At 39.1% G+C, this 72,089-nt stretch overlaps 3 protein-coding genes across 5 annotated transcripts; all 3 read right to left on the minus strand.

Moving 5' to 3' along the window:
• Positions 1 to 720: 720 nt before the first annotated feature.
• On the minus strand, positions 721 to 11,425 carry LOC129098912 (nuclear GTPase SLIP-GC-like). The gene is made up of 22 exons (XM_054608048.1): positions 11,340 to 11,425; positions 10,835 to 10,916; positions 8,289 to 8,401; positions 8,044 to 8,088; positions 7,868 to 7,901; positions 7,614 to 7,700; positions 7,083 to 7,173; positions 6,326 to 6,542; positions 5,963 to 6,190; positions 4,780 to 4,977; positions 4,486 to 4,661; positions 3,886 to 3,979; positions 3,710 to 3,797; positions 3,501 to 3,622; positions 3,010 to 3,183; positions 2,762 to 2,919; positions 2,443 to 2,560; positions 1,894 to 2,002; positions 1,654 to 1,787; positions 1,345 to 1,426; positions 1,122 to 1,202; positions 721 to 1,037 (listed from the first exon to the last, which is right to left on the minus strand). Exons 2-21 carry the CDS (start codon positions 10,899 to 10,901, stop codon positions 1,126 to 1,128), a joined length of 2,412 nt encoding a protein of 803 aa, XP_054464023.1. The 5' UTR covers positions 10,902 to 10,916; positions 11,340 to 11,425; the 3' UTR covers positions 721 to 1,037; positions 1,122 to 1,125.
• A 4,446-nt stretch (positions 11,426 to 15,871) lies between these two features.
• Positions 15,872 to 25,202, minus strand: LOC129098913 (nuclear GTPase SLIP-GC-like). The gene is made up of 17 exons (XM_054608049.1): positions 25,116 to 25,202; positions 24,570 to 24,651; positions 22,709 to 22,821; positions 22,464 to 22,508; positions 22,289 to 22,322; positions 22,031 to 22,117; positions 21,519 to 21,609; positions 20,697 to 20,913; positions 20,333 to 20,560; positions 19,144 to 19,350; positions 18,850 to 19,025; positions 18,294 to 18,387; positions 18,118 to 18,205; positions 17,909 to 18,030; positions 17,547 to 17,604; positions 17,313 to 17,390; positions 15,872 to 17,230 (listed from the first exon to the last, which is right to left on the minus strand). Exons 2-17 carry the CDS (start codon positions 24,634 to 24,636, stop codon positions 17,217 to 17,219), a joined length of 1,719 nt encoding a protein of 572 aa, XP_054464024.1. The 5' UTR covers positions 24,637 to 24,651; positions 25,116 to 25,202; the 3' UTR covers positions 15,872 to 17,216.
• Positions 25,203 to 31,081: 5,879 nt separating this feature from the next.
• On the minus strand, positions 31,082 to 42,346 carry LOC129098910 (nuclear GTPase SLIP-GC-like). 3 transcript variants are annotated; one of them, XM_054608045.1, is made up of 22 exons: positions 42,259 to 42,346; positions 41,711 to 41,792; positions 39,975 to 40,087; positions 39,727 to 39,771; positions 39,552 to 39,585; positions 39,294 to 39,380; positions 38,784 to 38,874; positions 37,960 to 38,176; positions 37,597 to 37,824; positions 36,414 to 36,620; positions 36,120 to 36,295; positions 35,571 to 35,664; positions 35,396 to 35,483; positions 35,187 to 35,308; positions 34,697 to 34,870; positions 34,444 to 34,601; positions 34,130 to 34,253; positions 33,501 to 33,609; positions 33,245 to 33,378; positions 32,929 to 33,010; positions 32,717 to 32,797; positions 31,082 to 32,631 (listed from the first exon to the last, which is right to left on the minus strand). In XM_054608045.1, exons 2-21 carry the CDS (start codon positions 41,775 to 41,777, stop codon positions 32,721 to 32,723), a joined length of 2,427 nt encoding a protein of 808 aa, XP_054464020.1. In that variant the 5' UTR covers positions 41,778 to 41,792; positions 42,259 to 42,346; the 3' UTR covers positions 31,082 to 32,631; positions 32,717 to 32,720. The 3 variants fall into 3 exon arrangements, with proteins under 3 accessions (XP_054464020.1, XP_054464021.1, XP_054464022.1); XM_054608046.1 differs by lacking the exon at positions 42,259 to 42,346 and adding an exon at positions 42,096 to 42,221; XM_054608047.1 differs by lacking the exon at positions 42,259 to 42,346 and adding an exon at positions 42,068 to 42,086.
• Positions 42,347 to 72,089: the final 29,743 nt, after the last annotated feature.

Genomic DNA, 72,089 nt, shown 5'->3' on the forward strand with positions numbered 1-72,089 from the left:
TGCTCTGCTTACTACTCTTATTATATGATATCATTTATGTCATATACATTGAATGTGTTGTATCTCTGTTATGCTGTTCATTCTGTACACATGACATCTATTGTATTCTGTCCATCCTGGGAGAAGGATCCCTCCTCTGTCGCTCTCCCATAGGTTTCTTCCTTTATTGCCGGAACAATCATAACACATTCCATTACCATGAATCCTAAATTAATAACAACACACCTTTACTGAACCTGTTGGTTCAAGATGAGCAGTCATTATCAGGACAAACTGACAAATGTTTGGGAAATTAACAAAATTTAGATCATGTGGATCTTTTTTTTCTACATCTAAAATGATGTCTTTAATTGTGTCCAAAAACAACATTGCTTTATATGACAATATTAATGTCATATCAGTTCATAGACATAAACCTCATAGATGCTGAGTAAATGAGCAACAAACATGCATATTTACAAATCTTTACACATTGACACCTACTAACAGTCTTACCTACTATGTTAGAATTGATCACACGTTTATAATATGAATAGTATTTGTGGTGTGGGTTACTAAAAGTGTTTGGGAACTGTAATGTAGATTGGTGTCAGGTAACTTAATTTAAGGTAAGGTTTAGGAGAGGTTTTAATAAGAAATTGACAAGAACAAAGTTGGAAAATAATTTGCCTATCTATCAATAGAAACTGATGTTTAGACAAAGAAGCCAAAGTACATGTGGAACTTTGAAAGTGATCTTTATTGGACAGTATACCATGACAAAACCTGTGAAGATTAAAACAAAACAATTGTTCAGTAAATAATGAGAAACCAGATAGGCTGGTTTATTAATATCATCTAGTTCTATCAAATTTTTCATGAATGAATGAATCTCTATGCATTGAATTCACAACAAGCTAATTCAAAGAACATATCAAAACAACACAGAGAACATGGATTAAATGGCCTGACAAAAATGGTGGAGATCAATCCAGAGGCCTCCCGGCTCTAATCAGTGAGCCCGCGGGGCTCTTCAGTTGGTAATCAGCTGTGCAGCACTAGTGTAATTAAAAACATTGTTAGCATTATTCAGAACAGCTCCATCCTGAGGAATTATGTAGATATTTTCACAACAGTTTTACCAGATTAGTGGTTTTCTTCATCTGGGTTTCCCATCAGTTCTTTATGGTGGTTCCTCACCATGTCAAGCTCCACTGTAACGTCTAATAAAACCAAAAACATAATGTTTACATCAAGTTCGCTTTTAATTACACTATCAGAAATAAGTTGACTTATTCAGTTGAATCAGTTATTTCGGGTATTTTTAGTGATTATCATGTTTTTATTCTGCTACGTTGCCTTCACCTGGGATTGAGACACCATCATTCTTGAGCGACAACTCAATTGACTCGTGCATTGTTTTTTCCAGATCCTTCAGGATGTAGCTCTAAATTAATGTAAAAATCATCATCACTCACAGCCAAAATATGCCTAAAACTAATAACAAAAGCTGAATGTTTGTGAAAGTGCTTGCAGTGTTTTAGTAGCAAAAGCAGCATTCAAAAAGATGAAAATTCCACTTGATTACAATGATCCAAATTGGAGATAAAGATTAGCAGCACCACATGTTTTACTATATCCTCATTGTACAACGTATCATAAAATGTTACAAACCATCAAGTCCCTCAGCTGGTTCAACATAACATCTTTAGCTTCCTGAAACATGACGTCCTTTGACCCATGTACGTGCTTCACAATAGTGGCCCTCATGTTTTGCAGCATCCCTGTTCCTCTAATATGTTTTGCATCTACAGCAAAAGAGAAAACTTTAGTCAATTACATTTTATCATAATTACATTCTGCACGATCACAATGAATAATGTGCATTTTTTATGTCATGATCTTTTATCATACTGTTGTAGCATTCCTGCATGGCTGTCTGAATTGTTGTCATCAGACTGCTGTAAATCTCTTTCTTACGATCGCGAATGATTTTGTTCAGTTTTGTCTTCATCTTTTCTTCCTATGAGAGAGAATATGAAGCATATATCAACATATTTTAAATAAAATCAAGGTAATATAGAAATAAGGGTGATCTTTTCCTTTTCTTCCCCCAGATTTCACCTGATTATCACCTGAATAAATACAATATTTAAACAGATTTTCGCACCCAAGACCTGCTTTCCACCAGGTGAGGGTGCACATATATATTTTTTTCCCACTGATGTCAGACTACCTCAAAAACTTCAGTATGTTGTCATGAGTATGGGCAGGGTCATCAGAGTATATTTGTTAACAGCTCAAAACATCTTTATTCAATTAATTGTCTCATGTTTAGTCTTCATTTCAGTCCTCAATCACAAACTTGATGTTTGGGTTGATTTGCTCACCCTTCTGCTTAAGCCCCTCTGACCTGGCATTATTGCTTGATAATGAACTAATGGCACTATTCTCATCTCTTACCTCTGTATTGAGAAATATCAGTTGCAGCTCGACATCTTTGTACTTTGTCTTCTCCTTCATCTTCTTCGTGTCAAGTGAAAACGAATTCAGGACACCATTGAATGCTTTTCCTTCATTTCTGAAAAATGTTATCAAGTTGAAATGTTTAATGAAAACAGAATTGTCAAGTTTGTATTTTAATAATAACATTTCTATTTATGTATTACATTGCATCATTTGTATTACTGTATAATGTAGAATTAGTTAATTCTACACATCGTCCATAGTTTGTAAAATTATCCAGCACAGGGTTTTATGTCTTTATTAAGTCATTTCTTACGGGAAAGTCTTCTTGAATTTTTCATCAATGCTCTCAGTCAGGCATGCAGATAACTTCATATTGAGGTTTATTTCTTTATGTTTTTTTGTTTTTTTGTAGATACCATCGTGCTGTACTATACACTTCAGGGTCCCATGGAAACCACTACCTGTCTTTCTCTGAAAAAAGAAACAAAAAAAGAAACATTAAGACATTCATATGAAGTTCAAAATCTGTTGTGATGAAATAGTTATAATTCAAATACGTACAGGATGTATGACCGACTTCAAGACTTTTTCCCATGAACTTTTTGATTTTTCAACCCCCTCACTGAGGCTTTTTTCGAAAGCCTGATAGGTCTCTTCCATGGGTTCCCTGATTTTACCAAGTTCATGCCTCATCTTTTGTTTCAGGACTGTGCATACAGCTGTCTTTATGTCAGCCTGAAATCAACAACAACACATTCAGTGTTTAAAGCAATGAAACTATACTGCTATTTGAATGGGCTTTCTTAATTTATTCACATTTATACAAAATTCAGTTGATTTTGGGTTAGACCACCCTTTAATTAAGGTCGTCATGCAGCCTCTCTGAAGCAAAAGAAATTCAGGAAAACAACTAAATTGATTGCTCAAATGTATGTATGGGTGACATTACATGTAAGAAGTGTGTCTTTGACTTTCGCATGTTTTCACATTATTTTCTGTCAATATAAATGATGATTTAAGACAAAGAAAGAGATTTTATTACTTGATCTTACCCCTTCTCTACGGCTGGCCCCTTGAATCAGAGAGAGAATCCCAAGAGCTCCAGACACATAGTTTAACGTCTCTGAGTGACTGTCATTGAGATTCTGCAGAAATTTCTGAAGTTTGGGTATTTCTGTAAAAAAATGCATCTCTTACATAGCATCTTACATAGTTACACAACATATTTAATAATGTGCTCTCATATTGAGACTTCACCTACCAGTGTCATCTTTATGTAGAAGTTTCTTTTTTAGAAACTCTTTGGAGCTCACTGTGAACACTTCGAAACTTTCATCACTGAAATGTTTCTGAAAAGAAAAAAGTTCTGATATTAAGGCATGCTTGCATTTGTAGACAATCTTTGTGTTAAACTTTCTGTCAGTCTCTAAGACTCACCTTAACCGTGTGTAGTTTGCTGAATTCTTTTCTCACTTCTTTCTTTGCTTGATCGTTTGCTTTCAATATGAAATCACGAACACCAGCTGCTGAACTAAATGTAAACATTTGCATTAATTGGCACCTCATACAGTATTTGGCGAACTGAAACCTCAGATTCCAAATTTTTTTTTGCATCCAGAATAAAATAAAAAATGATCTTTGTTAGACTTGTACCTTTAACTATTGAGTCACCCATTTGCATTGAAACATGCAACACTTTATTTTATAGGTCCGTGATCTGCTACAAAGTATTCTGGGAATAACTATGTCATTTTGAAACCTTAGAGACAAAGTTACAGACTACTATTTTAATTGAGTTAGTTGTGTTGAGTGTATAAGCAGTTATTGAGTTCTAAAGTAAATTCCTTGATTAGAACTGACTAAAGCCAATGACAGCATTTTAAATGACTATATAAAAATAGATAATCTACTCGCTGGTGGTCTTATTTTCTTATGTACGTCATGTAGAGGAATCAGTATTGTTATTGAGACTTAAAGGTTCCTCACTGTAACTTTAATATATAAGTATATTTACTTTTAGCATCTTAAATCACTTACTGATCTTCTGAATCTTCACTAAGATCAGACTTGGTGCAGATAAAGTGAATATGCCGACACTCGCCAGCATTTCCCATGAAGCTACTGGCACTTTCCAGGATCTCCCAGGCTTCTGGCTCTGCCGCAGCTCGATTCATGTCAGTCACGATCCACACAGTGGAACAACTTCCAACGACCTGAAGGGACAAGACGGCAAGTTATTATGATGATTATCCGTACTTTGTAATAACATGATGTCACAGTTTGCAGATATCACAGAATAAACAATAAACAGCATTGCATGTGATAAATTACCTGTTGCCACATCTTGTCTCTGCCCTTGTTACGGTCCCCATTTCCAGGAAGATCAACAATTGTGACATGCTTAAGAAGATCATTATTTGGCACCCTGATAGTGACACACTTCACTAGTGGCCAATACCACCTCTTCACTTCTCCATGTTTTGGGTCGCTTTTTGTGTATTTGACTAATTTCGCGGATAGCTCTTCAGCCTGCAGTAAATAATGAAATGAGATTAAGACAACATGAGGGGATTTCATTTATATGCACTGACTGCAAATTCGAAATGCTTTACAAATTGCACAAACAATTTCAAACAGGAAAATATAAAAAAGAAGAGCGATTAAGAAACCCTATCACTGAAACAACAAAAGAAAAAAGCTTAATTTGGATAAACAAATATTAAATACTAAACCGGAAGTGGATACAAGACTGTTTAAGTTGATCATGATCAGATTTTGACAGATCCTAACATTTTCGAGGTCATAGCAAGTATGTTTATCATCGAAGGCCTGATGCAGCTTCCCTGTTTTTTATGTTGACCCTTGACAGTCAGCAGACCCCAGTACCACAGCCTACCAGTGAAAGAGAAATGTAGATTTGAGATCCGTCAGCGTTGAGTGTCCCTTTTTAAAAAGTTATCATGAATAAACTGAATAGAACGGGGGTCAAGTACTAATCCTTGTGGTACTCCATGGGTAAGGCTTACCTGCTGGGAAGTAAGGTTGCCCATTGAGATAAAATAATGACTATTATTTAACCAGGGAGCCGAACACAGCTTTCTAGTGTAAACAAAAGCAGTATTGAGATTTAATAAACCATGATGTCATTTAATCTAAAAGCAAACTGTTTAAGCACAAAGATTGACGAGAAAATCCTGGTTGGATTTTTGTTAAAACAGTTACATACATTTATTTAGTTACTGGTATACAAACTTCTTTATGATTATTCTACAAAGGGTACATTTGATATGGGTTTGTAGTTATCAAGGACAGGTGGATCAAGGTCACTCTTTTTTTCAAGTAGAAAATTTCACATACTGATTTTAATTTTACATTTGTTGAACTACCGTTGAACTAAACCAACCTGGAATGGCTAGACAGTATGCACATTACAAAAACTTCAATAACATTTCACTCTGTCAGTCAGACAAGAGGGCTTCTTATTAAGTGATATAAGATTTTTACTCTCACTTACTGTTTCGCCTGTCAAAGTCTTTTTCTTGCGAAGTCGAAATTCTGGGATCTCTTTGAAATATTTGCCATCCATGAGGTCTTCAGGAGATTTTTTTTCCCAGTCTTCTCCATACAGTGCTGACAGCTTTTCAACAATATCCCGACGATCATCGTCATCTTTCTGATCACTTTCCTGATCTGCATCATCCCCGAGGAAGTTTAACAAGAACCACAGCTCATCGGTCCACTCCTGAATAAAATTAAATAAATACCTTTAACTCCGTTAAATTAAATGGCATGCTATGTAATCAACAATGTATTTTTTCAGCCACATCAAACATTTTAAAACAGCTTAAAATAAACAAACATAGACAGCTCATTTTACCTCTTCTGTAATGAACTCAATGTCTGCCTCATACTTTGAGTTCTGCATGTTAGCCTCCACTTTAATCATGACTGAGGTACATGCACTGACTCTTCCAGAGGGCAAGAGATTCTTCACTCCAATGACGGCATTTATCAAAGAGCTCTTTCCAGCCCCGGTTTTGCCAAAGACACCGACCATCTCCCTCTTGTCTGTCTCCAAACCACTTATTTTTTTCCTGTTGTACAAGAGTTTAAGTATGGGTTAATTCATTAATTACAAAAACATAAAATACTTAAAGAATGTGTCAAAATCAGGAATACATCTGTCTATGAATAGCCCTCTTCAGCATATTGTACTCTCCTCAGTAGAAGTAATTTGCTGTAACTTTTGGTCAAATTACTACCCTATTTTTAATCAAAACAATAACATTTCCACCTAATGACTGTATGCCTCAGACAAAGAGTCAAGTCATGGTTTACATCCATGTCTGTCCAAAATGACATCACGTCTTTATGTTATCCTATTAGACATTTGTGTGAAATTGTCATAATTAGCATAATTCTTGAGTTATGATCAAAAAGTTATTTTGTCATATCACAGGTCATCTGTGACCACCAAATCCTAATCAGTTCATCTTTGAGTCCAAGCGAATGTTTGTGCCGAATTTGAAGAAATTCCTTCAAGTTGCGGTTGAGAAATGGATATACATACGGACGGCGGGACGAACCCATGTATAACATATTAATATGGAAAATGTAATAAACTTAATACTTACCTCAGGAAATTGTTTAGCTTGTTGTCTTGGCTAGGTATTTTCTGATGGACACATCTCATGATGGTTTTCACATCAGACAGTATGATTTCTTCTGCCATAGTGAAAGTAAAGAGCTATTCAGCAAGAACATGAACCAGTGTATCAAGTAATGCAGAATAAGGGGACAAATAATCAGAGGAGAAGAAGGTAAAGCCTGAGAGGAACTTTCTCTGCCAGGTCCATTTAGGATGCTTCAGAGTGTATCATCAGGCTTATACTAGCAAAGGATAAACTATGGTCTTGGTTTAAAACATCATGCAGTTAAAGGCCGCAGTTAAGTTATTTACTTTGAAGCATACCCATTGTTGCTATGGATACTTGAATGTATGCCGTTGACTGTTTGGGGTTGTCTGATAAGACTACAAATGGCAGAAAACGAGAAAGTATTTTCTGTGGCCAAAATATAGAAACAGACATTTGCTATGTAAGTAAGTTAAGTAAAAATGTTATTATATAAAAATGTTGCCATTGTTTGGAAAGTATTATAAGTACCTGAGTATGATCCTGGTTTTGTGTGAAGTCGTTGTTTTTTAGTTGGTGATTGGCTAGACTCGCCCTGAAGATCCAACCTTCTCTTTCCTTATTGGACATGTTTTGTTAAAAAAAAAAGGAGCAAAAAGAAATGTTTGTTGCATCTGCCTTTCACAAAATTAAAACATTGTCTCGAAATACAGTCAGTTGGTAAAAGCAAGATATTATGGCCTTAAAAACTTTAACTTTAATGAATAAGATAAAGTGTATCTCACCTTCATCACTTGTGCCGCTGGTGGACGGACAAACCTGAGGGTGAACATGAACATCTGTGTCTTAATTAAATACTAAGTGGCCATGTAGAAGTTTGAGCAGACATTGAAAATATGATCTGTATGAATATAATAAATGCCTTATGATACCTAAGTGCTTGAAACTTCATTCAACTTACTTGAGTAGACGAATCAACTGTTTCTGGATTTGCTGTGTTTTGTTCCTTGTAGTGACGAAAGAAATTAGTTGAAAATCCATAATAGGAAATACATGTTAATATTCTAGCACATGCCATTAATAGATAGATATAGATATAATAGATATATTTAAATCAATTAATGTGTCATTAAAATAGAAGTATGTGCTCCTGTAAATCATAAATACAGTATTTGTGTAAATTGTGTTCACAGTGCACAACATTACCTTTAACAACTTGAGTCTCTTCTTGAACTTTGACCTTGGTCCCACTATTGGGATCAAGGCGTCGATTTCGTGTTCATCGAGACAATAAAGACTCTCCGTGTCAATACGTTGATCTGCAAAAAAATACGGAGTTGCATCTCAGTCATGCAAGAAATAATTTCAAACTGCTGCAGAAATCTTTCATAAAATGACCGAAATAGGTGTTGGTTCAGCTGTTAAATTCATTTTTTAAGAGTATTACAGCCTGAACACAGCGTTAATGTATATTGATTGTATTTTAATTATGTGTCGATCTTTAGTCTTGATCTCTCTCATTTTCTTAAAACTATGTCTGTCAAGCATATGTCAGCATTGTACTGCAGAACAACATTTCAGCATTTTTCATAGTTCTGTTAGTTCTGTCGATGCTTAGACGTTTCAGTGTTGGTAGAACATATAAACAATGCACAACATCTGTGCCCAAAAAAGAGGCACAGTAATACTACTGCGGTCAGCCGACACTGAAACTTTAGTGCGCCTTTTATATTAACACTCATGGTAAACGCATTCAAACGGCCCAGATCGGAGCGAGCGATGGACTTTGTGAAGTTAGTGGAAGGATCGACGTGACATAACCTCCGGTTTTCAAAATAACATATAAACAAAACGTCTGTACAAATATATGGAAATAAGATTCATTTAATTATATTCACATTAAGAATGAAACCAGTTACCTGCATCTCGTGAACATTTTCCCTGTACAAATTGAATATTATATTTTTTATTTAAGAAAGTAATAACTCCTATATTTCTACCTTCAAATAGGTAATTTCTCAAATTTTTAAGGTGCTATGAAAATATTTTCCTAAATAATTCCAGACAATAACTGATGTATATGTGTTCAGGAAATCTCTGACTCCTCTCAAACTAAAAGTCAAAATATTTTACTGTACCAATTAAAAGATACTTCAAAGTAGAAGTCCTACATTTGTACCAAGAAATATCAGATAACTTAATATTTGAGGTGCTATAATAAGTATTTTCTCAATAATTCCACATAATGGAACACATTTCTGGACATCTTTAACTCCACCCAAATGGAAACATTTTTTTTACTGTACAAATGAAGATATTTTCCAAATTAAAAGTCCTAAATTTTTGCATTTAAAAAGCGAATTTATGAATGTTTAAGGTGCTATAAAAAATTGTTTTCTCAATAATTCCAAGCATTGACTGATCCATATGTATTCAGGACATCTTCGAAAATACTTGTAAAGAAAATCAAACATTTTAACTGGGTGTAGTCAGATAACTCTTGTATAGATGTGGATCAGTCTTATTCTGGAATTATTGAGGTAAGTCTTTATATATCAACTCAAATATTCTGTTATTAGATATTTCCCGGTATAAATGTAGGACTTTTACTTTGAAAGATCTCTCAATTTGTACAATAAAATTTTTAGTTTTTTGTATAAGTGTAGTCAGAGATGTTCTGAACACATATACATCAGTCAATGTCTGGAATTATTGAGAAAATAGCCTTTATAGCACTTAAAATATTCAGAAATGACCTGTTTCTCTGTAAAATTTAGGACATTTACATATAAAAATGTCTTAATTGGTACACAAAAAAAGATTGATTTTATGTACCAGTGGAGTCAGAGAGGTTCTGAACACATATTAATTAGTCATTTTTTGGAATTATTGAGAATATTATTTTAATATCACTTAAAATACCGATTTCTTACAAGTTTAGTCAGAGATGTCTTGAACACGTTTACATTACTCATTGTCTGGAATTATTGAGAACACTATTTTGTAGTACCTTAAATATTCATAAATTAGCTTTTTAAATGTGCAAATATAGGACTTTTAATTTGGAAACTATCTTAATTGGTTCAGTAAAAATGTTTGATTTTCAATATGGGTGGAGTTAGAGATGTCCTGAAAAGAAATATATCAGCCGTTTTCTGGAATTATTGAGAATAAATACTTTTTATAGCACCTTATAAATGAAAGAAATTACCTATTTGAATATTCAGTTATCTGATATTACTTGGTACAAATGTAGGACTTTTATTTTGAAGTATATCTTAATTGGTACAGTAAAAATGTTTGACTTTTAGCTTTGAGAGGAGTCAGAGATTTCCTGAACACATATACATTAGTTATTGTCTGGAATTCTTTAGGAAAATATTTACCTTAGAAAAATTTGAGAAATTACCTATTTGAAGGTACAAATTTTACATACAAAGTTAATACTTTGTTAAATATAATATACAATTGGTACCGTGAAAATTTTAGTCAGTCACGAGATGCAGGTAACTGGGTTCATTTTTAATGTGAATAAAATAAAATATATCTTATTTCCATATATTTGTACATCCACTTGTTTACATCTTATTCTGAAAACCAGAAGTTATGTCACGTAGATCCTTCCACTAACTTTACAAAGTCCATCGCGCGTTCCCGATCTGGGGAGTTTGAATGCTTTTACCATGAGTTTTAGTATATAGGAGCACTAAAATTTCAGTGTCGGCTAACTTGACCGCAGTGTAATACTTTACCTTCAAATCTTTCTATCCACTCGCTGAAGCCCCATTCATTTAATGTGTTACGGACAAAATCATCCATGACCACGAACGGCAACTGGAAAGTAAACAAATTAACATGTTTTAAATTAACCACCAAGATTTTGTAATACTTATTTAAAAAAAAGAAAGAATACAAAGTGGCCATTGGTTACAGAAACTTTGGGCTTACAGGCTATGCGAAACAGAGGAGGGACTCATTACCGTAAAAAAAGAAAAGAAACGCAGTGAAACAAGGCGTTTGTGACTGCTTTATAAGAGGGGTAAAAATATGCAACACATTAAAAAACACCGTGAAAACGCAGATAATGACACTTTATGCTTTCCATACCTATAACACTGTTATAAATAGAACTAACTTTTCATCAAGTCTGTGATCTTGCAGCCTATCGTTTGCTCCTTATTCTTCGTGACGGTCTTCATGCTTTCAAACGGGGAATAAGAGTCCCTCACAATATCAATACATCATTCCAACGGTTACCTGCAGCGTGTAGGTTATAGATCAATGCCGGTCCTCAGCTTTAAAGCGGGCGTAGGAGTCCCTTGTTCTCAATAGTTGTCCGATCCCACACAATAAACGAAACCTAAAGAGTGTTTGCTTCCTGGTTCTGATATATGTCAAAGGTGCGCGAAACTCCTCCCTTCCTAAACCTCCCTTTTTCATTTTTTATTTATCTTATTCATACTTTTATAAATTGTCTACAAGTGTTGGAAGAGATTATTCTACACAAATTGCACACATGTATTTGTATGTACTGTTCTCTTATCATGCTGGTGTGTATATTTCAACTTGTTGGTTCTCAAATTGTGTTAAACAAAATATGTTTAGAATTGAAATGTCTCTGTGGTTGTAGAAATAACTCATAGAAATCTGAAACCTTTCAAGGGAGGAACTGTTTTGTGAGGGGGCACAAGCCCAACATGCTGGAAACCACTGGTTTAATATCGAACATCACATTTTATGAGTTTATTATATTTACATACTCTGACATAAAGTCACCTGCCATTTCAAAAACTCTGCCAATCAAAATGCCAAAGCCATGGACCAACTGGCCAACACATGTGCCACCTGGCCAAGCACCTAATTGCTTTATTGTCAAGTAATCAATCAACATAAGCGCTATACAGTTTTCAAACTCGGTTTTGAAAACTGGGCCCATTTTGTCAAAACACTACACACAATTCACACAAGCACACATACAGGAAGCGGAACACCTCAGATCTTTTGTTAAATTAAACACTTTATTCAATATTATACAGTAATTTATAAACACGATTTTGTCACCCTATGGCAGACACAGAGTTCATGCGTTTGGATTCTCTTTAAACCAGTTATACACGTCTGCTGTTATCTAAGACACTTTCAACTTTTCCAATGATATAGTCTGAATTTTCAGAGACGCTGTTAGAGTCAAGGACATGAACATTGACAAAATGTAACACACAAGAGCAGAGGCCTGTTTCAGGAAGTAACATTTGGGGTTATCAAGGTACTTCAGGGTTTTCTGTTCCACGACGGAGGTTCACTTCTGACTGGGATAAATCACCATGGTTACTTATGCTGAACACTGGACCTGCTGAGCAGATTATGTTGGAGATAAGAGGTCAACTCGTACAAAAGCACCGCCTGCTGACCAATCAAAGCTCAAAATTAATATTACACAGTTACGAAGATTTCAAGGTCATAATTCTGACTAAAAGCAACACAGTTTAAACAGACACTTTCAAAAAAGACAGCTGGCATTAAATAAATGACTGTGTGATTGTGTAAATTAACATATTTAATTTTTCTAGCTTCATAACTATAATTCATTTAGAGATACATCACTCCACCTCATAACACTGCTGAAAAAGCAGCTTCCAAAATAAATCCAATTTATTATTTACAAACCCAGTTTTTCATAAACAAACAGAGCACAGCCAGTTTCTCTGTCATACGTTTCATTACTAAATAACAGTCAAAAGAAATCATACCATTCATCTTCGTTCACTATTGCACAGCGGTCAAAAACTATTTGCCTCCCATTTCAGCAGCACCTGCATCAGGTAACACTCACTGATTATATTGACCTCTTGCCTAATTGAGAGTGGCACTATCCCCCCAAGTGGTGGGAGGTTTTACAAAACAAAACAATGGCCAAATGGCTCTTACACTTAGCATAGTATGACAGTGGCTTTTTCTTCTCAGGAGCTGGTACAGAAAGACACCAGAGGAGAGAGTGAGGCGCTCAGACAGCCTGAAGAAGCAGCACTCTCTGGGTTAACAGCTGACTCAACTTCCCCGACCTGTGAACTTGAATTTGTAGTCTTTGAATACAAACCTTTGCTCCACTGAAAGTTTGGTCTGTGCTGCTAATATGATTTGAAAGTAGTTTGCTGAAAAAGTTTTAATTGACAACAATTGAACTGAACACAAAACTCACATGGAGCTTGCTAATGTCTAGTAGTAGGCACATTTTACACTTTAAAGAAGAAAAAAATAAGTATTTAAATGCAATCTAAAAGAAGTTAAGAGTTATTAGGAAATCATTTGTATCTTGCCGAAGAGCATTGCGATTATATTTGTTAACACACTGGAGCACTGTTACATTAATGTAGCTTCACATAATAGGAGATGTACAGCAGACACTGAGAAAAACTGAATTATTGAGACCATGTCAAATGCATGCCAAATTCTCTGTACCACTGCCCAAGTCAACACTAAGGGTCAGACTCTAAATAGAATAATATTGATGTGAATATATTATTGTTGTCACAGTTCTTCCTCCATACTGTCAGTAGTTCCATACTCCCTGTCACTCTGTCTCACTCACCTAATTAGCTCACTCTGTTCACCTGCCTGTCACTCTCTCTCAGTTCACTCCGGCCACTCCCAGTTCCACTTCCAGCTCTCAGCCCAGCCCCCTCTCTGTCACCACACTCTCCCTCACTCACCAAATTAGCCTCATGCAGTGCACCTGTCTGCCACACCCACCTCATCAGCACAATCCCTCTCACCTGCTCACTCTGCTGCACCTACACCCTGCAGTATAAATGCCCCACTCATTCACACACTTGTTGCCAGATCGTTCGTTGCATTTATGTCAGACCTTCCAGCAAATTCCCGTGGACTGATTTCCCGTTGCCGACCCTGCCTGCCTGTGCCCCGGTCAACGACTCAGCCTTCTGTCCCCGACCACCGGATTCCCCTACCTTGCCTTTGCCTCGGTTAGCCGCCTTAGCCTTCTGTCCCCGACCACGAGGGTAGCCTCTGCTTCCTCTGGTTTCCGTCTGCCTCATCCCCTGCCTGTTTCCCAATGTGAGTCTGACCCTGCCTGTATATCTGCTGTGTGTTCAGCTTTGAATAAAGCTCTAGAACTTTATCTGTCTCCTGGTCGTTCTGCTTTTGGGTCCACACCCCACCCGTGACAGTACGATCTGGCCACGACATGGACCCAGCGTTCGACACCTCGTCACAGGCCCGGTTCGGATTCATTGAAGAGGTGCTCCAGAGACGTGAGACCCAGGTTGTCACCAACACCGCTGACGTTCGCCACGCCCTGGCGAGCAGCAACCAGGCCTGGACTGCCCTGTTTATCCAGGTTCAGCAGCTCACGACAGCCATTTCGCAGAACTTCGCTCAGCCTGTCCCTAAGCTTGTCTTGCCGGCTTTCCTGACTGTGCCTGTCTCCCCGGCTATCCAGAATGCGCCTGTCTCGCCGGTTTTCCAGACTGCACCTTTCTCGCTGGCTTTCCAGACTGCGCCTGTCTCGCCGGCTATCCAGACTGCACCTGTCTCGCCGGCTTTCCAGACTGCGCCTGTCTCGCCGGTGTCCCGGCCAACTCCTGTCCCGGCCGACTACTGTCCCGGCCGACTCCTGTCCCGTTGGCGTCCCGGCCGACTCCTGACCAGTCGGCGTTCCTGCCGACTCCTGACCAGTCGGCGTTCCTGCCGACTCCTGACCAGTCGGCGTTCCTGCCAACTCCTGACCAGTCGGCGCCCCTGCCGACTCCTGACACATTGCCGCCCCTGCCGACTCCTGTCCAGTCGGCGTCCCGGCCGTCTCCTGTCCCGTCGGCTTTCCTGCCGACTCCTTCACCTACTGACCCGTCGGCTTTCCTGCCGACTCCTTCACCTACTGACCCGTCGGCTTTCATGCCGACTCCTGCACCTCAAGAACCGTCGGCTCTCCGGCCGGCTCTTGACTAGTCGGCGCTCCGGCCGACTCCTGAACCTGCCAGAGAGGCCTGGTCGTCCCCATGGCCGACCCCCAGGGAGGCTCCGTCGGCCTGGTCGTCTTCGTGGCCGACCCCCAGGGAGGCCCCATCGGCCTGGTCATCCTCCAGTTCGCCCCCGAGAGGGGTTCTGCCTCTCCGCCTTGGTTGTCCTCCTGTTCGCCCCCTCCAGAGGGGTTCTGCCTGTCCGCCTTGGTTGTCCTCCTGTTCGCCCCCTCCAGAGGGGTTCTGCATCTCCGCCTTGCCTCAGCCTTCAAGGATTCTGCGGCCTCGGAGGGGTTGCCGACCCTGCCTGCCTGTCTGGACTTCCCTGCCTTGCCTGTGCCCCGGTCAACGACTCAGCCTTCTGTCCCCGACCACCGGAATCCCCTACCTTGCCTTTGCCTCGGTTAGCCGCCTTAGCCTTCTGTCCCCGACCACGAGGGTAGCCTCCGCTTCCTCTGGTTTCCGTCTGCCTCATCCCCTGCCTGTTTCCCAATGTGAGTCTGACCCTGCCTGTATATCTGCTGTGTGTTCAGCTTTGAATAAAGCTCCAGAACTTTATCTGTCTCCTGGTCGTTCTGCTTTTGGGTCCACACCCCACCCGTGACAATTGTTAAGGAATTGGTACATCCACTATTGTTCACTATGATACATAATTCCTGCGTCAATAGTATTCAGTGTCTTGATGTTTGCTGACATTGCTGTACTCTCTTTTTTTGCTTTTTTTAAAATGCCAAATCGTCATGTTTTTTATGACCAGAATACATTTTGAAAGGTTTGAACATTTTGAAATTGTTTGAATTTTCTGGACTCTGATTCCTAAAATAGATATTTAATAAAGAAATATTTACAGTGAATTTGGCTTGAACCAACAAGCAACGCTAGGGAGTTATTGACAGTTACATATCTCATGATGCAGTGCATAACTAGTTGGGACACAGCCAGTAGAACACAGTGAACGTACTTGGGTACACATCCAAAAACAATGTCAAACAAGGGAAGTGATTTCTACATCTAAAATGATGTCTTAAATTTTGTCCAAAACAACATGGCTTTTATATGACAAAGTTAATGTCATATCAGTTCATAGACATAAACCTCATAGATGCTGAGTAAATGAGCAACAAACATGCATATTTACAAATCTTTACACATTGAACACACCGACTAACAGGTCTAACCTACTATGTTAAAATGTATCACACATTTATAATATGTATAGTATTTGTGGTGTGTGTTAGTAAAAGTGTTTGAGAACTGTAATGTAGATTGGTGTCAGGAAACTTAATTTAAGGTAAGGTCTTTGAGAGGTTTTAAAAAGAAATTGACAAGAAAAAAGTTGGAAATTGTTTGCTTATCTATCAATAGAAACTGATGTTTAGAAAAAGAAGCCAAAGTACATGTGGCACTTTGAACGTGATCTTTATTGGACAGTATACCATGACAAAACCTGTGAAGATTAAAACAAAATAATTGTTCAGTAAATAATGAGAAACCAGATGGGCTGGTTTATTAATATCATTTAGTTCTATTTCTCCCCGTGTCAGCGTGGGTTCTCCGGCTTTCTCCCACAGTCCAAAGACATGCACCTTAGGTTAATGATGACTCTAAATTGCCCATAGGTGTGGATGTGAACGTGAATGGTTGTTTGTCTATATATGTCGGCCCTGTGATAGACTGGCGACCTGTCCAGGGTGTACCCTGCCTTAGCCCAATGACAGCTGAGATCGGCTCCAGCACCCCCGCGACCCTTAACTGGATAAGCGGTTATGGAAGATGAATGAATGAATTAATCTAGTTCTATCAAATATTTCATAAATGAATGAACTCATTTCAAAAACACCAGCAAAAAACACAGCAAGCTAATTTTGTCCTTGAACATTAAAGAAGAAAGGTCAGATCATTCTTTGAGAAGCCTAAAGTCTTTGTCAAATCAAACCTACAGTATGTACTGTGATCAAGGTTCAGGATGTATGTTTAACACCCATAAAACCATTGGAATTTCAATTCCCATCAACCAATACTAAACTAAGATAAAAAATTGGACAAAAAAACTTAAGAATATATTAAAGAAGAAGAAAAAAAAGAGTTCATTAAATCATTAAAAACAAAATGCCTCCCGGCTCTAATCAGCAATCCCCCAGGACTCTTCAGTTGGTAATCAGCTGTGCAGACCTAGTGTAATTAAAAACATTGTTAGCAGTATTCAGAACAGCTCCATCCTGAGGAATTATGTCGATATATTAACAGTTTTTACCAGTTTGTGGTTCTTCAGCTGGGCTTCCCATCAGTTCTTTGTAGTGGTTCCTCACCATCTCAAGCTCAACTGTAACGTCTAATAAAACCAAAAACATAATGTTTAAATCAAGATCGCTATTAATTACACTAATGGAAATAAGTTGACTTATTCAGTTGAATCAGATATTTCAAGTATTTTTAGTGTTTTTTTCGAAAGCCTGATAAGTCTCTTCCATGTGTTCGCCGATTTTACCAAGTTCATGCCTGATCTTTTGTTTCAGGAATGTGCAAACAGCTGTCTTTATGTCAGCCTGAAATCAACAAAAACACATTCAGTATTTAAAGCAATGAAACTATACTGCTATTTGAATGGGCTTTCTTAATTTTTATCACATTTATACAAAATTCGGTTGATTTTGGGTTTAATTAAGGTCGTTATGCAGCCTCTCTGAAGAAAAAGAAATTCAGGAAAACTAAATTGATTGCTCAAACGTATGTATGGGTGACATTACATGTAAGAAGTGTGTTTTTGACTTTCACATGTTTTCACATTATTTTCTGTCAATATAAATGATGATTTAAGACAAAGAAAGATATTTTATTACTTGATCTTACCCCTTCTCTACGGCTGGCCCCTTGAATCAGAGAGAGAATCCCAAGAGCTCTAGACACATAGTTTAACGACTCTGAGTGACGGTCATTGAGATTCTGCAGAAATTTCCGAAGTTTGGGTATTTCTGTAAAAACATGCATCTCTTACATAGCATCTTACATAGTTACACAACATATTTAAAAATGTGCTCTCATATTGAGACTTCACCTACCAGTATCATTTTTATGTAGAAGTTTCGTTTTTAGAAACTCTTTGGAGCTCACTGTGAACACTTTGAAACTTTTATCACTGAAATGTTTCTGAAAAGAAAAAAGTTCTGATATTAAGGCATGCTTGCATTTGTAGACAATCTTTGTGTTAAACTTTCTGTCAGTCTCTAAAACTCACCTTAACCGTGTGTAGTTTGCTGAATTCTTTTCTCACTTCTTTCTTTGCTTGATCGTTTGCTTTCAATATGAAATCACGAACACCAGCTGCTGAACTAAATGTAAACATTTACATTAATTGGCACCTTTTTTTCCCTCTTTGTTAGACTTGTACCTTTAACTATTGAATCCACCATTTATATTGAAACATGCAAAACTTTATTTTACAGGTCCATGATCTGCTAGAAAGTTTTCTGGAAAGAACTATGTCATTTTGAAACCTTGGAGACAAAGTTACAGACTACTATTTTAATTTAGTAAGTTGTATTGAGTGTATAAGCAGTTATTGAGTTCTAAAGTAAATCCCTTGAAAAGAACTGACTAAAACCAATGACAGCATTTTAAATTACTATATAAAAATAGACAATCTACTCGCTGGTGGTCTTATTTTCTTATGTACGTCATGTAGAGGAATCAGGATTGTTATTGTTATGAGACTGTTTCATAAGCACTTGAAAGTTCCTCACAGTAACTTTAATATATAAGTATATTTACTTTTGGCATCTTAAATCACTTACCGATCTTCTGAATCTTCAATAAGATCAGACTTGGTGCAGATAAAGTGAATATGCCGACACTCGCCAGCATTTCCCATGAAGCTACTGGCACTTTTCAGGATCTCCCAGGCTTCTGGCTCTGCCACAGCTCGATTCATGTCAGTCACGATCCACACAGTGGAACAACTTCCAACGACCTGAAGGGACGAGACAGCAAGTTATTATGATGATTATCCGTACTTTGCAATAACATGATGTCACAATTTGCAGATATCACAGAATAAACAATAAACAGCATTGCATGTGATAAATTACCTGTTGCCACATCTTGTCTCTGCCCTTGTTACGGTCCCCATTTCCAGGAAGATCGACAATTGTCACATGCTTAAGAAGATCATTATTTGGCACCCTGATAGTGACACACTTCACTAGTGGCCAATACCACCTTTTCACTTCTTGACCTTCTCCATCTTTTGGGTCGCTTCTTGTGTATATCACTAATTTTTCAGATAGCTCTTTTGCCTGCAGTAAATAATGAAATGAGATTAAGACAACATGAGGGGATTTCATGTATATGCACGGACTGCAAATTCGAAATGCTCTACAAATTGCACAAACAATTTCAAACAGGAAAATACAAAAAAGAAGAGCGATTAAGAAACCTTATCACTGAAACAACAAAAGCAAAAAGCTTAATTTGGATAAACAAATATTAAATACTAAACCGGAAGTGGATACAAGACTGTTTAAATTGATCATGATCAGATTTTGACAGAGCTTAACATTTCCGAGGTCATAGCATGTATGTTTCTCATCGAAGGCCTAATTCAGCTTCCTTGTTTTTATGTTGACCCTTGACAGTCAGCAGACCCCAGTACCACAGCCTACCAGTGAAAGAGAAATGTAGATTTGAGGATCGTCAGCGTTGAGTGTCCCTTTTTAAAAAGTTATCATGAATAAACTGAATAGAACGGGGGTCAAGTACTAATCCTTGTGGTACTCCAACGGTAAGGCTTACCTGCTGGGAAGTAATGATGCCCATTGAGATAAAATAATGATTATTATTTAACCAGGGAGCCGAACACAGCTTTCTAGTGTAAACAAAAGCAGTATTGAGATTTAATAAACCATGATGTCATTAAATCTTAAAGCAAACTGTTTAGGCACAAAGATGGAGGAGAAAATCCTGGTTGGATTTTGTCAAAACAGTTATATACATTTATTTAGTTACTGGTATACAAACTTCTTTATGATTACTCTACAAAGGGTACATTTGATATGGGTTTGTAGTTATCAAGGACAGGTGGATCAAGGTCACCCTTTATTCAAGTAGAAAATTTCACATAGTGATTTTAATTTTACATTTGTTGAACTACCGTTGAACTAAACCAACCTGGAATGGCTAGACAGTATGCACATTACATGAACTTCAATAACATTTCACTCTGTCAGACAGACAAGAGGGCTTCTTATTAAGTGATATAAGATTTTTACTCTCACTTACTGTTTCGCCTGTCAAAGTTTTCTTCTTGCGCAGTCGAAATTCTGGGATCTCTCTGAAATATTTGCCATCCATGAGGTCTTCACGAGATTTTTTTTCACAATCTTCTCCATACAGTGCTGACAGCTTTTCAACAATATCCCGACGATCATCGTCATCTTTCTGATTACTTTCCTGATCCGCATCATCCCCGAGGAAGTTTAACAAGAACCACAGCTCATCGGTCCACTCCTGAATAAAATTAAATAAATACCTTTAACTCCGTTAAATTAAATGGCATGCTATGTAATCAACAATGTATTTTTTTCAGCCACATCAAACATTTTATAACAGCTTAAAATAAACAAACATACTCAGCTCATTTTACCTCTGCTGTAATGAACTCAATGTCTGCCTCATACTTTGAGTTCTGCATGTTAGCCTCCACTTTAATCATGACTGAGGTACATGCACTGACTCTTCCAGAGGGCAAGAGATCCTTCACTCCAATGACGGCATTTATCAAAGAGCTCTTTCCAGCCCCGCTTTTGCCAAAGACACCGACCTTCTCCCTCTTGTCTGTATCCAAACCACAGATTTTTTCCCTGTTGTACAAGAGTTTAAGTATGGGTTAGTTTATTAATTTCAAAAACATAAAACACCTAAAGAATGTGTCAAAATCAGAAAGAGATCTGTCTATGAATAGCCCTCTTCAGCATATTGTACTCTCCTCAGTAGAAGTAATTTGCTGTAACTTTTGGTTAAATTACTAACTATTTTTAAACAAAACAAGAATTTCCGCCTCACGACTGTATGCCTCAGACAAAGAGTCAAGTCATGGTTTACATCCATGTCTGTCCAAAATGACATCACGTCTTTATTTTATCCAATTAGACATTTGTGTGAAATTGTCATTATTAGCATAATTCTTCATTTATGATCAAAAACGTATTTTGTCACATCACAGTTGATCTGTGACCACCAAATCATAATCAGTTCATCTTTGAGTCCAAGCGAATGTTTGTGCCGAATTTGAAGAAATTCCTTCAAGTTGTTGTTGAGAAATGGATATACATACGGACGGCGGGACGAACCCATGATGGCTGGCTAAACACTACCAGTCTTAATCTGTTAATGAAACTGGCCCCTGGTCAGGAACCAGGCCTGTATAACATATTAATATGGAAAATGTAATAAAAGTAATACTTACCTCAGGAAATTGTTTAGCTTGTTGTCTTGGCTAGGTATTTTCTGATGGACATATCTCATGATGGTTTTCACTTCAGACAGTATGATTTCTTCTGCCATAGTGAAAGTAAAGAGCTATTCAGCAAGAACCATGAACCAGTGTATCAAGTAATGCACAATAAGGGGACAAATAATCAGAGGAGAAGAAGGTAAAGCCTGAGAGGAACTTTCTCTGCCAGGTCCATTTAGGATGCTTCAGAGTGTATCATTAGCCTTATACTAGCAAAGGATACATCATACAGTTAAAGGCCACAGTGAAGTTATTTACTTTGAAGCATACCCATTGTTGCTATGGATACTTGAATGTATGCCGTTGACTGTTTGGGGTTGTCTGATAAGACTACAAATGGCAGAAAACGAGGAAAGTATTTTCTGTGGCAAATACATAGAAACAGACATTTGCTATGTAAGTAAGCTAAGTAACAATGTTATTATATAAAAATGTTGCCATTGTTTGGAAAGTATTATAAGTACCTGAGTCTGATCCTGGTTTCGTGTTAAGTCGTTGTTTTTTAGTTGGTGATTGGCTAGACTCGCCCTGAAGATCCAACCTTCTCTTTCCTTATTGGACATGTTTTGTTAAAAAAAAAAGAAGCAAAAATAAATGTTTTTTGCATCTGCCTTTCACAAAATTAAAACATTGTCTCGAAATATAGTCGGTTAGTAAAAGCAAGATATTACGGCCTTAAAAACTGAAATGAACACTAATCAATAAGATAAAGTGTATCTCACCTTCATCACTTGTGCCGCTGGTGGACGGACAAACCTGAGGGTGAACATGAACATCTGTGTCTTAAATCAATACTAAGTGGCCATGTAGAAGTTTGAGCAGACATTGAAATATGATCTGTATGAATATAATAAATGCCTTATGATACCGAAGTGCTTGAAACTTCATTCAACTTACTTGAGTAGGCGAATCAACTGTTTCTGGATTTGCTGTGTTTTGTTCCTTGTAGTGACGAAAGAAATTAGTTGCAATTCCATAATATTAAATACATGTTAATATTCTAGCACATGCTATTAATAGATAGATATAGATATAATAGATATATTTAAATCAATTAATGTGACATGAAAACAGAAGTATGTGCTCCTGTAAATCATAAATACAGTATTTGTGTAAATTGTGTTCATAGTACACAACATTACCTTTAACAACTTGAGTCTCTTCTTGAACTTTGACCTTGGTCCCACTATTGGGATCAAGGAGTCGATTTCGTGTTCATCGAGACAATAAAGACTCTCCGTGTCAATACGTTGATCTGCAAAAAGAATACGGAGTTGAATCTCAGTCATGCAAGAATTATTTTCAAACTGCTGCAGAAATCTTTCATAAAATGACCGAAATAGGTGTTGGTTCAGCTGTTCAATTAATTTTTAATGTCTATTGATTGTATTTTAATTATTTGTATTTTGTCTTTAGTCTTGATCTCTCTCATTTTCTTAAAACTATGTCTGTCAAGCATATGTCAGCATTGTACTGCAGAACAACATTTCAGCATTTTTCATAGTTCTGTTAGTTCTGTAGATGCTTAGACGTTTCAGTGTTGGTAGAACATATAAACAATGCACAACATCTGTGCCCAAAAAAGAGGCACAGTAATACTACTGCGGACAATAACTCCAGACTAATTCCAGACAATAACTGATGTATATGTGTTCAGGAAATGTCTGACTCCTCTCAAACTAAAAGTCAAACATTTTTACCAATTAAGAGATACTTCAAAGTAGAAGTCCTACATTTGTACCAAGAAATATCAGATAACTGAATACTTGAGGTGCTATAAAAAGTATTTTCTCAATAATTCCACATAACAAGACTGATATATTTCTTTTCTGGACATCTTTAACTCCACCCATACTGAAAATCATTTTTTTTTACTGTACAAATTAAGATATTTTCCAAATGTCCTACATTTTTGCATTTAGATAGCGAATTTCTGAATATTTAAGGTGCTATAAAAAATAGTTTTCTCAATAATTCCAGGCAATGACTGATCCATATGTGTTCAGGACATCTTTGACTATACTTGTAAAGAAAATCAAACATTTTAACTGGACTAATTAAAAGATCTTTCAAAGGAAAAGTCTTAAATTTGTAGGGAGATATATCTAATAACTGAATATTTAAGGTGATCTAAAAAGTATTTTCTCAGTAATTCCAGACAATAATTAATTAAAATTAATTTCCTTGATAATTCTTGATAATGACACATTCATTTTTGTTCAGGACATGTCTGACTACACCATTGATGAAATAAAAAAAAAATTGAATGTAGCAATTAAAATATTTGACAAAAAACATGCAAAAATGAAAGGTAAAAGTGTAGCATAGAAAAAAAAACTGACAATATATGTGGAATCATTATTGACAGACAGCAACTCTAGTCAAGAAGGATCAGTTTGAATCTCTTTCTTTAAATTCTAAAAATATTGATTTTATGTACCAGTGGAGTCAGGAATGTCCTGAACACATATTAATTAGTCATTTTTGGGAATTATTGAGAATATTTTAATATCACTTATAATATTCAGAAATTAGTTTTTGGAATGTACAAATTTAGGACTTTTACTTTTGAATATATCTTAATTGGTACAGTAAAAATTATTGATTTTCAGTATTTGTGGTGTCAAAGATGTTCTGAAGAGAATTATATCAGGCATTGTCTGGAATTATTGAATCAACTCTTTTTATAGCACCATAAGTCATAAATTAGCTTTTTAAATGCACAAATGAAGGAATTTTACTTTGAAAGATCTCTGAATTGGTACAGTAGAGGTGTTTCATTTTCTGTAAAAGTGTAGTCAGAGATATAATGAATGCGTATACATTAGTCATTGTCTGGAATTATTGAGAAAATTATATTTGTAGCACCTTAAATATTCATATTTTTTTTTTTTAAATGCACAAATGTAGGACTTTCACTTTGAAAGATCTCTTAATCTGTACAGTAAAAATGCTTGGTTTTCTGTACAAGTCGGCTAACTTGACCGCAGTGTAATACTTTACCTTCAAATCTTTCAGTCCACTCGCTGAAGCCCCATTCATTTAATGTGTTACGGACAAAATCATCCATGACCACGAACGGCAACTGGAAAGTAAACAAATTAACATGTTTTAAATTAACCACCAAGATTTTGTAATACTTATTTAAAAAAAAGAAAGAATACAAAGTGGCCATTGGTTACAGAAACTTTGGGCTTACAGGCTATGCGAAACAGAGGAGGGACTCATTACCGTAAAAAAAGAAAAGAAACGCAGTGAAACAAGGCGTTTGTGACTGCTTTATAAGAGGGGTAAAAATATGCAACACATTAAAAAACACCGTGAAAACGCAGATAATGACACTTTATGCTTTCCATACCTATAACACTGTTATAAATAGAACTAACTTTTCATCAAGTCGAGACAAGAGCACTTCATCAATCATTTTCTTAATTCCAGCCTGTGATCTTGCAGCCTATCGTTTGCTCCTTATTGTTCGTGACGGTCTTCATGCTTTCAAACGGGGAATAAGAGTCCCTCACAATATCAATACATCATTCCAACGGTTACCTGCAGCGTGTAGGTTATAGATCAATGCCGGTCCTCAGCTTTAAAGCGGGCGTAGTCCCTTGTTCATATAGGTGTCCATCCCACACAATAAACGAAACCTAAAGAGTGTTTGCTTCCTGGTTCTGATATATGTCAAAGGTATGCGAAACTCCTCCCTTCCTAAACCTCCCTTTTTGATTTATTTTTTATCTTATTCATACTTTTATAAATTGTTGAAAGAGATTATTCTACACAAATTGCACACATGTATTTGTATGTACTGTTCTCTTATCATGCTGGTGTGTATATTTTAACTTGTTGGGCCTCAAATTGTGTTAAACAAAATATGTTTAGAATTGAAATGTCTCTTTGGTTGTAGCAACAACTCCTAGAAATCTGAAACCTTTCAAGGGAGGAACTGTTTTGTGAGGGAGCACAAGCCCAACATGCTGGAAATTACTGGTTTAATCTCTAACATCACATTTAAGAGTTTATTATATTTTACAATATATAATCTCAAAGTCTGAAAAGTGATTAACTGCAGCTGTCAGTGTGCTGGGGTAAGAAGTATAGTGTTCCCCTATGAAATGTAGAGGAGGTGAAGTAAAAATTACCGTAAGAAAGAAGAAGTGCCTCAAATCTAAAACTTAATCTAAACAGGTTAGACATGGTTTATATGAGGTTAAATGGTAAATGGAATTTTATTTGTATCGTTGCCACCTGCCCATAATCGTTCACACCCATTCATCACATTAATTTGTTTAGTGTTAGGTGTCTTGCCCAAAGGCACATCGACAACCTCTAATCTTCTGATTGAAAGACAACCTGCTCTTCCCCTGAGCCACAGGGTTAGAAATGGTTAAAAGTAAAAGTCAGCACTTAACACAAAACTTGCAAGCGCATAATCCACATCTATGATTACATTTTTTTCTAAACACACTAAAATGACACATAATGCACAATTAACGAGACCAACACTCGGAGAGCAAAACCTAAGCTCTAGTCTCCAAAACTGTAAACACATTTTCTGCTTTGCATCCAATTTGCAATTCAACGTGACAACAATTCAATTCAATTCAGTTTATTTTGTATAGCCCAGAATCACAAATTACAAATTTGCCTCAGAGGGCTTTACAATCTGTGCACATGCGACATCCTCTGTCCTTCCCTCACATCGGCACAGGAAAAACTCCCCTAAAAAAAACCCTTTAACAGGGAGAAAAAAGGAAGAAACCTATGGGAGAACGACAGAGGAGGGATCCTTCTCCCAGGATGGACAGAATGCAATAGATGTCATGTGTACAGAATGAGCAGCATAACAGTTCTTAGATACAACACATTCAATGTATATGACATAAATTATTCATATAATAAGACTACTTATAATAACAGCAGCAATTATTACAGTAGAATTATAGCCATGAAAATAGGGATAGTAATGTGACTAATAATAATAATCGAAGTAGCAGTGGGTGTCAGTCGGCTCACAGCAGGAGGCACGACTACGGTCCAGGTACCACAACAATTCATGGAAACCTGCAGAACGAGAAAGCAAAAGGGCTTCAGGGTGGAAGTAAAGCTAAAATGCTTAATGGTACAGGTAATAGTAATAGTAATGTGACTAGTAATAATAATAATGGTGGTAGCAGTCGGTGTCAGCAGGGCCGTAGCAGGATGCACATCCACGGTCCAGGTACAGCCACGATTTATAGAAGCCTGCGAAGCGAGAAAGCACAAAGACTCCAGGGTAGAAGCAAGTCAATAAGCGTAATAGTACAGGCAATAATAATAGTAATGTGACTAATAATGATAGTGGTAGTAGTAGTGGGTGTCAGCAGGGCCTCAGTACTCTGCACATTGTTCTCTATATGAGACACAGGACTCTGACACAAAGTCACTTGTCATTTAAAAACTCTGCCAATCAAAATGCCACAGCCATGGACCAACTGGATCGGTTTTGAAAACTGGGCTCATTTTGTGAAAACACTACACACAATTCACACAAGCACACTTTATTCAATATTATACAGTAATTTATAAAAACACGATTTCGTCACCCTATGCAGACACACGTTTCATGCGTTTGGATTCTCTTTGAACCAGTTACACACGTCTGCTGTTATCTAAGACACTTTCAACTTTTCCAATGATATAGTCTGAATTTTCAGAGACGCTGTTAGAGTCAAGGACATGAACATTGACCAAATGTAACACACAAGAGCAGAGGCCTGTTTCAGGAAGTAAAATTTGGGGTTATCAAGGTACTTCAGGGTTTTCTGTTCCACGACGGAGGTTCACTTCTTACTGGGATAAATCACCATGGTTACTTATGCTGAACACTGGACCTGCTGAGCAGATTATGTTGGAGATAAGAGGTCAACTCGTACAAAAGCACCGCCTGCTGACCAATCAAAGCTCATAAATGAATATTACACACTTACGAAGATTTCAAGGTCATAATTCTGACTAAAAGCAACACAGTTTAAACAGACACTTTCAAAAAAGACAGCTGGCATTAAATAAATGACTGTGTGATTGTGTAAATTAACATATTTAATTTTTCTAGCTTCATCTAGGGCATGATAGATCATAATATATCTAACTATAATTTATTTAGAGATACATCACTCCACCTCATTCCACTGCTGAAAAAGCAGCTTCCAAAATGAATCCAATTTATTATTTACAAACCCAGTTTTTCATAAACAAACAGAGCACAGCCAGTTTCTGTCATACGTTTCATTACTAAATAACAGTCAAAAGAAATCATACCATTCATCTTCGTTCACTATTGCGCGGCGGTCAAAAACTATTTGCCTCCCATTTCAGCAGCACCTGCATCAGGTAACACTCACTGATTATATTGACCTCTTGCCTGATTGAGAGTGGCACTATCCCCCCAAGTGGTGGGAGGTTTTACAAAACAAAACAATGACCAAATGGCTCTTACACTTAGCACAGTATGACAGTGGCTTTTTCTTCTCAGGAGCTGGTACAGAAAGACACCAGAGGAGAGAGTGAGGCGCTCAGACAGCCTGAAGAAGCAGCACTCTCTGGGTTAACAGCTGACTCAACTTCCCCCGACCTGTGAACTTGAATTTATAGTCTTTGAATACAAACCTTTGCTCCACTGAAAGTTTGGTCTGTGCTGCTAATATGATTTGAAAGTAGTTTGCTGAAAAAGTTTTAATTGACAACAACTGAACTGAACACAAAACTCACATGGAGCTTGCTAATGTCTAGTAGTAGGCACATTTTACACTTTAAAGAAGAAAAAAATAAGTATTTAAATGCAATCTAAAAGAAGTTAAGAGTTATTAGGAAATCATTTGTATCTTGCTGAAGAGCATTGCCTTTGCGTCACATGTTAGCATGCATATCTTTACCAGGTGCATTCATAAACGTCTAGTGCTTATAGCTGTAGGAGACATTTTAAAATCGCTTTCATGCTGACAGTCGTGTGAAAGTATTTAAGTGAGTATAATACATTAATTACAAGTGTTTTGTTCAAGGGCTTTGAGTACCTGTTTGTGCTTTGTTTCTTTATTAAATGGTGCTGAGTTTACATTACCACTGAGGCATTTCAGCGTGTTTCAACATTTGTGATATATTTGTTAACACACTGGAGCACTGTTACATTAATGTAGCTTCACATAATAGGAGATGTACAGCAGACACTGAGAAAAACTGAATTATTGAGACCATGTCAAATGCATGCCAAATTCTCTGTACCACTGCCCAAGTCAACACTAAGGGTCAGACTCTAAATAAAAGAATATTCATGTGAATATATTATTGTTAAGGAATTGGTACACCCACTATAGTTCACTATGATACATAATTTCTGCGTCATTAGTATTCAGTGTCTTGATGTTGTTTGCTGACATTGCTGTACTCTCTTTTTTTGCTTTTTTGAAAATGCCAAATCGTCATGTTTTTTATGACCAGAATACATTTTGAAATTGTTTGAATTTTCTGGACTCTGATTCCTAAAATAAATATTTGATAAAAAAATATTTACAGTGAATTTGGCTTGAAACAACAAGCAACGCTAGGGAGTTGTTGACAGTTACATATCTCATGATGCAGTGCATAACTAGTTGGGACACAGCCAGTAGAACAGTGCATGTACTTGGGTACACATCCAAAAACAATGTCAAACAAGGGAAGCAAACAAAACAAGGACAACTCTTTCACTCCATATTATGATGTTAAATGCTTATGCTTAAATATTTCATTTGATCTATAACTGCTTTATAGTTTTCTCTCTTCAACAATGCTGTTTGCGTGTTGAAATTTAAATTTGTATTACTTGCTGGTGCATGGTATAAACAGTAGCTTACTCACTAATGCGGACAGACTTATGCCAAAAGAGCACTTGCAAATTACATTAAAGAACTAACGTTAGATAATAGTCTGAAAAATGTACATTTTTACATGGCAGAATTTATATTTTTCTTCTTTTGTATTTCATTAATCATCCCACAACCCAAAACTGTATAAAACATTTAACAAATAATGAACAGTTAACATATACAGCAAATTCTCAATAAATAAAAAAAGGATATTAATACACTAATGTGGTTCTACCCATTTTAATAATGAACTTGGTTATCATATATCCACATAAATAATCACCCTAATGTTTATACAGTATAGCTAAAGAAGTAAAGCTGTTTGTGTGCTGAAATTGTTACTATCACATGTACACATCTTTAATAACTCCCTGGTATCAAGAGCAGCTTACTCACCAATACACACACCCAAAACAAACAAACAAACAAACAAACTCATGCAGACCGTTTATTGTTGAGATAAACTAACTTAGGGCATACAAGGTCAGCCACTTGTTAAAAGAACAAGGTTTACTTGTGGCCTGATATTATGCCACTGATGTTATTGTCTCTGTGATCCCTCTTTTATTTCCATTATTTCAAGTTCACATAGTGAGTTTTCTTGGTCAGTTAGAAGAAAGGAAGTGACAATAGTGTTGATAAACCCCTGGACCAAAAAGCAGTATTAAACATAGTGCAAATGGTGCCTGTCCCTATTTATGGCCCATCTGTGTGTCCGCATGTTCCATTTTCTTGCATCACTAAGTGGCACTTTGAAGCCACAACAATCATGACACAATCCATTCCATTCCATTCCATTACATTACAGTCATTTAGCAGACGCTTTTATCCAAAGCGACTTACAATCAGTAGTATATTACATATCATTCACACACTGATGACAGGGCTACCATGCAAGGTGCCACCATCACTAACATTCATGCAACATCCAGTCCACACCGATGGCAAGCCTTCGGGAGCAACTTGGGGTTAAGTGTCTTGCCCAAGGACACATCGACTGCCGAGGCCGGGTATCGAACCACCGACCCTCTGATTGGAGAACTACCTTGCTGTTGTTATTCATGTGGGCGGCTGTGGCGTAGTGGACTACGCCACAGCCGCCCACATGAATAACAACACACCTTTACTGAACCTGTTAGAACAAAACGAGCAATGATCATCAGGACAAACTGACAAATGGTTGGGAAATTAACAGAATCTAGATCGTGTTGAACTTTTTTTTTTCTACATCTAAAATGATGTCTTAAATGTGGTCCAAGAACAACATGTCTTTTATATGACAATATTAATGTCATATCAGTTCATAGACATAAACCTCATAGATACTGAGTAAATGAGCAACAAACATGCATATTTACAAATCATTACACATTGACACGTTGAACACACCGACTAACAGGTCTAACCTACTATGTTAAAATGTATCATACATTTATAATATGTATAGTATTTGTGGTGTGGGTTACTAAAAATGTTTGGGAACTTTAATGTACATTGGTGTCAGGTAACTTAATTGAAGATAAGGTTTAGGAGAGGTTTTAAGAAGTAATTGACAAGAACAAAGTTGGAAAATAATTTGCTTATCTATCAATAGAAACTGTTGTTAAGACAAAGAAGCCAAAGTACATGTGGAACTTTGAAAGTGATCTTTATTGGACTGTATACCATGACAAAACCTGTGAAGATTAAAACAAAACAATTGTTCAGTAAATAATGAGAAACCAGATAGGCTGGTTTATTAATATCATCTAGTTCTATCAAATATTTCATGAATGAATGAACATACTTCGAAAACACTAGCATAAAACACAGCAAGCTAATTTTGTCCTTGAACATTAAAGAAGAAATGTCAGATCCTTCTTTGAAAAGCCTAAAGTCTTTGTCAAATCAAACCTACAGTATGTACTGTGATCAAGGTTCAGGATTTATGTTTAACAGCCATAAAATCATTGGAATTTCAATTCCAATCAACCAATACTAATATAAGATAAAAAAAATGGACAAAAAACTTTAAAAACTTTAACTTATACTTAAATATATTAAAGAAGAAAAAAATAAGTATTTAAATGCAATCTAAAAGAAGTTAAGAGTTATTAGGAAATCATTTGTATCTTGCCGAAGAGTATTGCCTTTGCGTCACATGTTAGCATGCATATCTTTACCAGGTGCATTCATAAACGTCTAGTGCTTATAGCTGTAGGAGACATTTTAAAATCGCTTTCATGCTGACAGTCACATGAAAGCATTTAAGTGAGTATAACACATTAATTACAAGTGTTTTGTTCAAGGGCTTTGAGTACCTGTTTGTGCTTTGTTTCTTTATTAAATGGTGCTGAGTTTACATTACCACTGAGGCATTTCAGCGTGTTTCAACATTTGTGATATATGTGTTAACACACTGGAGCACTGTTACATTAATGTAGCTTCACATAACAGGAGATGTACAGCAGACACTGAGAAAAACTGAATTATTGAGACCATGTCAAATGCATGCCAAATTCTCTGTACCACTGCCCAAGTCAACACTAAGGGTCAGACTCTAAATAAAAGAATATTCATGTGAATATATTATTGTTAAGGAATTGGTACACCCACTATAGTTCACTGTGATACATCATTTCTGTGTCAATAGTATTCAGTCTCTTGATGTTGTTTGCTGACATTGCTGTACTCTCTTTTTTTGCTTTTTTAAAAATGCCAAATCGTCATGTTTTTATGAAAATGTGTAAACATTTACATGGCAGAATGGCAGAGTTTAAAAACTTTAACTTATACTTAACTATATTAAAGAAGAAAAAAAAAGTTGAATCATTAAAATTAAAATGTATCTGAAATATCATAGTGGACTGGTGACTAAGACCAGTACTGTGAAAAACCTAGCGTCCCTGGTTTGAATCCAACTGGGGACCTTTGCTGCATGACATCCCGCTCTCACCCCCCACACATTTTCTGTCTGCATCTTTTATCAATTAAAAGCAAAAATGCGCTACCAAATATAGAAAAATCTTAAATCTCTATGCATTTAAGTCACAACAAGCTAATTCAAAGTATATATCAAAACAACCCTCAAAGAGAACATGGATTAAATGGCCTGACAAAAATGGTGGAGATCAATCCAGAGGCCTCCCGGCTCTAATCAGTGAGCCCGCGGGGCTCTTCAGTTGGTAATCAGCTGTGCAGCACTAGTGTAATTAAAAACATTGTTAGCATTATTCAGAACAGCTCCATCCTGAGGAATTATGTAGATATTTTCACAACAGTTTTTACCAGATTAGTGGTTTTCTTCATCTGGGCTTCCCATCAGTTCTTTATGGTGGTTCCTCACCATCTCAAGCTCCACTGTAACGTCTAATAAAACCAAAAACATAATGTTTACATCAAGTTCGCTTTTAATTACACTATCAGAAATAAGTTGACTTATTCAGTTGAATCAGTTATTTCGGGTATTCTTTGTTTTTATTTTGCTACGTTGCCTTCACCTGGGATTGAGAAACCATCAGTCTTGAGCGACAGCTCGATTGATTCCTGCATTGTTTCATCCAGGTTCTCCAGGATGTCATCCTAAATTAACGTAAAAATCTTTAGCACTCACAGCCAAAATATGCCTAAGACTAATAACAAAAGCAGAATGTTTGTGAAAGTGCCTGCAGTGTTTTAGTAGAAAAAGCAGCATTCAAAAAGATGAAAATTGTACTTGATTATATATATGATGACCCAGAATTATAGATAAAGATAAGCAGCACAACATGTTTTACTATATCCTCATTGTACAACGTATTATAAAATGTTACAAACCATCAAGTCCCTCAGCTGGTTCAACATAACATCTTTAGCTTCCTGAAACATGACGTCCTTTGACCCATGTACGTGCTTCACAATAGTGTCCCTCATGTTTTGCAGCGTGCCATCTCCACTAAATTGTTTTGCATCTACAACAAAAGAGAAAACTTTAGTCAATTACATTTTATCATCATTACATTCTGCAGTATCACAATGAATGATGTGCATTTTTATAGTGTCAGGTTATATATATCATGATCTTATATCATACCATTGTAGCATTCCTGCATGGCTGTCTGAATCGTTTCCGTCAGACTGCTGTAAATCGTTTTCTTACGATCGCGAATGATTTTGTTGAGTTTTGTCTTCAACTTTTCTTCCTACGAGAGAGAATATGAAGCATATATCAACATATTTAAAATAAAATCAAGGTAATATAGAAATAAGGGTGATCTTTTCCTTTTCTTCCCCCAGATTTCACCTGATTATCACCTGAATAAAAACAATATTTGAACAGATTTCCTGCTTTCCACCAGGTGAGGGTGCACATATATATTTTTTTCCCACTGATGTCAGACTACCTCAAAAACTCCAGTATGTTGTCATGAATATGGGGAGGGTCATCAGCTTTGCAGAAGCATTTCATTTTTTAAAGGGCGTGTCCAGTTTTAACTGACAACATTTACTGTATTGATAGACTTCTTCATATACAGAGTATATTTGTTAACAGCTCAAAACATCTTACATCGAAATTAATTTATTGTCTCAGGTTTAGTCTTCATTTCAGTCCTCAATCGCAAACTTGATGTTTGGGTTGATTTGCTCACCCCTCTGCTTAAGCCGCTCTGACCTGGCATTATTGCTTGATAATGGACTAATGGCACTATTCTCATCTCTTACCTCTGTAATGAGAAACATCAGTTGCAGCTTGACATCTTTATACTTTGTCTTCTCCCTCATCTTCTTCATGTCAAGTGAAAACGAATTGAGGACGCCATTAAATGGTCCACATTTTCCTTCATTTCTGAAACATGTTAAGTTGAAATGTTTCATAAATGCAGAATTGTCAAGCTTGTATTATAATAATTTAATTTCTATGTATGTATTACATTGCATAATTTGTATTACTGTATATTGCAGAATTAGTTAATTCTACACAGTGTCCATAGTTTGTAAAATTAGCCAATACAGGTCTTAGTTAATACATTTCTTACGGGAAGGTCTTCTTGAATTTTTCATCAATGCTCTCAGTCAGGCATGCAGATAACTTCATATTGAGGTTTATTTCTTTATCTTTTTTTGTTTTTTTGTAGATGCCATCGCGCTGTACTATACACTTCAGAATCTTGTGGAAACCACGACCTGTCTTTCTCTGAAAAAAGACACACACAAAAAAAAACATTTTTAAGACATTCATATGAAGTGCAAAATCTGTTGTAATGAAGTAGTTATAATTCAAATACGTACAGGATGTATGGCCTTCTTCAAGACTTCTTCACGTGAACATTTTGATTTTTCAACCCCCTCACTGAGGCATTTTTCGAAAGCCTGATAAGTCTCTTCCATGGGTTCCCTGATTTTATCAAGTTCATCCTTCAAATTTTGTTTCAGGACTTTGCAAACATCTGTCTTCATGTCAGCCTGAAATCAACAACAACACATTCAGTATTTAAAGCAATGAAACTATACTGCTATTTGACTGGGCTTTTTAATTTATTCACATATAAACAAAATTCAGTAGATTTTGGGTTAGACCACCCTTTATTTAAGGTCGTCATGCAGCCTCTCTGAAGCAAAAGAAATTCAGGAAAACAACTAAATTGATTGCTCAAACGTATGTATGGGTGACATTACATGTAAGAAGTGTGTCTTTGACTTTCGCATGTTTTCACATTCATTTCTGTCAATATAAATGATGATTTAAGACAAAGAAAGAGAATTTATTACTTGATCTTACCCCTTCTCTACGGCTGGCCCCTTGAATCAGAGAGAGAATCCCAAGAGCTCCAGACACATAGTTTAACGTCTCTGAGTGACTGTCATTGAGATTCTGCAGAAATTTCTGAAGTTTGGGTATTTCTGTAAAAAAATGCATCTCTTACATAGCATCTTACATAGTTACACAACATATTTAATAATGTGCTCTCATATTGAGACTTCACCTACCAGTGTCATCTTTATTTAGAAGTTTCTTTTTTAGAAACTCTTTGGAGCTCACTGTGAACACTTCGAAACTTTCATCACTGAAATGTTTCTGAAAAGAAAAAGTTCTGATATTAAGGCATGCTTACATTTGTAGACAATCTTTGTGTTAAACTTTCTGTCAGTCTCTAAGACTCACCTTAACCGTGTGTAGTTTGCTGAATTCTTTTCTCACTTCTTTCTTTGCTTGATCGTTTGCTTTCAATATGAAATCACGAACACCAGCTGCTGAACTAAATGTAAACATTTGCATTAATTGCCACCTTTGTTCCCCTCTTTGTTAGACTTGTACCTTTAACTATTGAATCCACCATTGATACTGAAACATGCAACACTTTATTTTACAGGTCTGTGATCTGCTAGGAAGTTTTCTGGAAAGAACTATGTCATTTTGAAACCTAAGTGACAAAGTTACAGACTACTATTTTAATTGAGTTAGTTGTGTTGAGTGTATAAGCAGTTATTGAGTTCTAAAGTAAATTCGTTGAATAGAACTGACTAAAACCAATGACAGCATTTTAAATGACTATATAAAAATAGACTCTACTCGCTGGTGGTCTTATTTTCTTATGTACGTCATGTGGAGGAATCAGTATTGTTATTGAGACTGTTTCATAACCACTTAAAAGTTCCTCACTGTAACTTTAATATATAAGTATATTTACTTTTGGCATCTTAAATCACTTACTGATCTTCTGAATCTTCACTAAGATCAGACTTGGTGCAGATAAAGTGAATATGCCGACACTCGCCAGCATTTCCCATGAAGCTACTGGCACTTTTCAGGATCTCCCAGGCTTCTGGCTCTGCCGCAGCTCGATTCATGTCAGTCACGATCCACACAGTGGAACAACTTCCAACGACCTGAAGGGACGAGACAGCAAGTTATTATGATGATTATCCGTACTTTGTAATAACATGATGTCACAGTTTGCAGATATCACAGAATAAACAATAAACAGCATTGCATGTGATAAATTACCTGTTGCCACATCTTGTCTCTGCCCTTGTTACGGTCCCCATTTCCAGGAAGGTCAACAATTGTGACATGCTTAAGAAGATCATTATTTGGCACCCTGATAGTCACACACTTCACTAGTGGCCAATACCACCTCTTCACTTCTTGACCTTCTCCATCTTTTGGGTCGCTTCTTGTGTATATGACTAATTTCGCAGATAGCTCTTTAGCCTGCAATAAATAATGAAATGTGATTAAGACAACATGAGGGGATTTCATTTATATGCACAGACTGCTTATTCAAGCTGCTTTACAAATTGCACAAACAATTTCAAACAGGAAAATATAAAAAAGAAGAGCGATTACGAAACCCTATCACTGAAACAACAAAAGCAAAAAGCTTAATTTGGATAAACAAATATTAAGTACTAAACCGGAAGTGGATACAAGGCTTTTTTAAGTTGATCATGATCAGATTTTGACAGAGCCCAAAATGTTCTATGTCATAGCGAGTATGTTTATCATCGAAGGCCTGATGCAGCTTCCCGGTTTTTCATGTTGACCCTTGACAGTCAGCAGACCCCAGTACCACAGCCTACCAGTGAAAGAGAAATGTAGATTTGAGCATGGTCAGCATTGAGTGTCCCTTGTAAAAAAATGATCATGAATAAACTGAATAGATCGGGGGTCAAGTACTAATCCTTGTGGTACTCCATGGGTCAGGCTAACCTGCTAAGGTTGCCCATTGTGATAAAATAATGACTATTATTTAACCAGAGAGCTGAATACAGCTTTCTAGTAAAGTGTAAACAAAAGTTGCATTGAGAATTAATACCATGATGTCATTTAATCGTAAAGCAAACTGTTTGAAGCACAAAGATGGAGGAGAAAATCCTTGTTAGATTTTGCTAAAACAGTTATATACATGTATTTAGTTACTGGTATCCAAACTTTATGATATTTCTACAAAGGGTACATTTGATATGGGTTTGTAGTTATCAAGGACAGGTGGATCAAGGATACTCTTTTTTCAAGTAGAAAATTTCGCATACTGATTTTAATTTTACATTTGTTGAACTACCGTTGAACTAAACCAACCTGGAATGGCTAGACAGTATGCACATTACATAAACTCCAATAACATTTCACTGTCAGACGGACAAGAAGGCTTCTTATTAAGTGATATAAGATTTTTACTCTCACTTACTGTTTCGCCTGTCAAAGTCTTTTTCTTGAGAAGTCGAAATTCTGGGATCTCTTTGAAATATTTGCCATCCATGAGGTCTTCACGAGATTTTTTTTCCCAGTCTTCTCCATACAGTGCTGACAGCTTTTCAACAATATCCCGACGATCATCGTCATCTTTCTGATTACTTTCCTGATCCGCATCATCCCCGAGGAAGTTTAACAAGAACCACAGCTCATCGGTCCACTCCTAAATAAAATAAAATAAATACCTTTAACTCCGTTAAATTAAATGGCATGCTATGTAATCAACAATGTATTTTTCCAGCCACATCAAACATTTTAAAACAGCTTAAAATAAACAAACATATTCAGCTCATTTTACCTCTACTGTAATGAACTCAATGTCTGCCTCATACTTTGAGTTCTGCATGTTAGCCTCCACTTTAATCATGACTGAGGTACATGCACTGACTCTTCCAGAGGGCAAGAGATTCTTCACTCCAATGACGGCATTTATCAAAGAGCTCTTTCCAGCCCCGGTTTTGCCAAAGACACCGACCATCTCCCTCTTGTCTGTCTCCAAACCACTGATTTTTTTCCTGTTGTACAAAAGTTTAAGTATGGGTTAGTTTGTTAATTTCAAAAACATAAAATACTTAAAGAATGTGTCAAAATCAGAAATACATCTGTCTATAAATAGCCCTCTTCAGCATATTGTACTCCCCTCAGTAGAAGTAATTTGCTGTAACTTTTGGTTAAATTACTAACTATTTTTAGACAAAACAATAAAATTTTCACCTAATGACTGTATGCCTCAGACAAAGAGTCAAGTCATGGTTTACATCCATGTCTGTCCAAAATGACATCACGTCTTTATTTTATCCGATTAGACATTTGTGTGAAATTGTCATAATTAGCATAATTCTTGAGTTATGATCAAAAACGTATTTTCTCACATCACAGTTGATCTGTGACCACCAAATCATAATCAGTTCATCTTTGAGTCCAAGCGAATGTTTGTGCCGAATTTGAAGAAATTCCTTCAAGTTGTTGTTGAGAAATGGATATACATACGGACGGCGGGACGAACCCATGATGGCTGGCTAAACACTACCAGTCTTAATCTGTTAATGAAACTGGCCCCTGGTCAGGAACCAGGCCTGTATAACATATTAATATGGAAAATGTAATACACTTAATACTTACCTCAGGAAATTGTTTAGCTTGTTGTCTTGGCTAGGTATTTTCTGATCGACACATCTCATGATGGTTTTCACATCAGACAGTATGATTTCTTCTGCCATAGTGAAAGTAAAGAGCTATTCAGCAAGAACATGAACCAGTGTATCAAGTAATGCACAATAAGGGGACAAATAATCAGAGGAGAAGAAGGTAAAGCCTGAGAGGAACTTTCTCTGCCAGGTCCATTTAGGATGCTTCAGAGTGTATCATCAGGCTTATACTAGCAAAGGATACATCATACAGTTAAAGGCCACAGTGAAGTTATTTACTTTGAAGCATACCCATTGTTGCTATGGATACTTGAATGTATGCCGTTGACTGTTTGGGGTTGTCTGATAAGACTACAAATGGCAGCAAACGAGAAAGTATTTTCTGTGGCCAAAATATAGAAACAGACATTTGCTATGTAAGTAAGCTAAGTAACAATGTTATTACATTAAAATGTTGCCATTGTTTGGAAAGTATTATAAGTACCTGAGTATGATCCTGGTTTTGTGTGAAGTCGTTGTTTTTTAGTTGGTGATTGGCTAGACTTGCCCTGAAGATCCAACCTTCTCTTTCCTTATTGGACATGTTTTGTTAAAAAAAAAAGAAGCAAAAATAAATGTTTGTTGCATCTGCCTTTCACAAAATTAAAACATTGTCTCGAAATATAGTCGGTTAGTAAAAGCAAGATATTAAGGCCTTAAAAACTTAAATGAACACTAATCAATAAGATAAAGTGTATCTCACCTTCATCACTTGTGCCGCTGGTGGACGGACAAACCTGAGGGTGAACATGAACATCTGTGTCTTAAATCAATACTAAGTGGCCATGTAGAAGTTTGAGCAGACATTGAAATATGATCTGTATGAATATAATAAATGCCTTATGATACCGAAGTGCTTGAAACTTTATTCAACTTACTTGAGTAGGCGAATCAACTGTTTCTGGATTTGCTGTGTTTTGTTCCTTGTAGTGACGAAAGAAATGAGTTGCAATTCCATAATATTAAATACATAATATTAAATACATTATATATATATATATATATATATATTCTAGCACATGCTATTAATAGATATGATATATTTAAATCAATTAATGAAGTATGTGCTCCTGTAAATCATAAATACAGTATTTGTGTAAATTGTGTTCATAGTACACAACATTACCTTTAACAACTTGAGTCTCTTCTTGAACTTTGACCTTGGTCCCACTATTGGGATCAAGGCGTCGATTTCGTGTTCATCGAGACAATAAAGACTCTCCGTGTCAATACGTTGATCTGCAAAAAAATACGGAGTTGCATCTCAGTCATGCAAGAAATAATTTCAAACTGCTGCAGAAATCTTTCATAAAATGACCGAAATAGGTGTTGGTTCAGCTGTTAAATTCATTTTTTAAGAGTATTACAGCCTGAACACAGCGTTAATGTCTATTGATTGTATCTTAATTATGTGTCGATCTTTAGTCTTGATCTCTCTCATTTTCTTAAAACTATGTCTGTCAAGCATATGTCAGCATTGTAATGCAGAACAACATTTCAGCATTTTTCATAGTTCTGTTAGTTCTGTCGATGCTTAGACGTTTCAGTGTTGGTAGAACATATAAACAATGCACAACATCTGTGCCCAAAAAAGAGGCACAGTAATACTACTGCGGTCAGCCGACACTGAAACTTTAGTGCGCCTTTTATATTAACACTCATGGTAAACGCATTCAAACGGCCCAGATCGGAGCGAGCGATGGACTTTGTGAAGTTAGTGGAAGGATCGACGTGACATAACCTCCGGTTTTCAAAATAACATATAAACAAAACGTCTGTACAAATATATGGAAATAAGATTAATTTAATTATATTCACATTAAGAATGAAACCAGTTACTATAAAAATAGTTTCCTCAATAATTCCAAGCATTGACTGATCCATGTGTTCAGGACATCTTCGACAATACTTGTAAAGAAAATCAAACATTTTAACTGGGTGTAGTCAGATAACTCTTGTATAGATGTGGATCAGTCTTATTCTGGAATTATTGAGGTAAGTCTTTATATATCAACTCAAATATTCTGTTATTAGATATTTCCCGGTATAAATGTAGGACTTTTACTTTGAAAGATCTCTCAATTTGTACAATAAAAATTTTAGTTTTTTGTATAAGTGTAGTCAGAGATGTTCTGAACACATATACATCAGTCAATGTCTGGAATTATTGAGAAAATAGCCTTTATAGCACTTAAAATATTCAGAAATGACCTGTTTCTCTGTAAAATTTAGGACTTTTACATATAAAAATGTCTTAATTGGTACACTAAAAAAGATTGATTTTATGTACCAGTGGAGTCAGAGAGGTTCTGAACACATATTAATTAGTCATTTTTTGGAATTATTGAGAATATTATTTTAATATCACTTAAAATACCGATTTCTTACAAGTTTAGTCAGAGATGTCTTGAACACGTTTACATTAGTCATTGTCTGGAATTATTGAGAACACTATTTTTGTAGTACCTTAAATATTCATAAATTAGCTTTTTAAATGTGCAAATATAGGACTTTTAATTTGGAAACTCTCTTAATTGGTTCAGTAAAAATGTTTGATTTTCAATATGGGTGGAGTTAGAGATGTCCTGAAAAGAAATATATCAGCCGTTTTCTGGAATTATTGAGAATAAATACTTTTTATAGCACCTTATAAATGAAAGAAATTACCTATTTGAATATTCAGTTATCTGATATTACTTGGTACAAATGTAGGACTTTTATTTTGAAGTATATCTTAATTGGTACAGTAAAAATGTTTGACTTTTAGCTTTGAGAGGAGTCAGAGATTTTACCATGAGTTTTAGTATATAGGAGCACTAAAATTTCAGTGTCGGCTGACTTGACCGCAGTGTAATACTTTACCTTCAAATCTTTCTATCCACTCGCTGAAGCCCCATTCAATTAATTTGTTACGGACAAAATCATCCATGACCACGAACGGCAACTGGAAAGTAAACAAATTAACATGTTTTAAATTAACCACCAAGATTTTGTAATACTTATTTAAAAAAAAAGAAAGAATACAAAGTGGCCATTGGTTACAGAAACTTTGGGCTTACAGGCTATGCGAAACAGAGGAGGGACTCATTACCGTAAAAAAAAGAAAAGAAACGCAGTGAAACAAGGCGTTTGTGACTGCTTTATAAGAGCGGTAAAAATATGCAACACATTAAAAAACACCGTGAAAACGCAGATAATGACACTTTATGCTTTCCATACCTATAACACTGTTATAAATAGAACTAACTTTTCATCAAGTCGAGACAAGAGCACTTCATCAATCATTTTCTTAATTCCAGCCTGTGATCTTGCAGCCTATCGTTTGCTCCTTATTCTTCGTGACGGTCTTCATGCTTTCAAACGGGGAATAAGAGTCCCTCACAATATCAATACATCATTCCAACGGTTACCTGCAGCGTGTAGGTTATAGATCAATGCCGGTCCTCAGGTTTAAAGCGGGCGTAGTCCCTTGTTCTCAATAGTCGTCCGATCCCACACAATAAACGAAACCTAAAGAGTGTTTGCTTCCTGGTTCTGATGTCAAATGTGCGCGAAACTCCTCCCTTCCTAAACCTCCCTTTTTGATTTTTTATTTATCTTATTCATACTTTTATAAATTGTTGGAAGAGATTATTCTACACAAATTGCACACATGTATTTGTATGTACTGTTCTCTTATCATGCTGGTGTGTATATTTTAACTTGTTGGGCCTCAAATTGTGTTAAACAAAATATGTTTAGAATTGAAATGTCTCTTTGGTTGTAGCAACAACTCCTAGAAATCTGAAACCTTACAAGGGAGGAACTGTTTTGTGAGGGGGCACAAGCCCAACATGTGGAAACCACTGGTTTAATCTTGAACATCACATTTTATGAGTTTATTATATTTTAAAATATAAAATCTCAAAGTCTGAAAAGTGATTAACTGCAGCTGTCAGTGTGCTGGTGTAAGAAGTATAGTATTCCCCTATGAAATGTAGAGGAGATGAAGTAAAAAGTACCATAAGAAAGAAGAGGTGCCTCAAATGGTTCATATGAGGTTAAATGGTAAATGGAATTGTATTTGTATCGTTGCCACCTGCCCATAATCGATCACACCCATTCATCACATTAATTTGTTTAGTGTTAGGTGTCTTACCCAAACACGCAACGACAACCTCTGATCTTCTGATTGAAAGACAACCCGCTCTTCCCCTGAGCCACAGGGTTAGAAATGGTTTAAAGTAAAAGTCAGCGCTTAATACAAAATTTGCAAGCACATAATCCACATCTGTGATTACAGTTTTTTCTAAATGGTTGAGATCAATCCAGAGGCCTCCCGGCTCTAATCAGTGAGCCCCCGGGACTCTTCAGTTGGTAATCAGCTGTGCAGCACTAGTGTAATTAAAAACATTGTTAGCATTATTCAGAACAGCTCCATCCTGAGGAATTATGTAGATATTTTAACAACAGTTTTTACCAGATTAGTGGTTCTTCATCTGGGCTTCCCATCAGTTCTTTATGGTGGTTCCTCACCATCTCAAGCTCCACTGTAACGTCTAATAAAACCAAAAACATAATGTTTTCATCAAGTTCGCTTTTAATTACACTATTGGAAATAAGTTGACTTATTCAGTTGAATAAGATATTTCGAGTATTTTTAGTGATTATCATGTTTTTATTCTGCTACGTTGCCTTCACCTGGGATTGAGACACCATCATTCTTGAGCGACAGCTCGATTGACTCGTGCATTGTTTTTTTCAGATCCTTCAGGATGTAGCTCTAAATTAACGTAAAAATCTTTATCACTCACAACCAAAATATGCCTAAAACTAATAACAAAAGCTGAATGTTTGTGAAAGTGCCTGCAGTGTTTCAGTAGCAAAAGCAACAATCAAAAAGATGAAAATTCCACTTGATTATATATACGATGACTGAAATTGCAGATAAAGATAAGCACCAACACATGTTTTACTATATCCTCATTGTAAAACGTATTATAAAATGTTACAAACCATCAAGTCCCTCAGCTGGTTCAACATAACATCTTTAGCTTCCTGAAACATGACGTCCTTTGACCCATGTACGTGCTTCACAATAGTGGCCCTCATGTTTTGCAGCATCCCTTTTCGTCTAATTTGTTTTGCATCTCCAACAAAAGAGAAAACTTTAGTCAATTACATTTTATCATAATTACATTCTGCAGTATCACAATGAATGATGTGCATTTTTATAGTGTCAGGTTATATATATATCATGATCTTATATCATACCATTGTAGCATTCCTGCATGGCTGTCTGAATCGTTTCCGTCAGACTGCTGTAAATCGTTTTCTTACGATCGCGGATGATTTTGTTGAGTTTCGTTTTCATCTTTTCTTCCTATGAGAGAGAATATGAAGCATAAAGCAACATATTTTAACTAAAATCAAGGTAATACAGAAATAAGGTTCATCTTTTCCTTTTCTTCCCCCAGTTTTCACCTGATTATCACCTGAATAAATACAATATTTAAACAGATTTTCGCACCCAAGACCTGTTTTCCACTAGGTGAGGATGCACATATATATTTTTTTCCCACTGATGTCAGACTACCTCAAAAACATCAGTATGTTGTCATGAATATGGGCAGGGTCATCAACTTTGACTAAACATGAGACAATAAATGAAATATATTCTTATATATGGAAATGGAAATACTACTGATAAGTTAGAACCACTGCTTTCCTTCCTCTCCTCCTTTGACCTCTATCGCTCCTCTTCTCCTCCTACCCACAAGGCCGGCAACCAGCTGGATCTTATCTTCACTAGACGCTGTTCTACTGCTAACCTCTCTGTCACTCCCCTCCAGCTCTCGGACCACTACTTCATGTCCTACTCCCTCTCCCTCTCCTCTCCCCCCTTACTTCCTCCACCTACCCACATGGTTTCCACCCGTAGTCACCTCCGCTCCCTCTCCCCCGCTGATCTTTCCTCTTCCGTTACCTCTGCCCTCCCTGACCCTGAATCCTTCTCTCTCCTATCCCCCGATACTGCTACTGATCTTCTCCTCTCCACCCTTTCCTCCTCTTTGGACAACCTCTGTCCCTTCACCTCCAGGCCTGCACGCCCAACTCCTCCTGCCCCATGGCTGTCGGACTCAGTGCGTACTGATAGACGGAGCCTAAGAGCGGCTGAGTGTAAATGGGGAACAGGCAAACTCCCGGAGGACCTTCTTAACTTCCAATCTCTCCTTTCCACTTTTTCCTCCTCTCTAGCTACTGCTAAAGTGGCTTTTTTCCGCTCTAAAATCCTAACCTCTGCTTCCAATCCTAAAAAACTCTTTGAAACTTTCTCTTCACTCCTCCAACCCCCACCCCCTCCTCCTACTTCCTCCCTTCTCCAAGTTCTCCCTGATGATTTCGCCAACTTCTTTGACAAGAAGGTAAACGATATCAGATCCTCCTTCTCTCAGCCCCCCTTTCCCTGTCCACCCTCTCCCTCTCTACCCTCTCCAGCTCTTCCTCCTCAGCTCCCCCTTCCCTCTCCACACCCCATCTTACCCTATTTTGCTCCCCTCTCCCCTAACGAGGTCCTCGACCTTGTTACATCTAACCGCCCCACCACATGCTCCCTTGACCCGATCCCCTCCCCTCTTCTTCAGTCTATTGCCACTGAACTCCTTCCTTTCCTCACCCACCTCATCAACACATCTCTCGTCTCGGGATGCTTTCCCTCGGCTTTCAAGACTGCCAGAGTCACCCCCCTTCTGAAAAAACCATCACTTGACCCCTCTGATGTCAAGAACTTCAGACCGGTTTCTCTTCTACCCTTTCTATCCAAAACACTTGAACGCGCTGTCTCTAAACAACTGTCTTCCTACCCCCACCAGTCCGGGTTCAAGGTGGGTCACTCGTCAGAGACGGCCCTCCTTGCGGTGACAGAGTCGCTTCACGCCGCGAGAGCGAACTCTCTCTCCTCTGTCCTGATTCTCCTGGACCTGTCAGCGGCGTTTGACATGGTTAACCACCAGATCCTCCTCTCCACCCTCGAGGGGATGGGCGTCTCAGGCTCTGCACTCTCCCTGTTTGCATCCTACCTGACAGGTCGATCCTACCAGGTGACATGGAGGGGGGCCGTGTCGGAACCACGCATGCTGACTACGGGGGTTCCACAAGGTTGAGTTCTGGGCCCCCTTCTCTTCTCGCTCTACACAACATCTCTGGGTTCTGTTATTCACTCGCATGATCTTCTCTTACCATTGTTATGCCGATGACACCCAGCTGGTCTTGTCATTTCCCCCCGGTGACACTCAAGTGGAGGCGCGCATTGCTGTGTGCTTGGCTGACACCTCGACGACACACCACCTAACGCTCAACCTGGACAAAACCGAGCTACTGTTCCTCCCGGGGAAGGGATGCCCGTGCCAAGACCTGTCCATCACCATTGATGATACCGTGGTGACGCCAACTCGGACTGCGAGGAATCTGGGTGTGACCCTGGACGACCAACTGTCGTTCTCAGCAAACATTGCATCGGTCACACGCTCCTGCAGATTCCTCCTCTACAACATCAGGAGGATTCGCCCCTTCCTCACTGACGAGACGGCGCAGGTGCTCATCCGCCGACCACTTCGCTCTGCTACCTCGGGGTGATTGGTTGCCCCGTCGCTCAGAGGTCCCTGCGGCCGATCGACCCGGTCACAGCTTTTTTCTGTCCTGGCCCCACAGTGGTGGAATGAACTCCCCACTGACGTCAGGACAGCAGAGTCGCTACCCATCTTTCGGCGCAGGCTGAAAACTCACCTCTTCAAGAAGTACTACCCTGAGCCTTCCGCTTAGCACTTATTGTATTCGTATTAGTTTGTTGCACTTATTGTATTCTTATGAGTTTGTTTCTGCACTGTACCTTTGCTCTGGTTTATGCTCTTAGATGCTTGTTTAAGAAAGGAGATGCACTTATGACTTCTGGTGACTAGTAGTTCTCTTGAATACCTATGTTGAATACACTTATTGTAAGTCGCTTTGGATAAAAGCGTCTGCTAAATGACTGTAATGTAATGTAATGTAAATAACAAATCACTGAATCTCATAGGAAGAACTCCGTAGCAACCCTGAGATTGAGACTTAATTGAGTGACATTTTTTGTTATTTTTTATAACATTTTTAAGTTTTCCTTGTTTTTCTAAAATTAAGTGGCATCCTAAATTCAATCTCTTAAATTATGTTGCTTAAACTAATTGTGTGTAACATCTGAAGCAGAGAGACACCGCTCTCCTTTACCTATTTATATTATTGCATGGGTTTTTGATTAATAATTGTGTTATTAATTGCCGTTGCTGTAAGCAATAAAACTACAATGCATGTTTTGGACTTCTCTCTAATCTTTTGTGTTTATGTGTGTGAGTGTGTAAAATAATGTATATTGTATTTATTTTTTATATATTGAAATATGACAACAAAGAAAATGATACACTGTGGATTGTTCTGCTAATACAACTTGTGCAGTATGCATTTTACCACTGGCACCGTCTGACTGTATGCTGTGATGCTTGTGTTTCAATATTTAGAAATAATTTGTGCTGTAACGGCATATTTACTTAAATAAAAGTGAATAATCTGGTGTGGGTTTCTTGTGCATGCATGGTGGACACACATTGTATACCCACACTAAGCTTGTCTCTGTGAACACCAGAGGGTAGTAGAAGTCTTGATGCCAGGAGCAGAAAGTTTAGTACTACCAGTAACTTCCTGTTGAGGTTGTCTGGCATTCATCATTTGTATTTATGCATGCCAATCTGGCTCAACATTTTACAAAATGCTTCATCTGCATTGAGATAAAGGGAATTTTGTAGCGCTTAATATGACAGCTTGGTAATAAGGTAATGTGAGTAATATGTAATAATAACTCTCTAACTATTAGAGCTTTACACAGTCCTTCAGCTCATTGTTTTGACTTTCCAGTGATAAGACTCTGATACCGATTACAGCACACTTCCAAGCAATTGCATTGCAGCTAAAGAGCCTGCCATTTTCCTGAGGAGATTTTGGAGACCAAGATAGAACAAAAAGAGACAGAACTCACCAGGTCACAAGAAACAAAACTCCAAATGAATACCAAGTTGCTCCAAATATGCTGGATGTGCACATTAGCATTGTTTGCTAACAAGTAAAGCATGTCTACTTAAAAAGGCGATAATACGTATTGGACATACCTTTCAGTTTGCTTTAACACAGTTCAACAATGCCACAGAATAAAGCCACAATTATAACCATCGAATCAAATGAACACCTCTTTGACACCATACCAATAATAACGATCATATTTATTTCCAAGCTTTTTATTAGAGTTTAGTGGATGTAGCTAACTGTACGAAATATACTGGCAACTCTTGGTGACTCTGCAAATGAGCACCCCTGTTCACCTGCCTCCAGTGCCAAGCCCAGCTGACCAGACCTTTCCATGACCCTGCTCAGTGGTGACAGCTGCACCCAGACTCTATGGAACAACACACCATCCCAGAACTGGCCAAACAACAGCTCCTTCAAGACAGACAGGCAGGCAGTCAGACCAGGTCTTGAGCAGGACCTGACTCAGGCCCAGCCACCCAGGTGTGCTCTGCTCACCCCCAGTACAAGAACTCTTCTATTTGCCCCTTGTTTACCTCACTTCACCTCATTTCCATGACCCTGGACTATATTTGTAGTCATTCCGAGCAGTAAAGGGGATTTTCCTCCGGACGGATAAATTCTCAAACATAAGCAAATCAAGAAAATTAGTGGTCACCTCAACTGTGGATGTAAGATTTAATAGAAAATAAAAACTAAGATTTCACTAGAAAGCAGGAGGAGGGGGGCACAACAGGTGAGAAGGGCAAATAAACATACGGGTCGGTGCACTGAACCAAAACTTGCAGGACATCTGTGTCTATTCTTTCCTGGGTACAGTGTGTGTGTGTTTATTTGTACAGCCACTTCCTCTGACCAGAATGGGTGCTTTTCAGGGCATGAAACAAAACCTGGCTTTAATTTAGATTCTTAGTTTAAACCTTTTATTTTTCTCTACTCGTACACCCCTAGACTTGCACAAAGAACCACCACACCACAACTAATGCTACTGATCTGATTATCAACTATAAAGTACTCTAATCAAAGTTTAACAAACAGTACACTACACCCACGATATATGAACACACACACCACACTAGTAAACTAGTTTACTAAAGCATATAAAAATTAAAGTACTGTTCATGGTGTCCTAGAAATATCCTAAGAACTGCTTTATGATTAAAAAACAAAAAACAAACTGACCCAAATAGATTAACGACAAAACTTGCTATAGTTAAAAAAAAACATTATTCATTTTAAACACGCCACAGCCTTCATCTCAACATTAAATACTCCTGTTTGAATCCTATTCTGTAAATCAAAGATGCCAGATGGCCAGTAAATTACAAGTAAATTGTACATTTTTGACTAGACACAAAGTTAAGGGCCTTCCTGTGAGGCTCAGCTTAACTTTGTGTTCATTGCTAATTAGCAATTGCTGAATAATGCTGACAGACTAAACTATGACTATAAATAAGATTAACTTCATACCAATTTAACATGAGCATATTAACAATGTAATTCATGTACATTCAGCTAAAATGTAGCTAATCAGAAAAAACACAATGTGTTTCTTTCTGTCCTTCTTTCTTCATATTCTTCTGCGTTGTTATAATCACTCATTTACATGAAACACCAAGCCCTTCTCTACGTACCATCTATGTTGTCAATAATATCTCCCCAGTCTGAGAGTATGTGTGTGTGTGTGTGTGTGTGTGTGTGTGTGTGTGTGTGTGTGTGTGTGTGTGTGTGTGTGTGTGTGTGTGTGTGTGTGTGTGTGTGTGTGTGTGTGTGTGTGTGTGTGTGTGTGTGTATATATACAGGTGCATGGAGTTTGTCACTATTCTAGGTAAACACTGCCTCTGGCCAAGAAAAGCTGTGGTGGTAGTGATGTTGTGAATGGTACTTGCAGGGAAGACAGGGCTCTGCCCAATGTAAAGCGGCTGGATTAACTTTGTGTGTATAAATCCAAACAAGCCAAGTGGACTGGCACCGTCTCAAAAAACCCTGGGATCCCTCCTAAATAAACACTGTAGAGGATGCCAGTGTGTGAGTGAGGCATGCATGGAATGATACTTTCACAAAGTGAGACTATCAGTCTGATTTAAGAGGCTCCAACCTAGAACTTGACTACGGGGGACGTTCAGAACATCTCCGCCTGTTAAGAGTAACGATGGTTACTTGGTAACCAAACACAACCAGCCACACACTCAGGATACATTTGAGAGAGAAAAAACAGAGGTAAGATGAGACTTCATTGGTTTTCTTTCTCTCTCTCTCTTTCTCTCTCTCACCCACCCTCTATTTCAGACCATAAAAGGCAGAGATGGTGTGTGATGGATGGCAGTAGAGTCTCTGACTGAACAGAGAGCTGTGGTGCCACTCTACAGAGTCCCTGCAGTTTCTCCATTCAGCTCCAGCGCAGGGGGAACCTCCTCTCCAACTGAGCAAAAAAACACCACATCCTGCCTCACCCCCCTCCCTTGTCATTAGATCCAGACCCAGTCACACTGCTGTATTTTCATGGTGTTCGACAAACTGCTCCTTAGCAACCAGTCCAAAAGAACCAGAAGGCTCGTGTTCAGAGAAGTGAAAATCTAAAAATCTGCACCATTCTTCATGGGAGAGATAAATCTCACTGGTGATATATGTGTGTACTTTTCCTTTCATGAAAACCAGGCATGAAGTTTAGCAACTACATTATCACATCTATTAAATGCAGTGCTAAAGTCCCTGGCCAAAACAAGATTAAGTAAGTTAACACAAAAGTGAAGTTCTACAACAAAAAATGCTTCACATGCTCCTAAATGGAGTAGCTATTTATAGAACTGTATTTGGCTTATAAACACATGCAGTGTACACATCCGCGCATGCACATTTACAAATGTTAATGGAGCCGAGGCTGTCTCACTACTCTGTGGGATTCTGGGAAAATTAACAACGTCCCCTTTCCCTCCGGCTTTCTTCCATCCCACATCAGTCCTTCTTTCCCTCTCAAACCGACATCTGCTCACCACTGGGTGCCTTTCCTTCCCAATCCTGTGCCAGCTGGTTTGGAAAATTAACAAGATGCTGTTGATTTAACATTTACTGATGCAACTTTACACAAAAGGTGAAGACATTCTCCTGACAAACTAGGAAGCTCTTGTTGGTGCTGCTACGTTATGTGTCTTGAATCAGTCTGCAGCCGTGTCTCACCAGCGTTAGAGCTCAGGCAGCAGGCTCATCCGACGCCAGGCGTGGTGAGACAACTTCCATATCCTGCTGTCGCCTGTGTTTTTCTCTGACCCAACCAACATGGCTACACATGTGGCGTCGTATGGCCACACCACATAATTACAAACATCCCATAATTAGTTTTTAATGTTCTCTCACGGTCGCTGCTTTCAGATCAGTTGTCACGTTTGTATTGTGAGCCCGTATTGAGCTGTTAAAACAAAATTCCTCCACTGTTGAGGAAATAAATGGTGTGGATTAGCGCTAGAGCATTTCAATAACAGGGTTCAGACACTACATCCTGGGTTTGGCAGGACATCAGCTATTAACTCAGGTTGCATTACATGGTTGCGACTGACAGAAGGGAATGTGGGCTTTGATTTTATGAAGATAGAGAGCAAAGCATCACAACATTCTCTTCCTGTCTTTTGGTGACACAACACTCACCCTGTCATCCGTGATCTAAGGCAGAACTATAGCTGGGCCTAATTGGCCAACCAGCTCTCCCTTTTGTCCACTATTGTCTTACCCCCCTCCCCCAACCCCCTTTTTTTAAGGAGAGGATAAAAAAACGTTTTGGCTGAGGGTTTTTGATTTCCCTAAATCTGTCGAGGAGGAATTTTAATTTGTAGCTGGGCTCAAAAGAGTGTGACGGGGAGCAGGGAGGGAGAAACAGGTGCAGCGGTGTAAAGTTCCTTCTTCCAAGCTATGGAAATAAGACACAAATGACTGTGCTGTGTTCGTTTTATCAGACACATATTTCAGAGTAAAGTTTACCCTGCACAGCCATAAAACAAGCTGTTTTACTTCTTACTTCTCACCTCTAATAACCTTGCAGAGAGATACTATAGCCAGCTCCACAGACAAGACAAGTAGATGGGTTTGTGGAAGTCAACAAAGTGTAATTGTAATTATTTATTTTTTTACAAAAACAAAACTAGGAGTCTACAGCCCTGCTAGAGCCTCTGTGAGACAGAATTTAGGCACAGTGGTGCTTTAAGCTGAATGGATACTTCAGCATGCTAAATGCTCACAATGCTAGCATAGATTTAATTTGTTTGGCTTGTGACCGACATATCGATGTCAATGCTCCATTTTGAAGGACTTTCCAATTATTAAAGTGCATCTCTAGGAGTGGGGACGCTTGCCAGAGGAGCATGACAGATAAAAGAGGTGTGACACACAGCTGTAATAATGTGAGACAATGGCAGGACTCAACAAATGTAACTGTTCCTCTTGCATTCATAAGTTGTGGTTATTTAAGATGATGAAATGCGTTATAAAACATTTTGCCCATCACTGTTTATGTAGGACAGTTCTAACAGCAATCCTTAATGACATTTCCCTTTGATATTAAGCTCCTTTTTTTTATCATGTAGATCCAATTCAACTGCTAACTCGTGACATGATATTTCCAAGTGCAAACACCTGCTTACAGAAAATGATTTTATTAATAAGAACATTCACCACACATTTCTTGTATTTAATGTTGTCATTGAGATCGACAGGAGTTTGAAAACAGTTTTGAAAAACTCAAAATAATTTCTAATGAAATGCAACACACTGTACTTTAAATACAAATTCAAAATGAACCTTTAAACTTTAATTTGACACAAATTGTGTACCCACTGAATTGTCTCACGGGTATATAATCACTCTGCAACTCAAGAGCAGTCCTTTAAAATAAAGTAAGACAATGCAGGCCTGACTTGTGACTTTGAAGCGTTGTGGAGTAAGAGTAAAGCAAATAGTCGCTGTGTTTTTCCTAGTGTAAGCAACCATAGTGACTACTCCTTGCTGTCTTATAAATAGGAAAGTACAACTCCTCAGTCACTTTAATAAACAGTACACACAATATGCAATAACAATCTAGCACCCCACTAGCATCACAACTCTTCAAACTGCATAGACTTGATTGGGACAGTTTGGAAAATACACACGTTTATTTAGGCTACAAGTTCAGCGTGTTCATCTTCGATTTCTTCTTCTTCGTCTTCTTTTTCTGCTTCTTCTTCTTCTTCTTCTTCTTCTTCTTCTTCTTTAGCCTTTATTGCCAGTTGACAAACAAGGAATTGGCGCATTACCACCACCAACTGGCGTGGAGTGTGGATCAGGATGTCTTTTACTTATATTATTTAAAAAATATATGATAATGAATTGGGGAAAAAAAGGGCCCATATTTTTCAATAATATTACTTAGTCTGATACACTGAAATTGTATTTGATAAGAGTGATTTATATCTGTTACATCAAAAATGTAATCTTCCTCATACTTTTGACAGTGTACCATAACATGTTCTACTGTTTCCTCTCGCCCGCAGTAGTTGCATTCATATATCAAGTGTTCCTACTTTTAGTAGTGTAGTACTGTTTAGTCCACTGTGTCCAAGTCTTGATATTACGTACCTTCTAAATACCTTCTAAATATCTGCATAAAATGTAATCGCAATCCATCTAATAGTTGAAGCCTTTCTTAGAGCAATACTGCTGGCATGGATACAAATTACTGAAATTATTATTCAGTTATTAATATTGTTTTAGATTCATATTCAACTAATCATTAAGTCCAATAATAGTTTAAGCTTTAATAATAAAGACACAATAAATTTTCCCTAAGTCCCTGGCTTAGAACTCTGGTGTATGGTCCCCACCATGCAGCTCATCCACCAGGCCCTCTTCCTAACAAATAAAAGCTTCCCTGGATTTACCAGTTGCTTCTCAGTGAGTCCTCATGAGTGATGGTTTCACTAAGCTTCTTCTTTGACACATGGATGGAGGGAAGGAATCACAAGATGGAGAGAGAGCACTCTGAATATGACAAATTATTAAGGGCTATTAAAAGAGGTAACTACGTCAAAGCCAAAACATACTTTTAGGGGGAAGAGAACAAGCAGTGTAGCGAAGCAAAGTATTTAAGGAGCCCATTCATACCCTGACCTTTTCTCCTACTTGTCTCTTGTCATTCCCTCCCTCCTGTCGTTAACACAGAAAACAAATCCAAAATTATTCAGAGTGGGAAAACATAAATGGAGGCATATGGAACTTTACTGCTGAATGGAGCACACAAAAGACAAAGTGTCAGCTTCTGCGCTCTCAGAGAAATCCTTGTCCTATAGGCAAGGCGGTGCTTGTATTCATTTTGGTTTATTTAAAACTTTCCAATCGTCCCAGTAAATGTTTTAGGAAAAAATTAAATCTCGCTGTGAAGCTGCTAACTATTGAGAGTGGGAGTGGTGCAATGGCCAGGATGACCCAGTGTGAATGCTGCCTCTCTCTTTTACACACAATATTGACAGGCAAATGGAGAGAAAGACACATACAGTATACACCTAACTATGCATTTGCACCCGTTCACAGGCGAAATCTTTAGTGCTACTTCACACATGCTGTGAAGTCTGGTATTGTGTAGACACAGCACTAACATCACTTCATTTTTCTAATGTATCTGTTATATCAGCAGAGATAGAGTTGTAGGAAAGTAACAGACATTATATCCTTAGAGAGACACACAGAAAGTGTCAGACCTTTATCTCAGGGGGGGAAAAAGTCTTGCGCCATCTGACCTACAGATGGCGCAAGAAGATCAGTCACAAAGTGATGTCTCTGCTTTGATCCTTGTGATTCTGCTTCAATGCATTGCTGAGACATGAACTGAATGTTTAAAGCCTGAGTTTCATTTGCGTGTGTGCATGTGTTTGTTTGTTTGTTTGTTTGTTTGTTTGTTTGTTTGTTTGTTTGTTTGTTTGTTTGTTTGTTTGTTTGTGTGTGTGTGTGTGTGTGTGTGTGTGTGTGTGTGTGTGTGTGTGTGTGTGTGTGTGTGTGTGTGTGTGTGTGTGTGTGTGTGTGTGTGTGTGTGTGGAAGTATGTTGCTTCCATTACAGTGTCTGTGAAGGAAGTTGACTAGCACAAAGATTTCTCCTTCCATAACATAGCTTATAAAACACTTTCATGCACATAGGCGTATTGATCACAAGAAACACTTACTTATTGTGTGGTAGAAAAAAATTAAGCACCACAAGTCAAATGATTATACAATCAATTAGATGATCAAATATTTTGTTGATTGATTCATTGTAAGAGTCAGTTCTAGCAACCAAAATATGCATTTTTGCTGCTTTTCTTAGTCGTCTGTTAACTGAATAGCATAGATTGTAACAAAAATTTCAAAAGATGTCACTTCCGGCTCTGAGAAATTCCTTTTTGTAGATCAAACCATTAGTCAATTACTGAAGAAAATAATAAGCAGAATAATTGATAATGAAAATAATGCAGCGTCGCAACCCTTCTGAAAAGGTGATGAACAGAAGACTATACTCTCTCTATACTCTGTACATACAACCGTCGCTGGCTGCCAAATGATTTTTATCTTCCCTGTGTAAACATATAAAAGCTATATCTGACTGTGGGAGCTTCTCTCTGACTATCTGACTATACAGCAGCAGTGTTAGTGGAGGCCATGACTGGCTTCACTGGGATCCACCTCCCAATTCCTCCACAAACAGAAGGAAACTTTGAGGAAGATTCAGTTTCCACTCTTCCCTTTGCTATGGAGGGAGTATGGGGAAGTCAGGAGGTGCACAGGGAGCTGACTGGAAAACTAAACATGACAGCAGCAGAGGAAGGCATGGCACAATTAAAGGGTGGAGGGTCGGGGGTTGAGGTGTTGGCGAGCATTTAAAACAGTTGCACCCATGTAGAAATCCCTCACCCTCCCTGTCCCAAATCTCACCATCCAATGTCCCGAAAATACACCAGAACACCCACAGGTCAGTATCAATATTTGCTGTACCAGTGTAGGCCTCCCTGTACCTGCTGGACTGCCTGCTCACCCCAGGCCCTGCTATCTTATAAACTTGATGGATATTGGCTAACATGAGAGGCCTGAGGCAACAGGTGAGCATGCAACACAGGAATACTGACCTGCACAATGTCAAACCTTTTGGCAAGGAGACATGCCAAGATATTCTCTGTTCGCCTACCATTTGAAGGCCAGTCTTTCCCTTTAAGAGAGCTGACAGGAAACATGGGAGAGCTATAAAGGTCACCAGCCGGAGTCGAAGGCAACAATCTTAACAGGCCTCCCACCCAGGCCAGCCAAAGCCACAGGCTCTCGTCAGGTGTGTTCCTAAGTGGGATGCACCTGAGTCATAAAGCTTTGCTCTGTAACTACCAGCCCTTCAGCTGATGGCCCATTAGATCGGCTAGCTGACCCAACTGCACTGCCCAAGGGTTCAGAAATAACAGGGCTGAATGAAGCAATTGAAGACGAAAGAGAAAGAGAGAGAGGGCGGGTAGACACACCAGGACAAGCATCAAAGTATTTATTCAGTATACCCTACCCCAAGTGCCACCACCACACATCTCACACGATGTCAGCAAATTTCCATGTATTAATAGTTAAAAAATGACTATGTGGACGAATATTTCCCTAGTTCATCATGACAGTGCTGCAGCTCTTGTAACTCAAACATGATCATGTGCCTGTTAGACAAATAAAATCTGAATGAAAGTTTTGAAAAGCTGGCTATCTTGCTCTCCTGTAGAGGGGGTTAAACGCCAACACTAAATGAACCCAGTGGCTTCATGCCAAAATCCCAAAGCCTATAGAAGTTTATTCAAGCTCTAATTCAACCCAACAAATGTGTCTTTGAGAAATAAAATGAAAAAAACTGAGAGGCAAGGGCTTGCAAGTGGAGAGGCACTATGTACACAGAAGCGTATTGCAGACAGTAAGAGCAGAGGCATCAAAATGCCTCAATATTGGACGGTTCCCAAAGGGGAAATGCTCACAGATATGTTTCTTCTTGTACGTTGTTATGCAAGTGCCTGAAGTTGTCTTTAGCTGTTCTTCCCTCCTCGGTATGAAATTTGTTAAGGTTCAATAAGGTCAGTTTTGTGAAGAACAAAACACATCTACAGTGTAAGCCTCATTGACTGTAAAAATGAATTTGTGAGCAAGAGCATGCTACCTGTCTTTGCCGTTTCCCTGTTTCAGCTTGGCTGTTTTTCAGGTTAAAAAAACTTTGCAGATTTAGTTTTTGTAGGAAGCCAGAGCAGCAATGAGCTGAAGTGAGGTTTCCTTTTCTCGCTGCCTGTTGATGTTCTCTTCTGTGCCTCATCTTTCATGTCAGACTGTCACTGGCGTCCTGCAGGGTCGAGTGTTGGGTCACGTCAGTGTGGTGCCAAGTGTCCTGGTGTCTCCATCGCTGTAAAGCCACACTAACACACACATGGGTGAACAAGGAATTTACAGGCAGGCAGATACACAAATGTCGTTGGAACACACACACACACACACACACACACACACACACACACACACACACACACACACACACACACACACACACACACACACACACACACACACACACACACACACACACACACACACACACACGTATTTGACATGCATACTGCACATGTATGCACAAATGTATGCATGCTCGCACAGACTGTAGACCTATAATGACTCTAGTCTCTTTGCCACCTGATCAATCATCCCAACTGCCATTAGATCTACAGGAGAGGCATTCCTTCCTAACAACTGGAGAAGGGGGAAGTGTGGAGAGGAAGAGGGGGGAGTGAGACATGGGGGGAAAAATGTCTTCAGTCTAATACATTTGAGAGATATGTTTTATATCTAAGCAAATAGGCAAAGTCAGTATAACTGAGAAAACAGTCAACACAATGAAACGTTTTTTTTCTTTCTGTTGATTTTTCTTCAACGGTTTCCTTTTTCCATTATTGCCTGTCAGATTTCTCATTCCTTGTCCCATCTCACCACTCTCAGACTCTGTGAAACATAGCTGGCAAACGTAAGAGAGAGGGAAAAACAGTTGAAAATCCGAAGAGAGAGAGAACAAAAAAGCTGCCTCCAGCTCGGGTCGTGTTGATGCATGTTTTGAATCGCACTAGTGTAAAAGTAGTAGAGGAGGAGTGAGGAGTAAAGCCTCTGTGGATAAGGTACTTTATCTCCCCTGCTGTCTTTCACCCCGGCTCTCCTTCACCTCACCTCTTTGCTCTTTGAAATTTTCTCTTTCTTCTGTCTGCTGAAAGAGCTGACTGTGCTGCTCTCAGCGAGTGTTCCAAGTGAGTGTATGTGTGCGCTGTGTATTGTTCTCTTCTTCCTCGATATGATGAGAAAGGCTTGAAATAACAATGTCTGGGGGTGGAGTATGACCCCTCTGTTCTCTGTTTCATCTCTTTTCCTACTCTGTTCTCGGTTCTCCAGATGACAGTGATGCTCTCTGCAGATCTCCTGCAGGTGTGGGCTCTTTGACCCCCTCCCAGGGACAAATTGCACAAACACGCCTGTGCGCACATACACATTCACACTAAGCTGTGAGTGTAAATGCGAGCACAGACAAGTATATGCTCACACATAAACTGCACAAATGTGGAAATGAGATAGGAAACCATCTGACAAATAAAGCATGCATTATTTTCCTTTGGATCCAAACCTGAAAATCCCATTGTTGACCATCGGGTGCAACCATAAGTAACCATCCATAACAGCTGAAAACTGAACATGACAATGCTCAGGCACACAACACACACACAACTTCAACCGCTCTGATTTTAAGGAGAGGAAAAACGTATGCTGCTATGCGGACAGGATTATCACAGGATCTGACCTGCTGACCTTGAGGAGGTCATGTGTGAGGCTGCAGCCGCTGGCCCCACCAACACCAGAATGTCTGACGTCTCAGGAATCTGTGCAGCGCCGGCCTGCCTGACCATGCAGCACAACATAAAGCTTTACACCACAGTTGGGCCCTCTGTGGATCAAGCAGGAGCCCAGGGGATAGAAATACAAAAAATGGGAGAAAATGACCCACTTACATCAGCTCATAATCAGCCGTGATAACAATTTGGCTCTGTATTACTGCGCTGTGTGTCTGTGTCTTCTCAGTTTAATTGAAAGTTTCCTGATTCCAAGATAACACTTTTGATTTGCTTTTGAATACAAATTCTAATGAGGTAATGCATAATCGTCACTAAAACCCTGATAAATAGATTTTTACATAGAGCATTATTATTTTTTATGTTTTTACATATCCATACCCCAAGACATACTGTATATCAAAGCTATTAAAGCTGGCCAGAGGGGCAGAGCTTACAGACAGCAGGCTGGGTGGCACGAATGGCACAGAAGCTTGAGGACGATGATGTATTGAAAGAATCTCACAAAAACATGGACAGCAGCTTCACTAGCATACCAAGCTATTTAGATCCCTTCAATAAACATTGGCCTCTCCTTATGTTCTCTCATGTTCCACATCATTCGGGTGGGAGTGTAGTGTTTGCAGCACATGTGTGTGATACTTAGCGGCCATATGTGAGATCTGATATTCAGAAGAATAAGGAAAGTTGAACAGAAGAGAAGTGAAGGATTCACACAGGAATCAACTCCTCATATCAAACACACACTGAATCTGGGACAAGCTGCAGGCGTGATTGCCTGGCTTGAATACCCCCCATGTATCAGATTGTTCTCTACTTGTTTGTTAAGAAAGATCTCAATCTCTTTTGTTTGGTAGATTACATCAGCAGTAATCTGTCGGATCAATTGTATTGATTTTTTGTCACTCCGCAACAAGCTCCAAGCGCACACTTTCTACAGGTGGCTGTGCTCGGCTTCTCAATTAGCTGCTTGTGCTGACATAAAGTATCAAAGAATAGGAGATTGATTTGAGGTACACTCTTCAGGCGGTGTTTATATATTGTCAGGTGAACTCACAAGCCAGGTTGGCTGCAAATAAAAGCCTCTGCAGTGGTTACCCATGTCTCCCCCAGCCTCGCTGTCTCTCCTCTGGACAACATACTGCTCGTTATCCCTCCACTGCCTTACCGTCAACACCACAAAAATCTCTGCTCGGGTGCATGCATGGGTATGTACTTAGTATGCGTTGCTTTGTGTGCGAGAAAGCATGTGTTTGTGTGTATACGGACATAATTGTGTGTATATATCTAACTGTGTTTTTGCAGGAGCTCGCACCAGCCGCAATCACTTTTGATGGATATCTACTCTGGCTTTGGAGAGCTGTACGTTTTCCAGTGTGACTCATGGGGCTTCTGACGGATGTCTGTACCAATTTACTGCTACTGCTACTGCCACTGCTGCTGCTCTTGTTCCCCACCCCAAAGTGTGTATGTTTGAGAGTGTGTGTGTGTGTGTGTGTGTGTGTGTGTGTGTGTGTGTGTGTGTGTGTGTGTGTGTGTGTGTGTGTGTGTGTGTGTGTGTGTGTGTGTGTGTGTGTGTGTGTGTGTCAGTCTATGAATAAGTGTCCTGTGCATTGGCTGGTTGTGGTTGTAGTTTCCAGCTCCTGCTTATGGACTTTCCACTCTTTTCTTGAACAGCAGAAAAGGAGAGTTAAGGGAGAGTGGGGCTGTTAGAGTTTCTTCAATGACACTGAATACAGACAAACAAATGCAAAAACTGTCAAAATGTCAAAATGAGTCCGCCAGTTTCTTCAGGTGACTCCCTCCCATCTTCAGTCTTTTGTTGTCAGATTCACTAAGATTATTAATCCAAGCAAAGGTATATGTGCTCTGAGCAGCATATCATCATGTTACACACCCTGTGGTACAGACAAAAGTGCATGCCATTCTTTTGTGGAGGTTACATAACTTCATTGTTGATCTGAACAGACCAATGTATGGCGATAACAAGACACTTGCTGTTGAATCACCAGACAAGGCTGTGGCTCTGCAGGTCACCCAGTTCAGGTGTCATGTGGGACTTGAACTTTTGAACTTGCAGAGCCCTGGAGTGATATATATTTTACATGCAACGCTTTACCTTGAAAGGTTTACTTGTATTGCCTCATTCATTTATCAGCTTGACAAAGAGTGACTCATAACCTATTTCAACTCTTTGATATCCCCAGCCAAGATGTCAAAGGATCAGGCAGGTACCAATAACCTGTGTTATGTATACTTCCACTTCCACGACACACAATATAATAATAAAATGTGTGAACTGTGATATTATGTCCTGACAAAGTCAATGCAGGACAAGCAGGATTTGTCTGTGATTTTTGTCTCATCAACAGAACCATCTGGGTATGTGTGATTGTGTGTGTGATGGGAGGTTACTGTATGTCCTCTACAATAGCCATTCAGTGTATGTGGAAAGATTGAGAAGCTCAGTTAATTAAAATGAGCATATGTTCACATATCTGAGTCATCTGTAACAGATGACGACTATGTGATTTTGTTATTTAGAGTGTGAGGAAACTAGTTTGTTGGTAAGCAGGGAAGTCTAAACAGTGAGCTGTAAGTAATAAACATTTAAAAGTTAGCTAAAGTGAATGGATAAGAAGTTAGGATATATAGCTAAAATGAATGGATAAATGGTTAAAATAGATTCAACCTTGTAAACTGAAGGGGAAATCCCCTTCACTGCAGGCATTCCTTACAGGACCTATAACACTCTAAAGGCATTACATATCTTTGAGCTGAAGTAGTTCCTTGGCTAAAGGGACTTATTTCAGCCTTAATTACTTTGGTAGGTCCCAGTCTAATCTAATCCAACCCAGTTGGGTTGAGGAAGGAGTGAGTAGCCTCATCTAGGCAAGTAAAGAAAGAAGAAGATCTATTTCAGATCCCCAAAGACGACAAGCATTTTAAAGAATTGCGTGACTAATTGCTGACTGCCTCAAACAATCAGAAACTCTTTGCAGGAGTACATCCCACCTGGGAATCGTTCAGAGATCATGGAAATACAGTTCAGTCTTTTAAACACAGCATATTTTCTTACATCCCTCCTTTACATCTGTCTTCTGCTATTAAATAGCATGAAGAGAATGAGTAAAATCTTTTGGCTTTCACGCATGTGTGAGTGACCTGACCACCCAGTCGGCTGCCAGGTTTCCCAGTTCTTTCTCTCCAAAAAAAAAGATGCCAATTGCCAGTTGCTGACCCAGACGTGAAGCCTTTTATTGAGGATCATCCCTGTGTGGGAGGACTTACCTCTATTCACTCTGTTTTCATCCCTGCCATCCTCATCTGTAAGCAAAGGAGCCTAACACACTACTGTGATTCCTGTCTTCGTCGCAGGCTATTCCGGGCTGAGGTTACCCAGGACACCATGTGGCTTCACCCAAATTTAGCTGACCAAAGTATGCCTGAGTTAAATCATCTGTGTTGGTTATGCAAATAATAAATATTCATTAATGGTTCTTCCACAGTTCCTCAAATTCTTCCTCATTATTTTGTGTCAGCTCTGTAATCTCTAAAAGGATTTTACCCTTCTGGACTTCTAGAAATAATCCTGAGCTAATATTGACACGTGCTAAAGAAGTGCGCCTGCGGTGGTAGAGCTGGACCAGAGGGCTGTGAAGAGGGTCGTGGAGCCAAGGCCAAAACCGCGAGGCTACCTAGAGAGGAGAGGGCGGCCAGTGGAACAACGGTGCATCAAAGACACCAAGTTGAACCACCAGCCTTGTCTCCACTCCTCTCCGCCTCTCACACTCATACCCTATTTTCAGAAAGATCAACATGAGGGAAAACAGCAAAGCCTCCATTATTGTTGTTATCATTTCCAAACAGCAATTTTCCAGGCCAAAACAAATTTAGGGACGCTAGTGTATGATGTGTATGCATGCACATGCACTGCATTTGCGTGCGTGTTTTGTCAGGCAGCACACATCTCTATGTGTTTACCCATGTTGGTTTAGTGGAAAGTCATATTTTGTCAGTTTTACTGTAACCAGTGGGACCAGAGCCCCCTAGCTGCTCTGCCCAGTGCTGTGGCTCAGCTACCGATGGACTTGGCTGGGTATGGCCATTCTGGGCACTGCTCCCATCCTCACATTGAGGTGATGAAGGAGGACTCTGTCCCCCACCAATGGCTAGGGAGGTGAGGAGGCACCCAGGGGACACGCTGGCTGGCGTCTGAAGCCACATTCACACAGCTGACAAGAACGGGCTTGGCCGCTCTGAAGGTGATGGTGCCAGGGTGTCTTGCCCGCTGCTGCCCACGGCTACCCTGCTCAGTTGGGAAGTGCTCCACAGGCACTACAGTTTAACCAGGTCAGCATTTCCCAATTCTTCTGTTCATGTAAGAACTGACTGCATGTAGGTCTCTGCAAATCTGGGTCCCAGTTTGTTGCATTGCTTTAGGAGAAATGGATTAAAACATGATGACAGAGGTTACTATGTTGTTTAGATGAGATTTAAGGAAATTAAAATATTATCTAGTTTGTCCTTGTGACATGTACAAGTCCACATTTAAGCCGTATCGCGATATTTGCTCTAGCTGTAACAGGATAATGGTTTTAGGATTTGACTCTCTGGCATTGTGCACTTGCCCCCATCTTGTTCAAAGAGAGGGCATCTCTATTCATTTGACTGCTCTCTTAAACCTAGTCTCTCAATCTCAACTCCAATCCTCTGAACAGGGTCACGCATTTGTTTTGATAACACAGCAGAAGGGTTTAACTGTGCCAGCCTACCCAGGTGCTCATGAATAGGGACCTGCGACAATGGACCATCAACTGAATGGAGCATCAAAGCTGCCACTGATGATTAGATGATGATTGAGGGTCCCTGCATGACGGTAGGGCCTCCTGCTTCAGAGAGCTGTTTGTGAGCGAAAAGCACCATCATACAGGTTCACCCTGTCTTTGATTTGAGTCTTTGGTTAAGTGCCATAGTGGCGCTTACGTCAGCTGCATCTCACCAGTCACTGAGCAGGAGGGACAAAGGGGTCCAGTTAACCAGGTGTATTGTCCTGATCCTAATGGCAAACACAGGCAATAGCTGACTGGGGATTTTGGTTGAAATTTTACTGGAGAACAGAAGAGCCATGGATGAAAGCAAAAAGAAAATGAAGCAGCTTTCTTTTCCTTTTTTCTTTCAGTAAGTGAATAAACTCTCAATCCAGACTCGGCCCACATGACTACCTTAGCTTGCCACCTGTTTTGTGGGTAAGCAATGTTCAAGTTATCAAATCCTAAGGGGGATAAAGAGAGAAAAGAAATAAAAAAAAGAATGGAAAAGCATTTAGTTTGAGCACGCCGGGTGCATACCAAGGCTCAGCTCGCAGATTCCAAAGACAAGCTGATGGAAGGGAGCCAGACTGCCTCACACGGGAGGGGAGGGAGATATGAAAGAGAGGACAGAAGAAGATGGAGTAAGAGGGGAAGAGAGCATGAGAGGGGGTTTAGTTGGGGGCATTAAAGAGATATTCTCTTTAATCAGGAACCTGCAGGACGCTGATGGACAAGGGACAGTGAGTGATGGGGGGGGGGGGGCAGAGGGTGACGAAGATAAAGAGGAGTAGCTTGAGGAACACTACAGCTGGAGTACCTCAACAGCCCCCACCCTTCACCCCGATAACCCCTACCTGCCTTCTGTTTGCCCTCATACCCCATCCCTTCAGAAAAATGGGACACCCCAAAATGTAGCAACGGAAAGAAAGAGATGAATGAAGCAGGGATGCTCCGTGAATTGTTGACCTCGGCCGTTCACCGACAGAGAGGCTTTTGACAGAGGACAGCGAGATGCAACGAGACAACCATGCCACAAGTGGTTTGTCATGTCCTCTCTACAGTTTCTCCCACCGTATCTTTACCCCACACACACACACATCACAGACCCGACTCCAGGATCCCAGACTCCGGCCAGACTCATGTGTGCTTGTGTAGAGAACAAGTGAGCCTCTTTGTACAATGACACTACCATCCTTCACTCCAGAGGTAACTCACTGACAGACTGTTCAGTCGCTAGAAGAGAGATGGATGAAGACACTTTGTACCTTGAAGAGAGAGGGAGGGGAAATGGACTGATGTGACCAAGAGATAGCAGATAGTAGAAGAGGATGTGGTATTATCAGTAAAGCGGTTTAAGAACAGAGATAACGAGCGAAATCAGAGAGGCAAGGAGAAAAGACTCAATATACATTTGGATTCATTAAATTCGGGCCAGAGCAACAGGAGCTGCGTCCCCATGAGACACAACGGCATCACGGGCCAGATTACTGTCTCCACTGTCTCTCAGCTGCCCTGACAACCAATCCCCATCCTGGAAGCTTTGTAACCCAGGCCACAAGAGGGTGGGGCAGGGTCAGGGGTTGGGAGTTATAGGGCTGACAGACAAGTGAGATTGATGCCCGTTGACAAAACTTGAGCCTACTCGGTCTCAGCGGCAGCCAGGCCTGCTCCCCAGGGGCCAGGGGGTGGGGGTCTGGGGTGTGTGTGTGGGGGGCGTCATAGATACAGATACAATCCCCCATCCCCATCTCCACCCCAGGGACCAACAGTTTGACTGCCCCCAACTCACATGCACTTAAATGCTATGCCACTTTCCTGTTCTGTCTTGTTTGATCCTGTCTCAAACTTTAAGAGGAAGCAGCGAAAGGCCTCAGTAAAAGGAGAGCTCTGACATATATTTTGTTTCATTCAGCCGTGAATTCCTGCGGGGGCGCATGTGGCGTTACTGTATGCATGTGTGTCCATCAGCTCAAGGAGAGCATGGTGTTGCTGGGAGAAGGTAGGATGGAGGGAGTCTAGTGGGTGGAGGTACTGTAGAGGTAAAGTAATGCAGCATTAACTGTCACAGATAGAGTTACATGGGGGACCAAAACAGGCCACTAAACTCACAAATGGCAATGTGCAGATATTGTAACGCAAAGCCAAACTGGCTCAAAAAAGAAAAAGGTCATGCATACGTTTGTTGTGACGTCAGATTGTTGTAGTACTTCCTCTTGTAGAAAATAATCTGCAAGAAGAGAAGAACATGCAACATGGACCCCGGCTGTGTGAGTGCAGATCATTTCCCCTCTTCTTCTCTCGTTACATGAAGTCATTCATGAGGATCATGAGAGCGCTCTCCGGCTCTCTGCGGAGAGAATGTGAGAAGTTGGATGTATAGTGTTTGAAGATTTAGACATAGTTGTGAAATTTCCCCTGCAAGGGCTACCAAATAAATAGCGCTCTGTGTGTGTATTTGTGTTACACACGATGAAGATGTGAATGGAAGCCAATTAAGAAGTCTTCAGGTCTGGCTATGCAGTCACAAAGAAAACCAGTATTAAGCAACTCATATTTAATCTAAACAAACTGACAATCAGTCTATGCAAGAAGGAATTTACCTCAGTTATTTGATTTCCTCATTTCCCATAAAAAAAACGGTCATGATTTAGCCAAAAAAATGACATAACCACACTTTTCTGCTGGGAAGTGCAGTTATCATACAAGTTTAAGTTTGGCACTTTTGTATATGACTGGTTTTATACAACATATAGAAAAGTTACACGGTTACATTAAATCTGCATGAAAATGATGTTAATAATATAAGACAAAACAAAACACATAAAAATGTAAACTTATATATTTATATATTAAGCATAAAATTGTACATTCATGATAATATGATGTTTATTTTTGTAGGGGTTGACTCATTTTGTTACAATGTGTCAACAAAAACAAGTGATCACTTTCAGTGCAGTGATAATCTTGAAACAGAGCACCATCAGGTAGATGAATGCAGGTTTAATATTCAAAGATGTATTCACAACTAAACTTAAAACACAGTGGCGTATCATGTACAGTGAAATCTGTGCAAAGTGATAATAATTAAAAAATGAATGAAACTACAGCTACATCAGAACAAATAAATACATTATAAATACATTATATATTAAGGCCCAAAGTGCATTAGGCACAATGCAATGCGTTATTAATAAAGTGAATATGGATCAAGGATTATGAAATATGGAGCAAACAAGAGACATGAACTACAGTATGTGAAAATGGACATTGTAAACAATAATTGAGCTTAAACCTGTAGTTGATCAGTTGATAGTACGTTAATTGGCAACTACAAGTGACTGATCATTTATGTAAATGCCAAACATTCCCACGCTCAAGCTCCTCAATAATCAATACTTGGTGATTAGTCAATATTAAACTCAATATATTTTGGGTTTGGTTTGCTGGTTGGAAAAAGCTCGTAATTGATGGCATCACCATAGGCTAAGGGAATTATCTATTATTTGTTTTTGTTGTTATTTGATTAAATCAATCATTACATTAAACAAATTAATCAATTATTAACCTAATCGTTAGTTGCAGGACGAAATAAAACATGTATAGTGTAATTTAAAGCAGCTCTGAGAATTACATAAGAGAGCAATATGATCTAAAGTTATAGAAAACATATGCTTGGGTCTCTGGTGCTTAGATGTTTGAACAGGTAGTTAAGGCTTTACATGTTTTATATGCAGATTTGAACGTTGCCTGGCAAAGAATATAAAAACTGATACCTGATTTAGAAAAAACAAGTTGATTTAAGCAATTTTATCTCATCCATTTTGCAGATGGTTTTGGCAATTTTGAGAGAAAGCTTCATAAGATGGATTCTTTTTGCAGCGCTGTCAGGTTTGAACTAGCTGACCTCCCTCCGTCTCTGACGGTGCTTGCTCTTTTAGAAGAACAAGGTGTGGATTAGGTGTAAACAAAGAATCGCTGGATGTTTGAAGCCAGCCAGGAGGTCATGTTCACGGCCCTGTCCACTTCCACCCTGTTTCCTCCATTGATTGGGAGTGTTTATCACATTAGGGAGAGGTCAAGGAGGGGGTCAAGTCAGAGAGGGGCTTGTGGGCTTCCATCCAGCAGTCTGGCTTATGATACTGTCCAGAGCCTGACCACGGACACAAAAAGCCTGTTGAGTAGGATTTAGTTGATTTTACAGGTGAAGAGGGAGAAAATGTTTATGATTAATTGAGGATTGAAGAAGAATGTGAGGTTATGAAGAAATAAGCCAATGAAGAAAATCAACAAGAAGCTTCTTGAATTTCCAGAATTTTCATTTTAATTGTTTCTATCCACTGGCCCACCAAACACCTATTAAACCTACATGTTAACATCCTCAGTCCAACCTTTACCTACCCATGTTCAACTCCTCCTCTGTAATTTGAATCATCAGCCTGGTCTCAGATCAGCAGAGCACTCACATGAAGCTTTCATCTCCAGACTGAGGACTAGTTCAGGGTCTTTCCCTGTGACCCACGCCTTGCCTTGGTTTAGCCCGGGGCACAAAGACATCCCTCTCATGAATGACAGGGCTGGGACCTCCCCTGCCTCCCCATTTGACCCCCTTGTTGGCCTAATTGTGTGTAATGCCAGGGCCATGCCCCACCCAATCCCAGGAGGCCTACGGGCTACAGAGGCCAATTATTTCCTTATTGTTGACACAGACAACCTGACAGTCTCCCTCCCACATAACTTCTGTCCTCCCTTGTATTCCCGTGTCTCTCCGTCTCCCTCTCTTACTATCTTTTTCAGGACCACCTAGGTGTTTGCAGAGCCTAATGCACACAAGGGCACAGATTTTTTTTTTTTTTTTTTTTTTTTTCATGTGCTATGTTGGCAGGACCCTCTCTGTTCTGCTCACGCTCTCTGCATACCAGTGGAGAGAGCCATTAACAATGCTGCCTGAAGGCACGTCCGTGACGGGAGGGTGTGGAGGGGTTAAAGGTCACCGGTTGAGGAGCCAAAGTAATTTGTTTACTTCTTGACCCAGAAGAGTTAATCCAGAAACTCTGATGATGATGATGATTATTATGATTATTATGATTATTATGATTACTAGGATTATGATGATTATTATGATTATGATGATTATTATGATTATTATGATTAGTAGTAGTAGTATTGTTATTATTATTGTACTAAATTAAACTTTAACCAACATTACAATTTAGACAATAGGAGTGAAAAAAATAAGTTCTGCTGTGACAAAACATCATCAAACGATATATAAACAGTGAGGAGTCAAGGACAGCAAACTGTAAATTGTAGCCCTTTTTCACCTTGAGCCCTGCATGGATGCCAGCCAAAGTGTGGGGAGAAGACAAGACTGTGAGTTACAGTATTTGTGTGTGTGTGAGTTATTACCTTTCTGCAAGTTGTCAGGTATGACACTGGCCAAGGAACAGAAACGAAAAAGAACTTCAGGATCGCACTTTGATGAGAATGAGGCCATGCCAAGCGCCGAAGGCTTAGAGGGAGAGTTCGACTGTGTGTGTTTGAGTGAGTGTTGACACAGAATGTGTAAATGTGAGTGCACAGATCTTTGAATACATATATATCTGTTAAAAACGGCAGCAAGGTCCCTCCTATAGAGTTAAAAGTGAAAAATCCTACCTAAGTCCTCTCCCTCGTCGCCGTGTCCTCTCTCTCCTGTAAGGTTTTGTGGCCGAGCTGGATGGTATTCGAAGCACAGTGTCTTAACAAAGCTGCCTTTATGTGGAGCCACTCACTGTGGTTTTGACCCGTAACTACCTCTGCTGTCAGACCAAGATGGAGTATGTGTGTGTGTATTTGGCATACGGTGTGGTATATCTGATTTGATCTCTCTCTGTTCTCCAGCCCGAAATGTTCGCTCCACTTCTCAGTGTTCACACAATATCCCTTATGTGACAGTTATTGTTCTACTGGGATACAAGTCCCACCAGGTGTGTATGATGTGTGTGACACACTGATGATTTAGCACCGCAGGTCTGTGATTTTTAACGAGTTAGAGGAGCCTGAGCAGACGGATGGATAAGTTGGACCCATGGGAGCCATACCGGCTCCTCGAGAGAGGTCCTGACTCCGCCCCAGAGACAGTGCTGCGACCAGGGTGTCAGGCCCAGGCTGGTGTGAGCTGGGGGCCGGTCTGTGGTGTGACGAATGGGACACCTGAGCCAAACTGTAACACCAACAGCGTGGTGGGTCCCCCTAATCACTCTGGCTGCCTAACTTGAAGCATCAGGTTTCAGATTCCAGGGGCTGTGATGGTGGAGCTCTGGCCCGGTGGGGCTGAGGTGTCTGGTTTGCTTTAACAACAAAGATTTACTGACACTCCTGCACATACCACTCAATGCCCTTCATTGCTCATACAAAAACACAAAAACACAAAGATGAACAAATTAACACCTGCCTTAGCTGCACCTCCTACCCAAAGCTCCTGAGCCTTGTTACTGTAACAGTGATGGAGTTAGAGGGCCAATCACAGCCAACCTGGGTCTCAGATTGGATCGTCATCACAGTTTACAAGACTAAGTCTCACCCAGCAGATGGTAGACAACTGGAAGTTTGGGAAATATGATAACTTGTATGCTAGAGGATGCCCCTCTAATAAAGTGGAATATATGGAGAGAATATACCAGCTGTTGCTCTTCATTCAAATCTCTTGCCAGGCCTCTTTAAAGTCCCCATGCAACTTTTAGGAAGCAGTGTTATTAGTCACTTACATAAACAGCCTTCTCATAATCAAATAAACCTCGGCATAAAATGAAAAGGCCAGTGAATAAACACTTCTCTAAATTTGTCATTGACAGGTAAAGTCGGCCTATTTTGTGATTTGGACGAGGGTTTCGGATATAGAGGGGCAGAATTTGATGCTTGAAAATACAGTGCTGTGTTGACATGGCAAACTATCAGTTTACCGTGTTAATTGAACATCTAATAGCTTGCACGGAGCAGATGGCCTGAGGTGAAACATGTCCTCTTACACCCCCCACCCCCCACCCCTCTTTGGGTTTTATTTCTGGATCAGCTGGAGGAGGTGGGGTTAGAAGGAGGCAGAGGACTGTCTCTGTGCCCAGGACTAAAGCCTCCCTGTTTGGGCACATGAAACCCACTCCTCCCCTCATCTTTGCCGACATCCACCACGTCCAAATTTAGGTGAGGGGAAAACTATGCAGGGAGATATTTCAGTAAACTGTGTGTCAATAGTGATCCGTGCCAAACCAAACTCCATTTGCACTTGTTTCTCTCCTTAATCGCTCATCTAAACAAGCTTGAGGGTTGGTGGGAAAGGAGGAAGAAGGGCAAGGGGCGGGAGGTGGAAAGGTGAGGAGGCAAGAAAGGGGGAGTGGACGGGGGTTTGCCAAAATAAATGCATGAATGCCGTCTTTGACTGACTGGCATCTTTGAAGTGAGCTATAATTGCAGGCCTCTTGTCCAGCAGTGGAGCCTGTGGCAAGCCAGGTCCCGGCCAAGCTGAGATGTCTGGCTGCAGCACTGAGGAAACGTCATGGCTTAACAATAAACAAAGTCGAGAGGCCTAAGATCAGCGTGATACATGCTTTGGTGGCAACAGAGTAGAACGACACGAAAGTCAGAAAATCAGAAAATCAGATATTTCTTCATTCATTTGTTGGAATTCTGAGAAATGCGGCTGTTATATCCACCTTCACATCGGGTGCACCGCTGAGAAATCCCCCCGACTAACTGATGACGGCATGTATAACGAGGTAAGTAGCAAAGCACCATGAGGGCTGAAGAGGATCCTCACAAAGCCCCTTTCACAGCAGCACATATCCAGCCATTAGGTAACACTAAGTCCTCAACCCTCCCAGAACAGCGCTACCTGTGTGTACTGTACTCTGCTGCTCTCCAAGAACGCACTAAACTTGTAAGCATGTGTTTATGTGTGCATGTACGTGTACAAGGGTACAAATGCATCAAGGGGGGCGGGGGTCCTGAGACATGAGAGACATGGGAGTCGGATGTGGTCGGGTAAAACTCCTTCTGACCACATAGATGTTTTTTCCACCGGCGGGGAAGTGTGACAGGGTTACATGGGTCTTGATTAATACCCACCTCCTTGAAGTCTTATTTAGAAAATAAACCCTCATAACCCAGAGAATATTAGACTGAACTCCCAGAAGAATACCTTACTCAATGCACCTTTCAGCTGCTCTTTTTAAAACTTTTTTTTTTTTTTGCCAAGGGTGTGTTGTCTGGGCTTTTTTTTATAATGTTCCACCACGGCACTTGAGAAAAAGGGGAAAACCCAGCTTGCTATTGCCTAACAATACCCCTCGGTGTGTACATATGTTACTTTGTACAACTTTTTAAAAACTGGAAAAATAAACGGAGAAGCGATCAGTTGAGTGTCGCAGGGATCCTCGGGGCAGGGCTTAAAATGACTCCTAGGCCTTTCTTGTCTTTTGTTTCAT

The sequence above is a fragment of the Anoplopoma fimbria genome, chromosome 11, assembly GCF_027596085.1.
Source record: "Anoplopoma fimbria isolate UVic2021 breed Golden Eagle Sablefish chromosome 11, Afim_UVic_2022, whole genome shotgun sequence".
NCBI classification, from domain to species: Eukaryota; Metazoa; Chordata; class Actinopteri; order Perciformes; family Anoplopomatidae; genus Anoplopoma; species Anoplopoma fimbria.

Coding starts and splice junctions, on each gene's coding strand:
- LOC129098912 (XM_054608048.1), bottom strand. CDS start 10,901: ATGGATGATTTTGTCCGTAACACATTAAATGAATGGGGCTTCAGCGAG. Junction 7,174..7,613: donor AAAACCAGGATCATACTCAG/GTACTTATAATA, acceptor TCACTATGGCAG/AAGAAATCATACTGTCTGAT. Junction 4,978..5,962: donor AGACTTTGACAGGCGAAACA/GTAAGTGAGAGT, acceptor TATTTACTGCAG/GCTGAAGAGCTATCCGCGAA.
- LOC129098913 (XM_054608049.1), bottom strand. CDS start 24,636: ATGGATGATTTTGTCCGTAACACATTAAATGAATGGGGCTTCAGCGAG. Junction 22,509..22,708: donor AGAGACTCAAGTTGTTAAAG/GTAATGTTGTGT, acceptor CGTCACTACAAG/GAACAAAACACAGCAAATCC. Junction 18,031..18,117: donor TCTACATAAAAATGATACTG/GTAGGTGAAGTC, acceptor ATGTTTTTACAG/AAATACCCAAACTTCGGAAA.
- LOC129098910 (XM_054608045.1), bottom strand. CDS start 41,777: ATGGATGATTTTGTCCGTAACAAATTAATTGAATGGGGCTTCAGCGAG. Junction 39,381..39,551: donor CAGCGGCACAAGTGATGAAG/GTGAGATACACT, acceptor ATGTCCAATAAG/GAAAGAGAAGGTTGGATCTT. Junction 33,011..33,244: donor ACCAGCTGAGGGACTTGATG/GTTTGTAACATT, acceptor ACGTTAATTTAG/GATGACATCCTGGAGAACCT.